The 72,089-nt window shown below is 43.1% G+C and overlaps 1 pseudogene; it reads left to right on the forward strand.

Annotated features, from left to right (window-relative positions):
• Positions 1-11,989: 11,989 nt before the first annotated feature.
• Positions 11,990-59,059, forward strand: LOC118842778 (annotated as a pseudogene).
• Positions 59,060-72,089: the final 13,030 nt, after the last annotated feature.

Genomic DNA, 72,089 nt, shown 5'->3' on the forward strand with positions numbered 1-72,089 from the left:
CCTTAGTAAAGCAGATAAAAAGAACCTGTGCTGTCAGCATTCTTGTCTTTCACCCCCACAGCAGCTGTTAGCCAAATTTTTGTAACACTCACTGAGTCTTTAAACCAAATTCAGACATAAAAGGCCATGACTTAAGTAGGTATAGGACAAAATCAATTACTTGTAAATAGGATCAATAAGAAAATGATAAAGGATTGATCTTAATCTTCTCAGGCAAAATGATTTCATTGTTGACAAAGCAGACATTCTGACCAAGGTGACATAGTTCAGGGTGGTGAAGTTGGTTCCCAACATTTGCTATGCACAAAGATCCCTCCTATCTTACAAGACCTGGAAGGTAATAGAGGGACACTCAGCTACATGAGAGGTTACAAGGCCTTTGAAATAGAGACACATAAGGCATTGCCTAAAGACTAGGAAATAAGATTAAATATCATCATCCCAACTTTTTTAAGTCACAGGAAAAACCACTTCTCCTTTAAACAGAATATTCTCAGCATAACTTAGCTGCTTTATTGAATTTACCTTATCATCCAAGGCTAGGAAGCGTTGCCTAGTCTGATTAAAACTGAACATGTTCCTCATCAACCCAGACTTATCCAGAGGTAGGGCTGTTATCTGAAAGTGAAGGAAAGAGCCTCAGAGTCTGGGCTGGGGTTAGCAGTATTCTGAACTTCTAAAGAGGTGAGACAACTGGGAAGGGAGGCATGATGGGAAAGGGACTTTTAGATAGGTATTAAGATTAAGAGGCTGGGGAGAAAATAAGGGAGGGAGTTTTAGAGAGGTGGGCATTATAATGGAAAAAAGAGCAAGAGGAGAAGATAAGCTTATAGGGATAGGGTAAAAAGAGAAGCTGATTAGGAAAATAGTGAGGCAAAATAAGATGGGGGGGAAATTCACAAATAGTAATAATAACTTTGAACGGGAATGGGATGAACTCACCCATGAAACAGAAATGGATAGCAGAATGGATTAAAAATTAGAATCCACCAATATGTTGTTTACAAGAAACACAAGGAAATTTGACATGAGATCCTAGAACCAGAGGGTAAAATAGTCATTGAAAGAATCCATTGATCATCCCCTAAAAGAGATCCCAAATTGAAAATGCTAAGGAATATTGTAGACAAAGTCCAGAATTATCAGGTCAAGGAGAAAACACTGCAAGCAGCAAGAAGAAACAATTCAAATATCATAGAACCACACTCAGGATCACACAGGACCTTGCAGCTTCTATATTAAAAGACTGGTTGGCTTGGAATATGATATTCCATAAGGCAAAGGAGCTTGGATTACAAACAAGGGTCGTGAGCATAAACTTTCAGGCAAGGAGATTGACATTCGATGAAATAAGGAATTTCCAGACTTTCCTGAGGAAAAACAAACAAAGTTCAGGGGCAGAGCAAAGATGCCCCTCCAAATGCCTCTGAAAATGATTCTAAGCAAATTCTAAAGCTACAGAATCCACAAAATGACAAAGTCAAGTAAATATCCAGCCCAAGACAGCCTGGAAAGTAGACATGAAACGTGTATTGCACTGGGCTGGAAACACAGTACAGTCTGGCGTAGGCTACACCAGCACAGACAGGGCTGGAGCAGGTTTCAGGGGACTGAATCACTGGCAGCTGTGGTGCTTTCCAGGCTTCTCAACCCAGAAATGCCAAAGACAGTATAGATCAATGGGGAAACTCTGTGGGACCTAGGTGAAGGAGGAACCTGGTCCAACTGGGGTCCAGCTGCAGCCCTGGGGTAGTAGAGGTGCCAAGGGTAGTGGTGGCAGCAGCAGGCATGGCTGCTTCCTGAGCTCTGAGCCCACAGAGGTTGGGGAGATTGAGCAACTGATACAAAATCACAGAAGCCTGGGACAGTACACCCACACCCAAACCAAGCCCCCACTGGAAGCAGAATCCTACATTGAGAAAGAATTAGACAGTTGCCGGCGGCCGGACGGGATGTGCCCCACTTTGGCACCCCGTAATCCCCGACTACCGCCTATCACTCACCCTGCCCTCGGGTCTTCGGACGTCTCCGGACGTCTCCGGCTCCTCTCGGGGGATGCGAGAGGAGAATCACCAGTCAGTACGCCGGAGTCAACAAGCAGCTTTATTGCATGGTGTACCAGAAATCTCACACAAATCCCACTGACCCTCTCTGGGGAGCGCCTTATATTGGGTGTTTCGGGTTGGCTCCTCCCCAGTTCCTCCCCGAGGGTGGAGCTCCTCCAGTAAGAGCCGCCCCGGTACTGACGTGGTGGAAGCCACACAGGCACCGCCACGTCAGCAGGTCCAGACTCCCTGGCATCTCACTACCCTCTCGGGGGGCCCAGGTCCAGAGCGCCCCTAACAACTCCCCCTTTTTGTTTTATGAGCGGCGCAGAACCCCAATCATACAAGAAGCCAGGCAGGGTTAGCACAAACAGGTGAGAAGGGCAAGGACGAGGACAAACCCCCCAATGGAGGCCCATTGGAGTAATTGATGGACATGAAGAGTGTCCCACCAGTCCTTGGCGTTGTTACAGTTCTTGTCCCGGTCGCCATTGAATTGTATAGTGGCAGTCTGTATGGCCGCAATGGCCTCATCTAACATGTGCAGTTCAGTGGTGAAAGTAGTGGCAGTGCTAGAAGGCTTTCTAATTGTGCATACTGGGAAACATGGTAGGGAATAGGGGTTACACAGACAGGATGGGCTGCAGGTCACCAACTGGAACATCGGGAGATTCGGGGTAAGGGCCCAATGCGTGGGAGTCACTGCCAGGGGTGGCAAGACGGCAGGAGCAGCTGTGGATGGGGTCGCCAACTGGATCATGGCAAGCAGGCGGCTAAGGGCGTTGTTGAAGGCAGCCCTCGGTCTCCGGACGGTCCTGTTCTTCCGCCCCGGCCTCCTTCCCCTGGGGCATCGACGGGGCGCAACCTCACGGACCCGGCGGAGGGGCACCCAGATTTGTTCTCCCGTGGCGTCATCTGTAGAGACACAAAGATACCCTCTCCCTCTGATTACGACCCTTCCCGGCCTGTGCCACTCCCCTTTCTCATGTTTCCACCATACCGTGCTGCCTTGAAGGCACGCAGTTGGTGGTGTCTCCTTTTGGCCTGGTTCCTGTTTTTCACACCGGTCCCCAGCATAGTATTTTAACGCGGGTGTAAGGCCATCGTCACGGAATTGCAAAAAATTGGCAGTAAAGGTGGCTGTAGCAAGCTGCGCATGGGTCAGCCTCCCCGCCATTCCCCCTTTTTGTTTTATGACAATAGGACTCACATACATAAGGGATTTAATTAAACATCTTTCATTCTCTACGTGAAACTTGTCCCGGTGTAAAGGCTAAATATTAGAATCCTTTCTATCTATTGTACATAAACTTTCAGTTCCTCAGCAAGCCAAGTGCATTGTTTAGGACCCACATAACTCAAACAAGTTCTTTTTCTGGGCTGATGACCTTGCCCGTGCAGAGAGTGCAGAGAGTTTCCAAGGGCCTTGGCAATGTTACAAAATAAGGAGAAGCAACATGGTCTCTAGGAAGGGGTTACATAGAGAACTCTGTGTGCTATCTGTTGCTGTTCCTCTGAGCAAACTTATTCGAGGTCGAGTCTTACCAAAAATTATGCAAAGGAGTGCACAAAACTTTCCTTCATAAAAAATCTCTCTTTCTCAGACAGCTTATAATTTATCCTGATATTATTAATTTCCACCTTCTCCACATAATTAAAAAAAGGAAAACTAAACTCACCATAGTAAATACTATCTCTAAGCAACAACATCAATAGCTTAATTAATGATCTCACAAATTTCCCAAATGATAGCAAAACAATTAAAGACAAAATTTGGTAATTTAAGATTTCTCAAATTACAATTCGGAACCTAATAACAGTTAGATTATAAAAGAAATTGCGTTTCTAACAACACAGATGATATAGCTGCTTACCAATTTACGCAATAAGAAAAATTTGAGACGTATAACAAAATATCAAAAAACCATAATTATCATCCATTTAAACTTGAAAACCAAGACCAATTAATTTCCATTTTGGTGGCTTTACCGCAGTCAGATATGACCCCAAATTGCTTAAGACAGAGAATCATTCATCTCATTACCAAAACTTCACATTGAAGAAAATCCACATAAAATTAATATAAAGCAATTATTTTTAACTTAAGACAGTTTACATTTAAATAGCATGTATCTTATTACAATTATGCGATCTTTGTAACATCCCTGGGAATGGATTCCACCACCATTCCCTTATTGAACAGCAAACTACAGTAAATAGAATTTTCTTGGGGCTATATAGTTAATAAATTTCTCAATTATTCGAATATGAATTTCTAAGTTCCATTCACATTTTTCTTGGGAAAGTTTTACAAATAGTTTGCAATCACGTATTATAATTAGATCGGTTTAACATGTGCTGGGCCAGTATTCTAACTACTTCTTTTGCCCTAAGAAATTTGAATCATTGCTAAGAAGGAATAGTCGGTTTCCCTTCCAGGCAGAGGGGGTTGATAATTAATTGAACAGTAATCATAACAACTCATAATAAGCAACATCTTTACCCTAATCAATATTCGTATAAAATTTAATAGAACCCACCCACAAATCTAGGTCAAAAGGTGGGTGACATAATTTCTTTTATCTCTTCAGAACTTAATTGGTTTTTAACACTAAAACAGTAATCCCAAATAACCTAGTTAACAATCTTACAAGTTTCCTAAGTGCTGGCAGAAGTGTTTTAGCTGTGATCTTAACAAGGTAGGGTTAGCAAGGCTGAGAAAGTAACTTAACCAGTTTTACACAATTGTTTTCATTTTGTAGTTTCACCAAAATTCAAATTAAAGATCACTTTGTCTAATCTCATATCTAGTCACTTAAATTTTACAACGTAGGAGAATTTTACTACAATTCAGAAGTACAATAGAAAAATTTCAGATGACATTAACTGCATTCCCAAATCATTACATACATTAGGCTTACCAAGCATAGAGGCTTTTCTTCTCCTCATAGTTGCAGAGCCTGGCTGTGGACTGAAAGGGGGGAAGGTGCTGGGAAGCTGCAGAGTCCAGCACCTGAATTAAAGGTCTAAGGAATCATTGAGGAGGGTCCCTGAGAGATCTTTACTTTCTAATAGGGGTTGTCGGGTTTAGAAGACTAGGAGCAAAAATCGTAAGTTCTGGTGGTGTGGGAGCAAGGACTTGGGGGACAGGGAGGAGAGGTTCCTCTGTTTATCCATTGCCTAGCAGTGTGGGCTTCAGGGTGCCCAGGGGTCCAGGGCTGTTGTCAGCGGGGTATGAGAGGGCAACAAAGTAGCAAAGTCAAGAACAGGGAATAGAGCCTTTGTTGTGACATGTATTTTAATTTCTACAGTTTCTATGTTATTATGATTTAATTTATTTGAGGACTTTTAGGGGAAAGGCACATCAGAATAAAAGGGCCTAAATAAGAAAAAGCAGCTTGTACACAGGGCAATTATTTTGAAAAGAAGCCAACTCTCTATTGTATATTTGCGAATCACTTTTTAAACTTTCCAAGTAGCAAACGTAGGAAAATCACAGCGAGCTAGAAATGTTTTCACCCAGGCGGACTGGGTTATATCTATGGAGATAATTCCTATCCGAAGAAGTATTTTTGTTTCTCAGGACTACAGTAACAGTCAGTAACAGTCCTTTGGGTACACTATGTTCAGATTGGCTTTCACGTTTGGCTTTCATTTCTCTGTTTTGGAAGCTTTAAACCACTTGTTTCAAATTCAAACAGGAATGAGGGTCACTAAATTGCACATAAGGATCTCTGTAGTTGTATATTGAAAAGTACTTATTAACTCTATAGATTTAATACCGTTATGTCATTAAATATTTTCCAACTTTTTTATCTATACTAGTCTCATGGTGATTCTCATTCACCACACAGGAATTAAAACATCTTTGTATATACTTCTGACATAGAGCTGGAATTCTTAACCCCCCAAGGAGTCTACGGATTGGAGGGGGATACAGAATATCTTTTGTCATATAAACTGATTTTTCTTCACATTCATACGTGCATTATTATTTTGAAAAAGGTTTTATATACTTCACCAGATTATCTATGGTTAACAGAATCTGCTAAATCAAGATCTTAATGGTTCTAATTTTTTCTCGAGTAAATTTTACTTCTGTGTTCACTCCTTAAAAACTTTTTTCGGAAGTGAGAGCTTTGAATTTGCCAGTCTAAGGTGAGTGGGACTCTGGAAAAAATCCAGTGGTACCATGTCCCTTTCTCCTCACACTGGGGAGCTCAAAGTGTCTCTTTAGTAGAGATTCATGCATTTTCCGAATTTGCCTTAGTGCCAAATGGTATGAGAAATTCTGACTTTATCTTAAGCATCAAATCAGGAGTAACACATTTGAATTTCAGGGAAAAGGTCCCCGCCTCCTTTCTTATCTCTCCTCACATTCCAAATTGGCCAGATTTGGGATGAAGGGAGAAAGAAAGAGCATTATTTCCAACAACTATAAACCGTTAAACAAGAAGACATTTTCCTCTCTCCTTCTCTCCCCCCCCCTCCCCCTCCTCTGAAGAGACTGGAGTCAGGGAGGGAGAGAAAGAGATAGTGGACATTACAGGGTGTCAGATTACACACACAGAAACACCACACACAGAAACACAGATACAGCACACAGACACAGAGACAAAAAACACAGAGAGGATTTTTTGACTCCTATGCACAAATTGCTTGGCCCTCTGATGTAACGGAGGCCAGGTGCCGTGCTTTATTGGGACTAACTTCTTCAGAACTTTACTTCATTCTTTCCTTTCTCTGGTATCTTGTCCTTGGAGTCTACCAAGTGTGCAAGTTCCTCCTCTTGCTCTGTTCCGGTAGCCACATCTGTACTTCGGGGAGTGATTGTACACCCCTGATCTTGGCCATCTTGTATATGAGTCTTATGAATGTGGCCTGATCCGTGGCGGTTCCTAAGCACTCCGCCTGCCGCGGAGACGGGCATATCCACCCCGGTGTGTTCCAGCCACGGGCTGACCACCCAGATCTTCTCCACCCACTCTCTACATGTCCTTATGTAACTGTTAACGCCTTCTTCTTTGCAGACCTTGTAGATCTGGCAGGCGAGTACGCCTTTGTCCTCCGGCTCAACACGGGCTTCACAGACCTTTGGTCCCATCTTCCCAAGGGCTCAACCTGTCCCTTGAGGCTGCCTGGTCTTCCGCTCCCCCGTATATGGGGAGCAGGAGCAGCCTCACTGGTCAAGCCCCACGTTTGGGCGCCAGCTGTCGGCGGCCGGACGGGATGTGCCCCACTTTGGCACCCCGTACTCCCCGACTACCGCCTATCACTCACCCTGCCCTCGGGTCTTCGGACGTCTCCGGCTCCTCTCGGGGGATGCGAGAGGAGAATCACCAGGCAGTACGCCGGAGTCAACAAGCAGCTTTATTGCATGGCGTACCAGAAATCTCACACAAATCCCACTGACCCTCTCTGGGGAGCGCCTTATATTGGGTGTTTCGGGTTGGCTCCTCCCCAGTTCCTCCCCGAGGGTGGAGCTCCTCCAGTAAGAGCCGCCCCGGTACTGACGTGGTGGAAGCCACACAGGCACCGCCGCGTCAGCAGGTCCAGACTCCCTGGCGTCTCACTACCCTCTCGGGGGGCCCAGGTCCAGAGCGCCCCTAACAGACAGTCAAGTATTTGGTTGGGAAAATGAGCAAACAGCATAAAACCTCAGAGTATTTAATCTTACTATGGTGACAAAGAAGATCAAAACATGACCAGAAGAAGACAACAAAGACAAAGCTCCTAAATCAAAAGCCTCCAAAAAAATATGAGTTGGTCACAGGCCATGGAAGAGCTCAAAAAGGATTTGGAAAATCAAGAGAAGTAGAGGAAAAATTGGGAAGAGAAATGAGAGTGATGCAAGAGAATCATGAAAAATGAGTCAACAGCTTGCTAAAAGAGACCCAAAAAATACTGAAGAAAATAACACCTAAAAAAATAGACTAACCCAAATAGCAAAAGAGGTCCAAAAAACCAATGAGGAGAAGAATGCCTTCAAAAGCAGAATTGACCAAATGGAAAAGGAGGCCCAAAATCTCACTGAAGAAAATAATTCCTTAAAACTTAGAATGGAGCAAATGGAAGCTAATGACATTGTGAGAAATCAAGAAATTATAAAACAGAACCAAAAGAATGAAAAAATAGAAGACAATGTGAAATGTCTCATTGGAAAAAAACACTGACCTGGAAAATAGGTCCCGGAGAGAGAATTTAAAAATTATTGGATTACCTGAAAGCCATGATCCAAAAAAGAGCCTGGACATCATCTTTGCAGAAATTTTCAAAGAAAACTGCCTTGATATTCTAGAACCAGAGGGTAAAATGGAAATGGAAAGAATCTGCTGGTCTGCTCTTAAAAGAGATCCCAGAAGGAAAACTCCTAGGAATATTGTAAACAAATTCCAGAGTTCTCAGGTCAAGGAGAATATATTGCTAGCAGCCAGAGAGAAACAATTCAAGTACTGTGGAAATACAATCAGGATAACACAAGATCTACCAGCTTCTACCTTAAGGGACTGGCAAGCTTTACTTTTTGGCAGGGCAATTGGGGTTAAGTGACTTGCCCAAGGTCACAAAGCTAGTGTGTGTCAAGTGTCTGAGGCCGGGATCGAACTCAGGTCCTCCTGACTCCAGGGCCGGTGCTCTACTCACTGCACCACCTAGCTGCCCCAGGACTGGCAAGCTTTAAATATGATATTCTGGAGGTGAAAGGATCTAGGATTAAAACCAAGAATAACCTACCCAGCAAAACTGAGTATAACATACAGGTCCTTTTCTACCTTGTATGATCTCTTTGGGATACAGCCCTAGAAGTGGTATTGCATGGTCAAAGGGTATACACATTTTTATAGCCCTTTGAGCATAGTTCCAAATTTCTCTCCAGAATGGTTAGATCAGTTCACAACTCCACCAACAGTGTAATAGTGTTTCAATTTTCCCACATCATCTCCAGCATCATTTTCCTGTTTTGACATGTTAGCCAATCTGACAGGGGAGATGTGGTACCTAAGAGTTGTTTTGATTTACATTTCTCTAATCAATAGTGATTTAAAGCATTTTTCATATGACTACCGATATCTTTAATTTCTTCCTCTGAAAACTGCCTGTTTATAAACTTTGACCATTTATCAGCCGACCCACTGTGGACCTAGGAGTGCTGAGCAAGGACTTGAGGCTGGTGGGTAATCTTCTTACCGGAGAGGGGAAGCATGAATATGATTTGGTTTAATGCCATCATGTTTTTCTGTGGAAAAGGTAAATTACATCCCATGAAGAGGCAGAAAAAATATAATAAAGGGAAAGGAGGGATGGAGGTGAGCACTATTGGAATCTACTCTCATCGGATTTGGTTCAAGGAGGGAATAACATACAGAAATCTAACTTGCCTTACAGGCATTAGGAGCAGAAAGGGGAAAAGAAAGGGGAGGGGGTGATTAGCAAGGATGGGAGAAGTAATAAGGGAAAAGGGAAAGAAAGGGGGACCCTGATAGAAGGGAGGAAAGGTTGAGGGAGGCAGTAGAGGTTTTGGGGGAAGTTTTATATCTCTAAATACTTATATGGTCTGTTTCTTCTTTCACAACTGTGTCCTTCTAGTGATAAAATTCTTAAAGTTACAAACATCATCTTACCATATAGGAATACACACTGTTCAACCTTATTAAATCTCTTATCTTTTCTCCTTTTTTGTTTCTCTCTTACTCGTTTATATTTCGCTTGAGTTTTGAATTTGAAGATCAAATTTTTTATTTAGCTTTGGTCTTTTGATCAGGAGTGTTTGAAAGTCCTCTATTTCATCACATATTCATTTCCCCCTGAAGACTTATACTCAATTTTGTTGGGTTGGTGTGTCTTGATTATAATCCTAATTCCTTTGCCTTCTGGATAATCATATTCCAAGTCTGCCAGTTCTCTAATGGAGAAACTGCTAAATCCCATGTAAGCCTTACTGTGGCTCTACAATATTTGAATTATTTCTTTCTGACTGTTTGCAGTATTTTCTCCTTGGCCTGGGAGTTATGCAATTTGGCTATGATATTCCTGTGAGTTTTCATTTTTGGGATCTCTTTTAGGTGGTGCTTGGTGGGTTTTTTGCATTTGCATTTGGCCCTCTGGTTCTAGATATCAAGGCAGTTTTCCTTGATAATTTCTTGAAAGATCATATCCATGCTCTTTTTGGAGCCTGGTATGGTGTTAGTGTGATTAAAGATTTTCACCATTCACAGGGGGAGCTAGTTGAGGGAAGTTTCATTAGAAGAGGTTTGTTTGTAGGTGGGCTCATGCCCTTTTGCTAATTAAGTTTTAAGCCCCAGGCCCACACCATTTTGCTAAGTGTTAAGCCCCAGGTCCACACCCTTTGGCTAACTAAGTATTATGTTTTAGGCCCACACCCTTTTGCCTATTAGGTGTGATATATATATATCCTGAGGGTAGCCATTAAGCTCAGAGAGAACTGGACAGGCTAAGAGAGGGAGACAGAGAGACTCAGAGAAGGAGAGATAGCACAATGCAAGGACTTTCAGAACTGAAAGCTCTCAGAACAGCAGGAGGAGCAGACACAGGTAAGCAGTTAGGATTCATGAGTGAGTGATGTGATTTTGGAATTGGAGCTGGGTCTAAGCAGCCCCAGATGAGAGCTGAAACCATTTGGGATAAGTGACAAGGGTCTCTGCTTCTGAAAGTGCTTCACGCTGAGAAAGGACTTCAAACTGTCTCTGCTTCAACAGGGATGAGACATTGCCACTCAAGGGGTTGGATCTGTAGCCAGTGTCCAGAACCTCATTGAATGAGGGTTGACTAATTGATACCCAGCCTCAGCATTCATATGCAGTTGGAGGGCACTCAGCCTAAAAGATACAAATCTGGCAAGTTAATTAAGCAGACAAGGGTCAAAAAGAAATAAAAGGAATATGATCAGGAGTGGGACCAGAATAGGAGTTAGCACAAAAAGAAGCCAGGATCCCCATGAAGAGAAGGATCCTGGTACACTAAGGTTTTCATGAATGTCTCACATCCAATTAGCTTCTTCCAGTATACTTTCAGTATGGAGTTCCACCTGTTGAGAGTTGTTAATGTACATGCACCAGGAGGTGTAGGCCAGGACACAGACATCTACACTGCAGGACAGCAGGTGGCCTAAGGCTATGACATTGTCCAAGAACACATTTACCAAGGAATCCAGAGACTTTTGTATTTCCTGGAGACCATAATCTGTCTCAGTTGCCAAGTGGTGAATGGTCTGTGAGGTTTGAAAGAATGACCTCATGCTGTCAAGGTCCATACCAAAGCATGAGGTGCTCTGCTCCCTTCTGATGGCACCAGAAGACATTGTCCCAGAATCCATGCTTCATTTGTTTCCAGGGAAAGAAGCCAGGTTTATTGAAACGGGTCAGAGGGGGCTGCTAAAAATCCAAGGGAGCACGCAGCAAAATCCTCACAAGGTGTAAGACATCAGGGGGCTAGAATAGCAGTCCTTGGGTCCTGCCAAGTGCTGGCGTTGCCGCTTCACCTCTTCTCCTCCTCATCCCCCAAAGGAAGGACTATCCCTAAAGGGGCTCAGATGGGGCCCGTTTGTAAAAGTCCTGAGTGTGAATGCCCCATGGATCAGCAAGATTACATGTCAATATTCCTGGAATAGAGTCAGAGTAATGGCCAAATTTTTCCTTAACTTAGGTGAGATCAGTTATTGAAAAAAGAACATGCAACCAAATGGTTCCTCCAGTGGAATCAGCTGTTCCCTGTAAAAGAAAGGGTTCCGCAGGACAAGGCGGATCAGAAGCTAGGGGTGAGGTGAGATAGGAAGTCCCGCACCTGGTAAGGGAAGGGCTGGGGATCGAGGGATTCTGGGAAACCGAGTCCGGCTGCGGTGGACTAGTAGACCAATGAGCAGTGGGTCCCGTAAGGGCAGGGCCTCCTGGGAAATAGAGTCCCAAAGTGCTGTCGGCGGTAAACGCCCCGGAAGTGGCTGTTTAGCGGACCAACAGGCGGGCGGCGCCGGAGGCGGAGGGGGAGGGACATCCTGTAGCTAGCTTCCTGGTAAGGTCCCTGCACGGCCTAGGAGGGAGAAGGGGCGGACTAAGGAGGCAGTAGAGTTTCGGGCTGCGTAGGAGCTTCGGGAGCCGAAAGTTGCGGGCGGGGAAGAAGGGGATCGTCCAGCAGGTCAGGCGAGTCTCGTGTCCCCTGTGTCGGAGGGACTCGCACTAGGAGCAGCCTCCATCTTCCCGCAGTTCGGGGTCCTGGGGAAGAGCCCTCCAAGCCGGAGCAGGGCTCCTCTGCCGGGCCCCCTCCCCGCGGGAAGGTGGATGGAGCGGTGACGCGGCGTGATCCCGGAGCCCCCGACGGGCCCTTGCTCCAGCTCCTCCAGACGGTCCCGGGGCCCAAGGACACGAGGCGCCGGTTCTTGGGATCCCGAAGTACGAGCTGGGTCCGGCTGTTTCAGAGACACCCCTGGGGCGGATCCGGGGCTGCCCAGGGAGCCCGACCCGTGCTGGGGCCCAGGAGCCTTGGAGGCCCTGTAGTCCGCCCCCTGCTCCAGCGTCCCGGCCAGGGGGACAGTGTGACCTTCCCATGCTCCTCAACGAGGCGGGCCCTGTCCGGAGGGTAGACTGCCGGCGCCCTCTGCAGGCGCCGCCCGACGTCCCCGCGAGCCTTCCGAGGGGCTGGAGGGGAGACACCTGGCTCCAGGGGAGCAGAGGGGAGGCTTCCCTGGACGGGAGAAGTCCGGAGACCGCCCGCTGTGCCCCCCGTGGGGCACCAGAAAGGACGGGGTCAGGAGGTCCAGGAACCCCCAGGCTGGAGGTCCCGGGCGGGGTCGTCGGGAATGAGGTCACGGACTCAAGCAGGACTGAAAGAGTCCAATTGGCCAAAGTGTATTGTCTGCGCCTTCCGGGGGCCAGAGTTCTTAGGGAGCCTGCGGTCCTAAGGGGGACATTCAGTGTTTATTCGGATGTTATAGAGTAAAATGGGCCACGTGTGCTAATAGGTGATTGGGTGAGTGTGGGAGTGGCACCTTTATTATCTACTACAAGCCTTTGACCCAGAATTCTCTGGGAAATGGGGAGGGATAAATGGGGGTGGGGGCGGGCGTGGCGCGGGTTAGGCTGGAAATGTCACTAAGGGTCAGGACTGCCCAGACTTCCCCCATCGATGTCCATTTAGAGAAAGTAAATGTAGGGAGGGTCCAGTGTCTAAGTCTAGGCGACACAGAATGAGGAGTTCAGGAGACTTGGGAGAGGTCAGTGAGTAGGAAATACCTCTGTGGGCCAGTGCATAGCCAGGTCAGACTAATGAATCCTAAAGGCGCAGCAGGCCACTGTGTCTGGAGAAGAGCCAAGTGTTTGCTAGTGCATGCTGACCTTGGGGGCAGAGAAACTGCCAGCGACGCTGTGTAGAGGCTAGGGAGAGACGGGATTTTGGAATTGGGGTCCCAGCAGAGGCCCCCAAGCACCCCATCAGACCCAGGTGTCCTGTCTCCCTGCCCCCAGCTCCTGGCTTCACACCCAGGAACCTGTGAGGATCCAGGAGTTGTGCCTGCCCTGAGGACCCCTCCTTGGATGCAGGAAGCAAAGCTCTTTCCTGGTCCCTTAACTGGACCCACAGCTGTTGGGCTGCTTCCCTCATGTCCCAGGCAGATGGCTCCCTGTCTCCACTTTCTCTTTAGGGATTCTGAGCCTAAGCTTTACCAGGAGGACCCAAGAGCCCTCCCTGGCTCCCAGTTAGACCTCAGAACACAGTGTTCCAGCGTTCCCACACTGTCCACCTTCAAGGCATCTGTCACCCTAGGGACCCTGACCTCCCTGCCATGAGCTGTGTGTCAGACTGTCTTGCCTCCCAGGCGCCAGGTCTCCTGCTTCCCTGCCCCTGCTCCTCTCAGAGCCCTCAGGTCCCATACAGAGGACTGAATCCCAGTCTGGGCTTTCTGTCCCAGTCTCAGACTTCCCTGGTCATTCCCTGGTGGCTCCATTCTGGAGCCTGCCCTATAGAGCTCTGACTCTGGGCATTGAAACTCTGACTGCTGTCATCCCATCTGGGATCCCCAGTTGCCCTCTTCTTGGGGCTCTGTGGAGATGGGGAGGGGAGGGCGAGAGAAAATGAGTAAGACAGAGGGAGGGAAGTAGTCTTCCTGTTCAGACCCTCCTCATTTCTAAGCCTGACCCTCCCTCTACAGGTTGGAATCTTTCCCCTGAGGGCAGGACCTGGCCCTCTGTAAATCCCAGTTGGACAGCCTAGTGTCCAATAAGAGAGGGGAAAGAACTCTCCCTGTCTGGGATCCTTCTCCCTCCCCAGCTGATCTGCAGACAACCAAGGCCTGGCCCAAGCAGATATTGGGTCAAATCCAGACACCAAAGTAGGAGGGAAAATTGAAGATTTATTATAAGGTGCAACAAATAGCAATCACCCAGAATATGAGCACCAAGGCAGGCTGCCTGGGATTAAGGTTACAGGTGGGGCAGAAGGGCTTTCTTGTGCAGAGGTAAAGAAGGGAAGGACTTTCCAGGTGGCTCCAGGCTGTCTCCTGGTTATCAGAAAGGCTTAGAATTAGGACACTCCATGATTAGCTGGGACATCTGTGAGGAAGAGCTTTGGCTGGGGCTCCATCTGTGGGTCCATAAAGAGTGGGGGGAGCAGGTTTCTGAGGTAGATAATGTCAAGGGATAAGATGGGGAAACTTTACAAAATGGAGTCACTTTGGTTCCTTTGTTGCCTACACAGGGAGCCTGGATTCAAAGGGAATGGCCCCTGGGAGCAGCCGAGCCCCAGCCCAGGTGAGCGCAGTCCATCCACGGGCTTGAGCAACATCAGCAAAGCAGCCATTTCCATAGACATAGAGGATGGTCTGTGGAGCTGGTGATACCTGCCTTATGGATCTTTTCTTTACATAATTGGCATGAAATTGAATAGAGTAGTAACAACACTGCCCTGCTCCCATCTTCTGTGTTTTAAGCTTATTCCTTAACACCCTGGTGTCATAAGCACTACCTCCCCACCCGCACCTCCTCTCCCCCCGTGGTGCCCCTGCCCCCAGGTTCTTTTTGTGATGCAATCAGCTTGAACTCACCTGGCTAGTAAGTCTCAAGTGTCTGAGCCTGGATTTGAAGTTAGGTCCTCCTGACTCCATGGCCTGTTCTCTATCCACTGCTTCCCCTACCACTCCCCATTTGGTTTTAACTTCCCCTTCATTACAGCTGACTGACAAGGGTGACCCCTTCATTCCTTAGTCTCTGTTGCCCAGGGATCATATCTTTGCTCTCTTAATGTCTTCCAGCACCCCCTTCCTCTGCACACAGCTTCCCCTCCTCTCTCTTTCTGGTGGCCAAGCTCTCCTTTATGGTGACTGAAGGTCCAGGAAAACCCTTCACCCTGAGTCTTGTCTGGGCAGACCTGGAGCAGAGCCCTGGAGGCTCCCCCAGCTCTTGTCCTTTGCTGTGTGGTCATCAGAGCAGAAATTGTTCTGGTGCTGCTCGTGTCCTTCTGACTCAGCTCACACAATCCTTCCCAGGTCCCTCTGAAGCCCTCTCCTTTACCAGTTCTCAGGTCAAGTCAGTGAGCATTTGGAAAGGCCCTAGATATGCAAGCTCAAGGTTTCTTGTGCAGACTGCTCTGGGGCCATCCTGCTGCTCCCGAGTATCTAAGACCTACCCTGGGGCAGTGATTGAATGATGGACAGCTTCTCTACTGTTTAAAAGAGGTTCCTGGGATTCTCACCCTTGCCTCTGTTGGTCCTGGGCACCAGGTCTAGCTTTACCACATACCACATTCCATATTAGTATTGCTTTCCTGGTGAGATAATTTGGTCTGCCCTGTGCAATGTGCCAGGCACTGGCAGAGACCATGAGAGCAACAAGGGGAAAAGGAAGAATTGACGGAGTGTAGTCAAGGTACGTCAGGCAGCTTCTTGGAAAATCTGAGTGTATCTCATAGTCTGAATTGACCTGGGAAGGGAGTAATTGATGGAAATGCCTCAAGTCAACACTCAACTTAGACGTTAAGCAAAAATCAGACACTCCTAGGTCATTCAACAAGTAAAAGGAGCTTTCTTTAAGTATAGCATAAAAAGAACATTCAATAAGGATGTTAGAGTACTTTAGTTTGAGTAGACAGGGCTGCCCTCGCCTCCGTGTGGGAGCCCCCTCTGGTGAGCATAGCAAGGTGTGGCAGTGTGCCATTTGGGGAACTCTGTCATATCTGAAGGACCGTGATTTCACGTGGGTGGACTTTTACGCCTTTAGGTCGCCAGCCAGCCACGCTTAATTTGTCCAGAGAGCCTTAGAATATTGCTTGGAGGGAGGCACGTGCAGCCTTTGCCCACTATGCAAGTCAGGTCCTTGGGACAGCTTGGTCATATTTCAGGGGGGGGAAAAGACCTGGCCCAACCATGTGACAGAGGAAGTACGGAACTCCTAGAGGTAATGACGCCTTCACACATGGGGAAGGTGCTACCTTTGACAGCCTTCAGGTGAGTGGTCAGTGTAATTTCAACACTAGCTAAAGGAAGAAGCACCAACATTTATTATCAACCACCTACTGAGTTCCAGGCTCTGAGTTAAGGACCTTACCAATATCTCACCTGACCCTCACAACCAGCTGTGGAAGGTAGGCATAATTATCCCCACCTTATTTTTACTTACGTACTCTGGAATATTTAGGGGAAAATATTTTTTATCTCATTTTTAAACTCAAATTTTTTTAAATCAAAAATTAGCCATCTCCTCCTCTTTTTGCCATCCTCTGCCCCCCTCCCATTGAGAAAGCAAGAAAAACTAGCCTCTGACAATGTATGTAGTGAAACTCAAAATTTCGTAATGGTTATAGCTAAAGAAAATTCTATCAGCTGGTACTTTGAGTATCAATTCTGTCAAGAGGTGAGCACCATGGTATCATGACTCCTCAGGAAATGACTGATTATTGCATCGATCAGACTTCCAGTGTGTACAGACACATATGATTACATAGGTTTGTGTCAGTCAAGGTCCACCTAATCATCCTCCCACCTGCTCCCTCCCCCACACTAAGACCACAAGAAAAGCAAAACCCATTACACACAATGTATAGTTAGTCTGAAAAAAAAAATCCACAGGGCCCACCCTTCAGATTCTCTTTCTTGGCCACCACAAAAAGAATTATAGAGGTGGAATTTGTTTTGTTTAGGCCTAATCCCTCCCATTTTCTATCCTTCTAATTCCCCCTCTCATTTCTCTCCTTTCCCTCTTTTTCAATACTGACTAAAATGTATTTTTTTTTTCTTTTTCTTTATTTATTTTTAGTTTACCACACACGGTTCTACATAGTTTTGAGTTCCAGGTTTTCTCCCCTCCCTCCCCCCTTCCTCCCCAAGACGGCATGAAGTCTCATATAACTGTCATGTATAACTTCGCATTGAATTAATTTATGCTCTAGTCAAGTCGTGGAGAAGAATTTTGACCAATGGAATGAATCATGAGAAAGAAGAAACAGAACCAAAAAAAAAAAAACCCAAAAACAAAAACAAAAGAGAAGCAGAAAAGGCGAGCATGTAGTGTGCCTCAGTCTATTCAAACTTCGCAGTTCTTTCTCTGAATGAAGATAGCATTCTCCATCGTGAGTCCCCTGGAGTTGTCCTTGCCCCTTTAGGTTGCTGAGAGAAGCGCAGTATGTCAGGGTTGGTCCTCACGGAATCCACATATCTGTGGCTGTGCACAACATTCTCCTGGCTCTGCTCCGCTCACTCAGCATTATGTCGTGTAGGTTTTTCCAGGTTGTTATGAAGTCTGCATCATCCCCATTTCTTATGGCACAATAGTATTCCATTACCTTCATATACCACAGCTTGTTCAGCCATTCCCCAATTGATGGGCATCCCTTTGCTTTCCAATTCTTGGCTACCACAAAGAGAGCTGCTATAAATATCCTTGTGCATATGGGTCCTTTTCCCGCTTGCGTGATTTCTTTGGGATACAACCCTAGAAGTGGTATTACTGGGTCAAAGGGTATGAACATTTCTATAGCCCTTTGGGCATAGTTCCACACCGCCCTCCAAAATGGCTGGATCAGCTCTCAACTCCACCAGCAATGCAACAATGTTCCAATTTCCCCACATCCTTTCCAGCGTTTATCATTCTCCTGATTTGTTATTTTAGCCAATCTGACAGGAGAGATGTGGTATCTAAGAGTTGTTTTGATTTGCATTTCTCTAATCAGCAGCGATCCAGAGCATTTTTCCATATGCCTGTAGATAGCTTTAATTTCTTCCTCTGAAAACTGCCTGTTCATATCCTTTGACCATTTCTCAATTGGGGAATGGCTTGTATTCCTATATATTTGGCTTAGCTCCCTGTATATTTTAGAGATGAGGCCTTTATCAGAGATACTAGTTGCAAAGATTTTCTCCCAATTTTCTGCTTCCCTCCTAATTCTTGTTGCATTGGCTTTTTTTGTACAAAAACATTTCAATTTGACATAATCAAAATTATCCATTTTGCATTTTGTAATGCTCTCTATCTCTTGCTGGGTCATGAATTCTTTACTTTTCCACAAATCTGATAAGTAAACTATTCCTTGCTTTCCCAAATTACTTAGAGTATCAACTTTTACTCCTAAATCATGAACCCATTTTGACTTTATTTTGGTATATGGTGTAAGATATTGGTCTATGCCCAGTTTTTGCCCTACCATTTTCCAATTTTCCCAACAGTTTTTGTGAAATAGTGAATTATTAGCCCAGAAGCTGGCCTCTTTGGGTTTATCAAAGAGTAGGTTGCTAAACTTGTTGATTTCACCTACTTGTGTACCTATCCTATTCCACTGATCCACACCCCTGTTTCTTAACCAGTACCAGGCAGTTTTGATGACTGCTGCTGTGTAGTACAGTTTAATATCTGGTGTGGCTAAACCACCATCTCTAGCATGTCTTTTCATTAATATCCTAGATACTCTAGACCTCTTGTTTTTCCAAATGAATTTTGTTATTATTTTGTCCAGCTCAGTAAAAAAATTTTTTGGTAGTTCGATTGGTATGGCACTGAATAGATAGATTAATTTAGGTAGAATTGTCATTTTTATTATATTAGTTCGGCCTAACCATGAGCAAGTGATATTTCTCCATTTATTTAGATCTGATTTTATTCGCGTGAAAAGTGTTTCATAGTTATGTTCATATAGGCCCTGGGTTTGTCTTGGCAAATAGACTCCCAAATATTTTATAGTGCCTTCAGTAACTTTGAATGGAATTTCTCTTTCTATCTCTTGCTGTTGGGCTTTGTCAGTAATGTATAGGAATGCTGAGGATTTATGTGGGTTTATTTTATATCCTGCAACTTTGCTAAAGTTGTTTATTATTTCAAGTAGTTTTTTACTTGATTCTCTAGGATTCTCTAGATAAATCATCATATCATCTGCAAAAAGTGATAATTTAGTTTCTTCTTTTCCTATTCTAATTCCTTCAATTTCTTTTTCTTCTCTTATTGCTACAGCTAATGTTTCTAGAACCAAATTGAATAATAGGGGTGATAATGGACATCCTTGTTTCACCCCTGATCTTATTGGGAATGCATCTAGTTTATCCCCATTACAAATAATGCTTGTTGATGGTTTTAGGTAGATGCTATTTATAATTTTGAGGAAGGTTCCCCTTATTCCTATGCTTTCTAGTGTTTTTAATAGGAATGGGTGTTGTACTTTGTCAAAATGTATTTCTGTACAGAACTCTGTGCTATGTCTACTTATGTCCCATCATGATAAAGGATAATATTTCCTAACCTCCTTTACCATCCATCCACCTCAGTGTATTCCTCTTCTTCTCTTTCCACCTTTTCTTTAAGATCAAGACATGGCAGAACCCCTCCCAGGTCTTCTCTAATTTGGTTCTCTCTTTGAGCCCCGAGAGAGATCAGAGGGAACACCTATCATCTCCCCGTATTTGAATAAAAGTAGTTTATCTTTTATATTTTTTATACCCCTAGGCTAGTTCATCCTTATTTACTTATGTTTCTTTTCGGTTGTGTTTGAACATCAAAACCTCTCTTTTATTTCAGAACCTCTGGTCTTTTCATCACCAATGCTTAGAAATCCTTTCCTTAAGGGTCATTTCCCCTCCATATCATCATATTAAGTTTTGTTGGATAAATGACTCTTGGTTATAAGACCGTGTCTTTTACCTTCTTGCATATCCGATTCCAAGCTCTGTGACCTTTGGTTTTTGGTTTTTTGTTTGTTTGTTTTTCTGACTGCTTGCTGTATTTTTGTCATTCATCTTTTGTTATTTACAACCTGTTAACTCTGTGTTTTTGTCAGTGGTGTTCCTGGGAGTTTTCATTCAGAGGTTTCTTTCAGGAAGTGATCTGTGGTTTATTTTCACTTTCTGCTCTGCTTGTAAGACATCTGGGCAGGTTTGAGATTTCTTGAAATCGCATATCGAGGCTCCTTTTTTAAATGGCATTCAGATAGTCCAATGTCATTTGAATTTTCCCTTGTTCCCTTTTCTATGTGAGTTGTGTTTTACTATGAGATAACTGACATTTTCTTCTGTTTTTTTTTCAACCTTTTGAATTTGTTTTAATATCTTTTATTGCCTTGTGGCTTCTGTTTGTAGTATTCTAAGTTCTAGAGAGTTTGTTGTTTGGGCATGGTTTTGTACCCCTTGCCCCAGTCTGTTACCTCCTAGATCCTTTCTCCCTCACCTCTCCTTTCTTTTCCATTTTAAGCACTCTCATTCCTCTTATAAACATGTTTAACTCTTGTTTCAATGGTTCCAGAAATTCTGGTTGAGTTTGTGTCCAAGCTGTGTTTTTGGAGGCATTGCTTGTCACTCTTCTGTATTTGTGTCTCCACTTCCTCTGGCCCCATAACCATTCATTATGGCTCATTCTTTCAGTCTACTTCCTCTGCAGCACCTTGGAGGGAATGTCTGGGCTGCTCTTGTTGCTGCTTCCTTGGGGTCTTCAATATTGTCTTATTCCAGGAACTCAGGGGCAGGATAGAGGTCTGTGAGCTTTCACTGTTCCCAAAGGGGTCTGATTCAGAGCAAAATCAGATTATTGCCCTCCTGCTCTGAGCTCTCCAAGTTTCTGACCTGGGTGTGGGTCTCTACAAGAGTGGACTGCTTCCCATCTCTGTTGGTTCTGGCCAGCTACTAAGCTCTGGTGGCTGGCTCAGAGAGGGTAAGTTTCTCTTTATTTTGGGATTCCTGCCTTGTTATTCCACTGCAGGCTGGGCTGGACATTGGAAGGCAGGCCCTGCTTGGCATCCCAGGCCTGAGCCACACCCCTCCTTCTGCAGGCTTCTGCACTTCCTTCATTCCCCAGGGTCTCCCTCCCCAGGAATTCTAGAGCTTAGTACAGATTCCCTTGACCCTGGTTATGTGATCTGAGCGTGGGTAGAGGGGGAGTGCCAATGGCAGCCATCCTGCTGCAGTTCCCTGACTTGGGTCTGAATCTTCTTACCTTGTTACTCCATGTACCTCCCCTTTTCCCCCTGCGCCAACCTGGACCCTGGAATCCCAGGTTTTTTTGGGTTTTCCCCATTAGGATTTGGTCTGGTACATTGTCCAGATCTCTTAGCTGGTTGTGGAGAGGAGTTCACTACATTGCTTCCTCGCTCTGCCATCTTGACTCTGCCATGCCCAGAGACATTATCCTCAGTTTTTTATAAGTTGAGAAAACTGACCCAGATGTTGAGGGATTTGCCCAGCATCACGTAGCTAAGAGTGTGTGAGACTTCATGTGAGCCCAGGTCATCCCCAAGGTTAGTCTTCCTGACTCCTGGATCAGTGCACTTGGCAGAGGAGGAAGATGAAAGCTCCTGGAAGAAATCTGTCACTAAGATAATTGATCAACAAATATTCATTAAGTGCTTGAGATACACAGAGAGGCAAAAGACTATACATTTACTGAAGGCCCTCACAGCCTATTGGGGAATGGTGCAGAATAGGAACTCATTAAGAGAGAGAAAGCACTAGAACTAAGAGGGGAAAGGGTTCCATAGATGAGACAGAAGTTGAGACATAAGACAGCCAGAGCCGCTGGTAGGGCAGCTAGAAGGTTCAGTGGGTAGACTAGCAGGCCTGGAGTCAGGAAACCTGAGTTCAAATGTGACCTCAGACTCTTACAAGCTGTGTAACCCTGGGCAAGTCACTTGACCCTGTTTGCCTCAGTTTCCTCCTCTGTAAGATGAGCTGGAGAAGGCAATGGCCAACCACTCTAGCATCTTTGCCAGGGAAACCCCCAAATCATGAAGAGGTGGACATGACTGAGCAACAAAAGCAACATTAGGGAAGGCAGGAGGCAGAGATGAGGAGTGTGACACTGGTTCTGTTCCATGAAACGGGGCTGGCCACTGAAAATGTGTGGAGCTAAGAGATGGAGGGTCTTGTTTGGGGAACAACCAGTAGGCCAGGGTCACTGGATAGCAGAGTACATCCAGGTGGGGACTAAGTCATAAAGGGCTTTGCATGACTTGTATTTGTATTTTGTACTGGTGGTTATTGGTGGTTATTGGTGGAGGGCAGGGTGGTGACATGGTCAGAGCCTCCCCTTAGGAACAATCGATTTAGTGACTGAATAGAGGACAGATTGGAGTGGGGAGAAGCTTGAGGAAGGTAGACCTAACAGCAGGCTGTAGCAGTGGCCTAGGTGTGAAATGATGAAGGCTTGGATCTGGGTGTGGGCAGTGTTAGGTGGGGTAGAAGTGATCATTTATGAGAGATGTGGCACAGGTGGAGTCAGTAGAACTGGACAACAGATGGGATGTGGAGGAGAGAGAGTGTGAGGAGCGGAGGAACCTAGCTTGTGCCCCCATGTGACTTGGGACAGGTGCTAAGTGACAACTTGGTTGCCTACTACCTAGGCTTGGATTGGATAGGTGAGGACCTGGGCCTTAGGGCAACCTTTGGAGTGAGGAGCAGTTGGAGGCTCTACATGGAATACCTAGAGAGAAGCAAGTTCAGGATCCATTATTGGTGTGGCTCAGATCCCAGGATGGGAACGGGAGCTCAGTCCCAGCTCCTAGCCCTGTCAGAAACATGCACAAGAATCACCAGGGCAGGAATCACAGACTAACATGGGACCTGCAGAGCTTGCCAGCTGGCTGATAGTGGCCAAGTTCAGTAGATTTACTGTTGCCAAAAAGTCTGCAAAACAGATCAGGAGCCTGCAGAACTAGGATGCCATTGTGGGCAAGGGAAGCCTCCATCAACCTTGCCACAGATGAGACCACTTGAGGAGCACTGAAAGCTTGCAGGTCCCCAGCATGAGCATTCATTATGGCCAAGAGAGCTGGAGGACTGAGGCGAACACAGGCTCATCTGGGCACTGTCTCATACCACCCAGTGCAGTCCAGATTCTGATGACTATCTTTCTAGCTTCCTCTTCAGGTTTTCGTGTAGATAAGACTTTATTTCAGCCATTCAGGAAGCAGACTTGATCTTTTCTTTGTCTTTATTCTCTTTTCAGTGATTACATTGAATGTTTCTCTTTCTTTCCCCCAGAATGTAGTGTACCTGCCAGCTTCTCATGGACTTTTCTTTAGTCTCTATCACATCAGTTCTGATAAGGAAGGAATTTCACATCGCCCTCTCTCTTTCTCCTCCGTGGATGATACTGCCTCACAGATAGAACACACATTTTCTCCCTGATTCCACAGTGAGACACATTCCACAATAAGACATTTTTCGACTCTATTATAATTTATGATATTTCCTCAAATTTGAATATGAACATGAATTTACTCAAAATTCCATGGGATTCTTACTGACTGATTTCAAGGGGTCACTATTAAATTTCCTCCTATGAATTGATGAGAATTGAAATCTATGTATAACCCTGACGAGTTTTTCACTCTGTGCCCTATGATTTTTCATGATTTAGGAGACAATAACATTTAAGGATGTGGCTGTGAACTTCACCCAGGAGGAGTGGGGCCTCTTGGACCATCCTCAGAAGGAGTTGTACAAGGAGGTCATGCTGGAGAATGCCCAGAACCTGCTCTTCCTGGGTAAGGACACTTCCCCTGCTCACACTGAGTCTGCAATCAAAGGGAATGTCTTCATTCTCTAGTATGCAGTGTCTAGAGCATCTATCAGTTATTAGAGAAAGTGTATGTCTCCTGTGTCCAAGAGACAGACTCCTCATGCAACCTGGTTTTCCTACAAAAAGTCTTTGCACTGTGTGATAGGAAGCTGAGGGTTTCCTTTGCTGCTCCTGATGCAGTCTCTTACCAATTCTAGACATCTTCAGGTCAAAGCTCCAATCAGTGTGGAAGAATCTCAGATATGGAACCAGTGCCAGGGGTTATTTGGTCTAATCTCTACCTGGACATGAATTTTGCTGCCAAATCTCTGAAAACTGCCCAGGCAGCTTTTCCTTGCACCCCTTCCTCTTTGGGATGGGATTAATGTTTGGAATATTCTGTTTAACAGGCATATTCTTCTATTTGCATTGGTAGTTTGTAGCCGTCACTTGTGGTAGGTGTAGGAGGTTTGTCCTTAATCTTCCTTCATGTTATCCTAAACTTCCAGCACAGTTGGTGGGACAGGAAGGGATGGGAATAACCACTTACATTCACCTGCTATTTGCCAGGGGCTGGGCCAAGGGCTTTCTTTACAATATTATGTCACTTCATCCTCATAATAACCTTCCAGGGTAGGTGATATTATTATGCCCATTTTACCCTTGAGAAACTGAGGCAAACAGACGTGAAGTGACTTGTCCACGGCCATACAGCTACTAAGTGTCTGAGGCTGCATTTAAAGCCAGGCATTCTCGAAAAGGCCCAGTGGGGCTCTCTCCACTGCACTACCAGCTGCCTCTGATTTCTAGACAATGGAAAGTATGCCATGAATCCATCCTTTCATGAAGAAGGTGCACAGGATCAAATTCTCTGACTCCAAAGTGGTCCCAAGGTTTTCTCCCCTACCTCTCCCCAGAATCCCCCAAAATTAATGCTGTGCAATCTATCCACAGGATTCCTGGGAACCACCCTGGGGTCCTTGCTTGAATGCCCCTGTGGATGCCAGGAATAACTAAGACCGACTGAGAAATAACATTTGGACTAACTAGGTTGTTTGCCGGTAGGAGACTCTCAACCAGGGAGACAAACACCCCCTGAATGAATAGTGCACAAGGTTTGTATAGAGCCCAGGGAGTGAGGAGCCAGGTAGGGAGACTGGGCAAAGGCTGATTCATCAAGGTCCCTGTTGTTTGGTCTTGAGGCTGATCTGACACAACTACCCTTTTACCCAGTTTTGGGTCTAGGAGTTTCTGCCAGAAAGGAACATAGCAGGATGGGGGCAGAGGGTTTGGCTGTTTCTCTATACAGGTTGTACAACACATCCTACTTGGAGTCACTTGCATCACAAGCACTAGTGGGTCCGTATGGACTCCTATGTGTGACCAGAATGGAGTGATCCTCAAAATGGAGCAGCTCTGTATCCACATTCTTTTCCGTAAAGAGAACTAAATTCCAAGTTTCTCTCCATCCTCATCCCTAATTCCCCATGCCCAGGGCTTCCAGTTCCCAGAGAAGATGTGATCTCCTATTTTGAACAAAGGGAAGCACCATGGATGCTGGAGCAAGAAGGCCTGAGGAGCTGCTGTCCAGGTGAGTGAGGTGAAAGCAGGTTTATGAGAGCTGTGATTATGAGAGACTGCTGTGTGTTGTGGTGAAGAAAGTACTAGATTTGGGGGCAGGAAGGCCTGCCTTGGAATTCTTTTTGAGGTTTATTCTTAGCAGTGGCTTCCTGGGCCAATCACTAAACTATGGAGCCTCAGTTTCACCAGGAGGTTAGACTCCATGGCCTTTGAGCTCCCCTTCCAGGGATAAATTTATCATGCTATAGGAAGTTGCTATTTGGTATTTGCGGGGAGGAAATATCTTGAAAGTGCCAAAAGGGGTTAGGTGCTTCAAGATGAGCACTTTCTTGGACTTTCTTCAAACCCACAAACATTTATTAACCTCTTGCTGCATGCCAAGCCTTTTGCTATGCACTAGGGTCATAAAGCGATGCCAGGGATATCCTTGGTACTCCTGGATTTCACAGACTGGTGAACAGTCCAACAACTGTGTAGAAAGTCAGTATGGACAGGTTAAATTGGAGCTGGGCAAGAGAGGGAAGGCCCTCAAGTGGGGAAGACTGGGAAAGGCTTATTTTGGAAGGTGGGCTCTAGCTGGGGCCTCAGGGAAGCCAGGATGAGCATTCTAGGCAAAAGGGATAGGGGGAAAAAACCCAGGGAGTCAGGAGGGGGAGTGTCCTGTTCACAGAACAGAGGTCCATACCACTGGATTATAGTATATATGGGATGCGGGGGTGGGGGGGGAGGGGCAGTGTGTGTGGAGAACATGGTGACAAAAGACTGGGAGAGTACGAGATGGGGAGGTGATGAAGTGCTTTAGCAACCCAAGGGAGGATTTTGCATTGGATCCTTTTGCTGGGGAGTCACAGGAGGCTGTGGAGTAGGTGGTGACATGGTCAGGTGAGAGCTTTAGGAACATGAACTTGACAGCAGGGCTGAAGATTGACTGCACTAGGGGGAGATGAGGCAGCCAGAACAACCAGCAGTCTCTTAAATTCCTCAGGTGTGAGGTGACTGGGGCCTGAACCAAGACAGTGACAGTGCTGGGAGAGAAGGGGATATGTGGGAGAGATGTCACCCAAGTGGAATCCCAGGACTTTGCTCCAGAGTGAATATGGGGTCAGGAGTGTGAATGTGGAAGAATTGATGAGGACTGCACAACACTTCATCTCTGAGCCTGGATTGTTGAGGATGTCTCAGCTAACATTAGGAATAGAGGCAGATGGAAGTGTTGGGGGAAAAAGAATGGGTTTCATTTTGCCTATCATAAAACAGGGACCTGGAGAGAGCAGTATCAGTAAAGCTCTGAGAGGAGAGTATCAAGAAAAAGGGGTAACTGACAATGCCAAAGCCTGCAGAAAAGTCAAAAAGAACAGGCATCAAGGAATGGCCATCGAATTTAGCAACTTCAGTGTTTTTGCTAATTTTAAAGGTATACGTTTCAGTAGAAGAAAGTTGGGAGCCAAGAAGGCAAAGGAAGGGAGTTGGAGACACCAGTTGTATATGGCAGTGTCAAGCTAATTGGCTCTGAAATGGAGGAAAGATATTGGACAATATCTCATAGGGCTGCATGGTTCATTGATTGTGTTTTCGGTGAAATAGTTTTATTTGTGACAACAAGAAAGTCCTTAGTGTGGGAGAAAGTGAAAATTAGTGAAAGAATGCAGATTCTAAGGGAAGAATGTGCAAAGGTAGATGAGGGATGGAATGGGATTATTTATACACAAAATAATTTGCTTTAGCAAGCACAAGGATGTCCATTTTATCTGATAGTGAGCCCAAAAAGGAAAAGAAAGCATCTGATTAAAGTGAGATAAGGAGAATTAGATAGCTTTTGGTGTATATCCAGTTTTTTCAGTGAAATAGGAGGGCAAGTTCTTAAGCATAAAGATGTGGATGGGTGGGGTGGGAGGAAGATGACAAGCCATAATGGAGGGTTGAGGGTGAAGACAAAGATTTGGAAAAGCTGCTGTGGTAAGTGGCATGGGGAGTTAGTTAGGGAGAAATCAATGTGACAGTGAGGGTCCAGCTGAAATTGTGTATCCTATTTTGTAGTGGATCCAGGTGGCCTTGTTTCATGATTTTCTCAGTCATCCAGCAGCACATGAGTAGGAGTGAAAGCTGCTGCCTTACTTGGAAGTAATCCAAAACTAAACTTTGCCTGAATCATCAGCCCAAGTCCTTTCCCGATCTCTATGGCTCAGTCTCTGTCCCATTCTTTGAGAATCATTGACCAGGTTCACGTAGGTAATGACGACCTCCTTTTATGAAGCTGGGAGGTAGAGGTTTGACCTTTCAGGAGCTTACAAAGAACCCTCTGTAGCTTCAGTGTTGGGTCTGGTCAGGTTCCACCAGGGTTAGATCCTAACAAAAGTGACTACTTGGAGATGAGTGGGTGCAAGAAAGAGAGAACTATCATGGAAGTGAGAACAGGAATTTGACAAGTAGGAAAGAGACCAGAATGCAGGGATTGAGTTAGAGGCTGGGGCCTGCTGTCAGCTCTGGGCCCAGTCAGGCAATCAGTAAAGACTGATCAAGCGCTTTATGTTTTAGGTACTGTGCTAAGCTCTGAGGGTACAAAGAAAGGCAAAAGAAAGTCTGTGCTGTCAGGGAGCTCCCAGCATAGTATGCAAACAGGGAGAGAATTGGAGAAGAAGCAACAGAAAATGAACCTCACTCTTAGTTGGTCTACTTGAAAAGAGACTGTTTTGCAATGGAAATACATTTAGTTCAATAGAGAAATGGGGGAATATAAGAAGTGAGGATAATCACAGTCTGAGAAGGAGAACAAAATTGGGGGGAAATCGTCTAAGTCAAAATCATAGTGATAAAAATAGCTAACAACTATAGTCATATGAATTAATTCTCTAAGTCTGTATTGATCAGAAAAATGCAAATGAAAACAACCCTGAAGTACTACCTCACACTGATCAGAATGGCTAATATCACAAAAAAGGAAAATGATGGATATTGGAAAGGATGTGGGAAAACTGGGACACCAGTGCACCATTGGTAGAGTTGTGAACTGATCCCACCATTCTGGAGAGCAATTTGGAACTTTGATGAAAGGGCTATAACACTCTGCATACTGCTTGATTCAACTATACCACTGCTAGGTCTATATACCAAAGACTTCCCCGAAAAAATGCACAAGGACCTATTTGCACAAAAATATGTATAGCGCCTCTTTTTGTGGAGAAAAGAATTAGAAATTGAGGGCATGCTCATCAGTTGGGGAATGGCTAAACAAGCTGTAGCATATGACTGTAATGGAATATTGTGCTATAGAAATGACAAACAGGATGATATCTCCTGGAGAAACTTACCTCAACTGATGCATAGTGAAGTAAACAGAACCAGAAGAACATTGTACGTAGCAACAGCTCTGTTGTTCGATGAAGAACTATGAATGAATTAACTTATCTCAGCAGTGCAATGATCCAAGACAATCTCAAATGATGGAAATTCATTTTTTTAGTACCCTAACCAGTCAATAAAATGAATTGACGGTTACTCTTTTAAAAATTTATTTTTCTAATTGTTCATGACAAGTAACGTATTAAATGATAAATATGCTTGAAGGTCAATTGCACAGATTTTTTTTAATGATGTTTATATTTAAAACCTCCTTTGTAAGGATAGGATTTCTTCATGCGTTACTTTCTTTTTTCTATTAATGGAAAACCTAGTACGCTTTCATTGAAACTACTGAATGACTAATCTGTGTTGCCAAACAGTTCCTTTAAGAAGCTGACAGGGAGGTGAATAATAAAGGTTCAGATCAGAAAACAGCCTTAGCATTATAATGAGGAGCACTTTTAAGGTTGGTTTTTGTAGAAAAATTGTGGGGGGTACAGAATGGTTTCATTGCAGCCTCTACTGTGCATGCATAGCATTCATGGGTCCAAAGAGCCTGTGATCTCTGCTGCTAGAATGCCAACCCAAGTAATAACATCCTGATCTGGTAATTACAGCTTTGATGAGATGTGATTACAAGGTAACCCAGGAATGAGAAGACTAGTCTGGTATAGTGGAAGCCAGCCAGTGAGGGTCTGTGCATGCCTGTCATCATTTGCACATGAATGTCCAACCTTCCTGCAAGTTTGGAAAAAATGGAAAGCATATGTTGCACGTAGTCAGAAGCAGTCAGTGTGTGATGTTCTTATTGCATGAACCCCAGAAGGGTTATGTGCCTGACCATCGTGATTGGGAATGCCTGCAGAAGAGTCTGTTATATTTTGCGATTCAAACATTGAATTAATAAATAAAACTAGCATTGGCTTTATGGAAAAATGAACAATTGGTTATTTTTCCCAATTATATGCCAATAATTTCAACAATGTAAAGTAAATGGAAAAATATTTATCAAAACAGAAGTTGCCTAGATTAGCAGAAAAGGAAATAGAATATTTAAATAGGCATATTTTAGAAAAACAAATTGAACAGGCCATAAATGAGCATCAGGACCCAATGGATTTAAAAGTTGTATGAGCAAGGCAATAATCACAATATAGACAATAACTGTCACTATGCCTATGTAGTTCTGTATTGAAAAATATAAGAGACTCTCTGTATACAATTTAGAAGTAAACCATTTATTCAGACACCAAAAGACCAGATCCCAAAACTAATGATTCCGACTCATCCAAACAGCAAGCAGATTCCAGAACCAGTAAGTTCACTTTATAATAACGCCAAAGAATCTAAAATACGACATCACAGAAGGGAGCCAAGCCATCCCATAGCCTTCCCACCCCCTGCTGGGGCCTTGTCACCAACAATCACTCACAGCACAGCCAGCACACATCTGCTCTCTCCCTCAGCTCTAACTGCTCTGAGAATTTCCTACTCCACCCTTCCAGTTCCTCTTCTTCAGCAAGCTCCTCCCACCACATGTGACTTAGGCTTCCTGTGACATAAGCAGGTCACATGGGCCTACTAAGCAGTGGGAAAGATCTTCAAATTTAAATATCCATTACATGCAGTCCCAAGATCTTTCTTGTTTTTGAAATTTTTATTTTTAGTTTACAACACTCAGTTCCACAAGTTTTTGAGTTCCAAATTTTCTCCCTCTCCCTCTCCTTCCCTTTTCCCCCACAAGTTGGCATAGGTTCTACATATACCTTCACATTAAGTTTATTTATACAATAGTCTTGTTGTGAAGAATTATAACCAATGGAATGAAACATGAGAAAGAAGAAAACCAAAAAAAAAAAAGAGGGTGGTGGGATAGGGGAAGAGAGCAAATAGTTTGCCTTAATCTGCATTGAAACTCTGTGATTCTTTCTCTGGGTGTGGATAGCTTTTTCCATCATGAGCCTTTTGGAACTGTCTTTGAACTTTGTATTGTTGAGAAGAGCCAAGTCTATCAAAGTCATCACAGATACCATGTGTCTGTAATTGTGTATAATGTTCTCCTGGTTCTGCTCCCTCACTCAGTATCAGATCATGTAAGTCCTTCCAGGTTAATACGAAGTCTGTCTGCTCCTCATTTCTTATAACACAGTAGTATTCCATTACATTCATGTACCACAATTTGTTTAGCCATTCCCCAATTGATGGGCATCCCTTTGACTTCCAATTCTTTGCCACCACAAAAAGAGGTGCTATAAATATTTTTGTACATACAGGCCCATTTCCCACTTGTATGATCTCCTTGGGATCCACAGCCCTAGCAGTGGAATTGCTGGGTCAAAGGGTATGCACATTTTATAGCCCTTTAGGCATAGTTCCAAATTGATCTCCAGAATAGCTGGATCAGTTCACAACTCCACCAATAATGTAACAGTGTTCTCAAGATCTTTCTTATCCATTATATAGGTCAATAGGAGTTTTGGGATAACAGAGCTTTACAACAATATAACAAGGATAACACAAGACCAGAATATAAAATAATATCATCATTACCCTCTCCAATGAATGGGGCTCAAAATTTTGGGGCAAGGGGTGAAGGTCTTGTCCTCCAAAGCTTCTTCCTGCTGAAATTGGACGTAGAGCTGTCCCTGCCCAAAGAGGTAAAGATTCCTATCAAGAGATCAGGTCTTTAGCAAGCTGGCATCTGGAACTCAGTTGACGCCACATGCAGGGATGAGACATCATGGTCATGGACAGGTCCAGGGGTGACACAACACAGTTGTCAGATCCAGGGGTGACATCAGGGCATGACATCTGGAAACACCAGAGTGTGACACTAGCGATCAGGCATCTGCAGGTGGAGGGTACTAAGGCTGCAGGACAAAAATCTAGCAAACAAATTTAACAGATAAAAATCCAAAAAAGAAACAAGGAGACAATCATAGCCTCATTCATGGTAGAATATGTGAGCCAAGGGTACAATTTGGAAATCATCTTCTCCCAAATAAATAACAGTTACAGTAATGTCTTTCCAGTGTGCTACAATTTCTGCAGCCTTTGTAACACCGTCCAGCTTCTGTTTTACCTATACTTTAGCTCCCAACTTTATTTTGTCAGTAGAATGAAACTCTTCCATTTGTCTGCTAGTTATTTCAGAAGGAGCGTCAGTTTTCACATGGGGTATTGTTTCACAAGGAATAATAATCAATTAAACTATTCTATCATTTTTACAAAAAGGTATGGGTTCTTTACCCAAATTCTGGAATGTCACAATAATTTCTCTTTGATAATTAGAATCTCTCACTCCAGCCAATACTTGTGTTCCTTGAGCTGGTAATCTTGATTTAGGTAATATCTGTCCAAAATGATTCTTAGCAATACTAATACATATTCCAGTAGAGATTTTTCTCATCTCTCAGTAGATCTCAGTAGAGATCATTTCTCCTCTCATATCCAACCCCAACCCAATCCAAACCTGTAAACAACGTAAACCATATCCTGCTGAACCAGATATTCACGGATGCAGTGGTGGGACCTCTTGCCTCACAGTCTAATACTAAATGTTCAAGATCTTATATGTTTGTTATTTTCATATATAAATATATATATGTATGTATATATTAAATAGTTTACAACAATCAGTTCCACAGGTTTTTTGAGTTTCATATTTTCTCTCCCTCTCCTCCCCCCTCCCCCACCAAGATCACATATAATCCAACATAGGTTCTACATATACCTTTGCATTGAACTTATTTATATAATAGTCAAGTTGTAAAAAAGAATCAAAACCAATGGAATGAATCATGAGAAAGAATAAACAAAACCAAAAACGAAGGGGAAAAAAAAGAGAGACCAAATAGTTTGCCTCAATCTGCATTCATTCAGACTCCGTAATTCTTTCTATGGATGTGCATAGCGTTTTCCATCATGAGTCTATTGGAACTGCCTTTGAACCTTGCATTGATGAGAAGAGCCAAGTCTATCTAAATTAGTCCATCTCTAATCATATATAATGTTCTGCTCCCCTCACTCAGCAATGGTTCATATAAATCTTTCCAGGTTATTCTGAAGTCTGTCTACTCCTCATTTTTTACAGCACAATAGCATTCCATTACATTCACATATCACAGTTTCTTTACCCATTCCATAATTGATGGGCATCCCCCCAATTTCCAATTTTTTTCCACCACAAAAAGAGCTGCTACGAATATTTTTGTACATATTGGTCCATTTCCCACTTGTGTGATCTCTTTGGGATACAGCCTTAGAAGTGGTATTGCTGGGTCAAAGGGTATGAACATTTTTACAACCCTTTGGGCATAGTTCCAAATTGCTCTCCAGAATGGATGGATCTGTTCACAACTCCACCAACAATGTAACAATGTTTCAATTTTCCCACATCCTCTCCAGCATTTATCACTTTCCTGTTTTGTCATGTTAGCCAATCTGACAGGAGAGATGTGGTACCTAAGAGTTGTTTTGATTTGCATTTCTATAATCAATAGTGATTTAGAGCACTTTTTCATATGACTATAGATATCTTTAATGTCTTCCTCTGAAAACTGCCTGTTCGTATCTTTGACCATTTCTCTATTGGGGAATGACTTGTATTCCTATAAATTTGACTCAGTTCTCTGTGTGTTTTAGATATGAGGCCTTTATCAGAGACACTGGTTGTAAAGATTCTTTCCCAATTTTTTGCTTCCCTCATAATCTTTGTTGCATTAGCTTTGTTTGTACAAAAACTTTTCAGTTTAACATAAACAAAATTATCCATTTTGCATTTTGTAATGCTCTCTATCTCTTGTTTGGTCAGGAATTCTTCCCTTATCCATAAATCTGAGAGGTAAAGTATTCCTTGCTCTCCCAAATTGCTTAAAGTATCAGCCTTTATTCCTAAACTGTGAACCCATTTTGACTTTACTTTGGTATATGGTATAAGATATTGGTCTATGCCCAGTTTGTGCCATAGTATTTCCCAGTTTTCCCAGCAGTTTTTATGGAATAGTGAATTCTTAACCCAGAAGCTGGACTCTTTGGGTTTATCAAAGAGTAGATTGCTATAGTCGTTGACTACTGCATATTGTGTCCCTAACCTATTCCATTGATCTACCTCTCTATTGCTTACCCAGTTTCAAGTAGTTTTGATGACTGCTGCTTTATAACACAGTTTAATATCTGGTATGGCTAGCCACCTTTGTTTCATTAATTCGCTTGATATTCTGGACCTTTTGTTCTTCCAGATGAATTTTATGATTATTTTACCCAGCTCTATAAAATAATTTTTTGGCAGTTGGTTGGTATGGCACTGAGTATGGCACTGTCATTTTTATTTTATTAGTTCGGCCTAACCACAAGCAACTGATGTTTTTCCATTTATTCAGATCTGACTTTATTTGTGTGAAAAGTGTTAGATGTTAAGTAAAAATCAGACACTCCTAGGTCATTCAACAAGCAAAAGGAACTCCGTTTAAATTTAGCATAAAAAGGACATTCAATAAGGATGTTAGAGTACTTTAGCTTGAGTAGACAAGGCTGCCCTCACCTCCATGTGGGAGCCCATCTGGTCAGCAGAGCAAGATGTGGCAATGTGCCATTAGGGGAAACCTGTTATATCTGAAAGACCCTGATTTCACACGGGTAGAGTTTTATGCCTTTAGGTTGCCAGGCGGCCACACTAATTTGTCCAGAGACTCTCAGAATACTGCTCGAAGGGAGGCACATGGAGTCTTTGCCCACTATGTAAGTCCAGTCCTTTGGACAGCTTTGTCATCTTTTGGGGGAAAACAAACAAAAATCACTGGCCTAACCATGTGACAGAGGAAGGACAGAACTCCAGGAGATGGTGGCCCTTTTGCAAATGGGGAGTGGGCTACCTTTGACAGCCATTAAGGGAGTCGTCAGTCTGATTTCAAGACTGGCTGAAGGAAGAAAGCCAGCATTTATTATCAACTACCTACCAAGTGCTAGGCACTGAGTTAAGCACATTAACAGTATCTCACTTGACTCTCACAACCAGTGCTGGAAGATAGGCATCATTATTACTGTCTTATTTTTTACTTATGTAGTTAGGAATATTTGGTGGGAAATGTTTTTTACTTCATTTTTTAAATTCAATTTTTTTCACATCAGAAATTAGCCTTCTCTCCCTTCCCTTTCTTCTAGGCCCTATCCCCTATTGAGAAAGCAAGAAAAATTATCCCTTATTACAAGAATATATGTAGTCAGGTTAACTAAAATTTCTCAATGATTATAGCTAAAGAAAATTATATCAGCTGGTATTTTGAGTCTCAACTCTCTATCACAGGTAGTCAACATGTCATCATGAGTCCTCAGGAACTCATTGTTGTATTGATCAGAGTTCCAATGTGCGTATAACACACATACATACACATATGAATACTCCCAGTTCTATCAGCCACGATCCACCTCATCCTCCCACCTGTTCTCTCCTCCACATTGAGAACACAAGAAAAACAAAACTTATTACACACAATGTATAGTTGATCTAAAAAAAATCCACAGTGCCGTGTCCTAAGAAATATTTCTCATTCTCTACCTAAATCCTTAACCTCTAGGTGGTAGGCAGCATGTTTCATCATCCTTGGCCCTCTAGAGTCTTGGTTGGTAGTTATGCTAATTCAAGTTCAATGCAAAAATTGATTTGCCAAGGTCCCTGCTGCTTGCGTTTGAGGCTGATCTGGCACAATTACCCTTTTCTGTAGTTTTGGGGTTAGGAAATTCTGCCAGGAAGGAATATAACAAGATGGGGGCCAGAGGGTTTGGCTATTTCTCAGAACAAGTTGTACACCACATTCTATTTCAGGTTATTTGCATCAAAAGCACTAATGTATCAGTACAGACTTCTACGTGTGACCTCCTACCTGAAGTGAATCTCAAAATGGAGCAGCTATTTATCCACACTCTTTTCCCTAAAGAGAATTAAATTACAATTTTTTTCTAAATCCTCATCCCTAACTGATTCCTCACGCCCAGGTCTTCCCGTTCCCAGAGAAGATGTGATCTCTTACTTTGAGCAAAGGGAAGCACCACGGATGGTGGAGCAAGAAGGCCTGAGGAGCCATTATCCAGGTGAGTGAGCTGAAAGCAGGTACTCAAAACCTTAAATCTAGTTCTTTCTGAAGCTCATAGATTGGACCACAATAGGTCCTAGCCCAAGCTCCACTTAATGGCTATATTTTGGACCCTTCTAGCTTACAGTGAATGTTAATGGTAACTGTTCTTGTTTGGAACAGCAACCCTGAGAATTTTCTTTTTTTTTCTACTTTAAGGGGCCATCCCTTGACTCACTTTTTAAAGAGGCCTATTCACTGAATGAGCATTACCTCACTCTAAGTGAGTACATGAAAAGGCCTCAGCCTAGAAGGGCCAGGGTCTCTCATTGCATCCTGGGTTACCTCCAGTCATCCTGATGAATATCAGGTCATTGGATCCAGACGGCTCTGCAGGAGAAAGTGAGGCTGGTGACCTTGCACAGCCCTCCCTCACTTAAATCAAAGTCAAGTCCAAGTCATGTCATCATTTCCCTGATGTCATGGGCCTCTTCAAGAAAGAAGGACAAACATAACAACAATTTTGGAAGGAGGGTCAGTTTTCACAAGACGTGTTGTTTCACAAGGAAAATAATCACTTGAACTATTCTATCATTTTTACAAAACTATGTAGGTTCTTCACCCAAATTTTGGAATGTCACAATAATTTCTCCTTGATAATTAGAATCTTACTCCTGCCAATACGTGAACAAGAGGGTGAAATAGTCATTGAAAGAATCCAGGAATCCCCTCCTGAAAGAGATCCAAAATTGAAAACGCTATGGAATATTGTAACCAAATCCAGAATTATCAAGTCAAGGAGAAAATACTGCAATCAGACAGAAAGAAATAATAAAGAACTTTAGCAAAGATTCAGGATATACAAGAAACTGACATAAAATATTGGCATTTCTAGATATAACTAACAAAACCTAACAGCAAGAGGTAGGAAGAGAAATTCCATTTGAAGTTACTATAAACAGTATAAAATAATTGGGAATCTACCTGCCAAAACAAACCCAGGAACTATATGAACACAATTACAAAACACTATTTACAGAAAGAAAGTCAGATATAAATAACTGGGAAAACATCAGTTGCTCCTGGATAGGCCTAGCTAATGTACCAAAAATGACAATTCTACCTAAATTAAATTACATAATCAGTGCCATACCAAACTACCAAAAACTTATTTCGTAGAGCTGGAAAAAACAATAACAAAATTCATCTGGAAGAACAAAAGGTCTAGAATATCAAGGGAATTAATGAAAAGAAATGCAAAGGAAGGTAGTCCAGCTGTACCACATCCAATCATACTTTCATTCCTTATCCTTACAATTTCTAAACATCACATTCCTATCAAATTTTATATATATTTTGCATTAAGATTTGACTTACTGTGAGAAATCATCCATTTGGACCCCAGCTCTATTCCAGTCAGTATTAATCAATTTGATATTCTTCATAAATCATATAGGGATAGCTTAGTTCTTACAGTGAGCCTCAAACTTTAATGTAACGTTCACTACTTCTTTACCAAGTTCTGAGGCTCACTTGGACAACCACAAGAATATTGACAAAGATATCTCCATCCTGTTTGACTCAAAATCCATGTCAAAAACCAACATTGGTGGAATTGCTTGATGCTTTGGAAAGTCCCCCAAATTATTTTTGTACTTCTGGATCATTCTCTCTTATCCAACCTGTTCAGGTGATCATCTTACGACTACTTAGTCAGGGGAGATGCCACATGCTTCACCCAACCTGTGAAACCCCCACCCTCCCGTCCGCTAATATGTCATTTTTGGCCCTTAAACAATGTCTATCAACCAATGAGATCCTGTATTTTTCCATGCCTCTTTCCCATATTTGGGTAGGAAACCCTACAAAACAAGGTACTAGAAGAAGGGGCCATCTCAGATCATGAGAAATATCTGAGATCCACTTCACTAGAGGGGACCATGGACTCCTTAATAAGGTGCTATTGGCTCAGCCCTATGCCTCAGTCTCTTTGATTGTAGTTGGACAGTTTTAATCCCCACACTACTTTTACAAGGTCAAACATAATTATCCTAATGGAAAAACACATGAGACTTTGAACATTGTCCCATTATAATTCAGTTTAGGACAATCTCAATCCCATCAACTTTGGATTTACAGTTGTGAAAGTGCCCCTGAGATGAATATGGCAGTTTTCTATGAGTTAACCAGAAACAGACAGGTGCACTGGACACAAAGTAAGCCAGTTTGCTAAAGGTACCAATCAGGAGCCTGCAGTGAGCCAGTCTTGCTCACTTCCAGGTGCCTTTGCTGGTGTTCTCTAGTTGACCTTGTTGAGCTGTGGCCAAAAGCAGCCTAGTGGTCAATCATTCCTGCAAAACATCCTCCTTCTGTGCCCCACCTGTTCCTAGGAATGACTGTATACTCTTCATGCTCACTGCTCCCCAAACTTTCCCTTTATGGTTTTCAAGCATAAAATATTCCTGCCTCTCCTGGCCTCATTGGAAATGGAATGATAATGAGTTTACTAATCAACATGATGTGCTTGAGCTCCCTCATTATCCAGGTGAGTTAGAAATAACCTGGGAATCAAAATCAGCCAATCAGGAGGTGGAAGGAGTGTTGCTCAAGCTTGACATGCTAGTGATCCTTTGTTGTGTCCAGTGTGTGAACCCAGAACACCTCCTCTGTGCCAGCAACCACATGGTCAGCTGAAATTGGTCCATACAGGCCCCAAATGGACCGTGCTTGCACAGACATCCTGGTCCTGGCTACTCTGCATTCACCCTATCCTCCTGCCTCTCTTTGTTGTAAAACCACAGTAAGCACTCCATGAGCCCCCAATCTGGGGAGCAGACAGACTAGGTTCTTCTGTTCTCTGAGCACATGCATGTCCTATACTCACCCAATACATGCTTCAGGTTTTGCACTTGAACTATGCCTCCATTCTCTCTGGTCAGTGGACAGGCACCTCAATTATGCATTCTGCCACAATCAGCTTCTTTGTACTTTGTACTGGGGTGCCTTGGCTTTAGTGTCTTATTTTCCTCCTAATAAAACTTTTCTACTTTCAATTCATCTTGTTCTCTTATGCATTTTGAGGGGTGGGCTTTGCCCAGTTGACATTTTTGGTGTCAGAAGTGGGATTCATCATGATGAGGAGCTTCTTCATGAGCTTTGGAGGAGGGTGATCCAGGTCCTTTGGTATTGGCTTGAAACTTTTGATGTTCAGCCTGCCATCTCCCTGTTGGGGGTCTGGTAAATGCTTCCCTGCTTGAATCCCAAGCTCCTGTCTCTTTTCAGTTAAGTTCATTTATTAGGAGAAAAAGAGATGCCAGAGCAGATAAGGCCTGGCAAGGGTCATGTTGATCAATGACTAAGGCCCAAAGAGCTCAGGACTTTGTGGCCACAGGGTGTAGACTCCTTCGTGGGCTCCCAAGGGCAGACACCCTCTGAATTGGGAACTAGTGAAGACCTTGCTAGTGGGGTCTGTGGAAAACCTCCAGTTGGAACTAAGGAATTCCAGAGTTTACAATTTAGTCAGGGTTAGGAACTGATTACAGCCCCAGTTTTTAATTTAAGTAGTTGGCATTACTTGGTGAAAAGTCAAATTCCAGAATAAAATAAGATCTTGTTCAAGTGTCCAAGGAGAGCCAAATTTCCTAAGCTATCTCCCCACAGGGCCAGTAGCTGGCCATATGTCTATATCATGGACCCTAAACATGCAGGTATTTAAAAGCCAGGAAAAAGGCAATCACAATGAGCAAAAAGCAACTTAGCAAAGCAAAGACCATAGATTCTTACCATGGGGACAAGAAAGATCAAAATACAAATTCAGAAGAGGAAATCATTGACACTATACCTGCATCTGAAACCTGAAAATAGCATATGAACTGGTCTCAAGCCCAAAAAGCATTCTTGGAAGAGCTCAGGAAGGATTTTCAAAGTCAAATAAGAGAGGTAGAAGAAAAATTGATCAATTCCTTGAAAAATACAATTGACAAAATGGAAAAAAACAATTGCTAAAGAAAACAACTCCTTAAAAAGTAAAATTTGTCATTAAAGGACCACAGGTCTTAGAACACAATGTGTCGAAGAACTAAAGACCTGGGGCTCCAGTCGAAAATATCATACCCTTCAAATTTAAGTATTATCATGAATGAAAAAAAATGGACATTTGACAGAGCCTCAGACTTTCAAGACTTGTTAAAAAAAAATCCTCACTAATAGAAGATTCGACATACAAGAATCGAAGAGAACCATAAGGTACATACAAAAGACTGACTACAACGGATTCATAAGGAAAGATTTTTTACTTTTTATATAACATAAAATGTAAAATTCTAAGCCTAAGCCATTTTCCAGGAACACATTTACTAGGGAATCCATAGACTCCTGGATTTCCCAGACCATAAGCTATCTCGTTTGCCAAGTGGTGAATGGTCTGTCAGGTTTGAAAGAATGAGCTCATGCTGTCAACATCCATCCCAAGGCATGAGGTGCTCTGCTCCCTTCTGAAGGCACCAGAGGACATTGTCCCAGAATCCATGCTTCACTAGTTTCAAGGGATAGATACTGGGTTTAATGAAAATGGTCAGAGGGGGTGCCAAAAATACAAGGGAGCACACAGCAAAATCCTCACAAGATGTGAGACATCACATGGCTAGAAAGCAATCCTCCGAACCTGACAAGTGCTGGCGTTGCCGCTTCACCTCTTCCCCAGAATCCTCACCACCGGGCAGCCCATCCCCCAAAGGAAGGACTATCCCTTAAGCGGCTCAGATGGGGCCTGATTGTAAAAGGTCCTGAAAGTGAGAGCATCATCAAGATTACATGTCAATATTCTTGGCAAAGAATGGCAAAAGAGTCAGAGTAATGGCCGAATTTCTCCTTAACCTGGGTGAGAAAAAAGAACATGCAGCCAAATGGTTCCTCCAGTGAAATCAGCTGCTTCCCATGAAGGAAATGGTTTGGCAGGGGATAGTGGAATCAGGAGCTTGGGATGGGGTGAGCTAGGAAGTCCCGCCCCTTGTAAGGGAAGGGCTGGGGAGCGAGGCATTCTGGGAAACCGAGTCTGGCCCTGGAGTTCTAGTAGACCATTGAGCAGCAGATCTCGAAAGTGCAGGGCCTGCTGGGAAATGGAGTCCGGAAGTGTCGCCAGTGGTGAAGGCCCCGGAAGTGGAGGTTTAGCCGACCAATAGCCAGGCGGTGTCTTCTGTGGGTAAGGGGCAGGGATATCCTGTAGCTAGCTTTCAGGTATGGTCCATGCTTTCCCTAGAAAGGAGAAGGCGAGGGCTGAGGGGTTGGTGAGACACAAACTGCGTAGGAGCTTCTGGAGCCTAAACTCGTGGCCCTGGAAGAAGGGGATCCTCCAGCAGGTCAGGCGAGTCTCGTGTCCCCTGTGCCGGAGGGACTCGCACTAGGAGCAGCCTCCATCGTCCGGCAGTTCGGGGTCCTGGGAAAGAGCCCTCCAAGCCCGACCAGGGCTCCTCTGCCGGGCCCCCTCCCCGCGGGACGGGGGACGGAGCGGTGACGCGGCGTGATCCCGGAGCTCCCGACGGGCCCTTGCTCCTGCTCCTCCAGACGGTCCCGGGGCCCAAGGACACCAGGCGCCAGTTCACGGGATCCCGAAGCCCGAGCTGGGTCCGGCTGCTTCAGAGACACCCCCGGGGCGGATCTCAGGCTGCGCAGGGAGCGTGGCCCGTGCTGGGGCCCGGGAGCTTTGGAGCCCCTGGAGTCCATTCCCTGCTCCAGCGTCCCGAGCCAGGGAGAGGGTGACCGGCCCATGCTCTCCAACGAGGCGAACCCTGTCCGGAGGGAAGGCTGCCCGCGCCCGCTGCAGGCGCCGCCTGACGTCCGCGAGAGCCTTCCGAGGGGCTGGAGGGGAGACACCCGGCTACAGGGGAGACTCTGGACTGGCGAAGGCCGGAGACCGCCCGCTGTGACCCACGTGGGGCGCCAGAAAGGACAGGGTCAGGAGGTCCCAGTCGCGGTCATCGGCAATGAGGTCACGGACTCAAGCAGAACTGAAAGAGTCCATTTGGTCAAAGTGTATTGTCTGCGCTTTCCGGGGGCCAGAGTTCTTAGGGAGCCTGCGGTCCTAAGGGGGAGATTAAGTGTTTATTCAGATGTTCTGGCGTAAAATGGGCCATGTGTGATACTAGGTGATTGGGCGAGTTTGGGAGTGGTCAGTTCTTAAAGGAACAGGCACCTTTATTATCTACTACAAGCCTTTGAACCAGAATTTGCTGGTAAAAGCGCCCGGGGTGGGCGCGGTGTTAAGCTGGAAACGTCACTAAGGGTCAGGACTGCCCAGGCTGTTCCCATCAGTGTCCACTTAGACAAGGTAGACGTAGGAGTGTCTAGTCTAGGAGTCTAGGAGACACAGAATGAGGAGTTCAGGAGACTTGTGAGAGGTCAGTGAGTAGGAAATACCTCTGTGGTCCAGTGCACAGCCAGGTCAGACTATCGAATCCTAAAGGTGCAGCTGACCACTGTCAGGAAGACAGAAAAGTGTTTGCTAGGGCATGCTGTCCTTGGGGGCACAGAGGAACTGCCAGGAACAGTGTGTAGAGGCTAGGGAGAGATGGGATTTTGGAATTGGGGTCCCAGCACAGGCCCCCAAGCACCCCATCAGACGCAGGTGTCCTGTCTCCCTGCCCCCACCTCCTGGCTTCACACCCAGGAACCTGTGAGGATCCAGGAGTTCTGCCTGCCCTGATGTATCAGGAGGGCAGAGTTTATAATCTCAAAGAGGATCATAAACATGTCTGAAACGTTCGGAACCGCCGGATATAAGAAACTCTCAAAGTAGAAGGCAGAAGAATCAAAACATTTATTTAGGCTCCACAGTAACCAACCCATGAACCAGCAACCCCATTTTGATATATTGATCAAAAGCTTCCAGGCCCAATAAGTACGCCTTGAAAGAGTAACCAGGAGGCTACAGAGAAGCATGATTGCCTAAAGCAAAATCATGTTTCCCCCTCTATGGTAATAAGATTACCCACTGGCCTGAAGTCTTTGTTCAGCTTTCTCCCGTAGGTCAGCTCTGCTACTGGCAGCTCCTGCTTCAGCTGTGTCTGTGGCTGTAACTGACGTAACTGACGATGTAACGGTCGCTGTAACTGACGATGTAACTGTCGCTGGCTCCAACCGGAAAAGGAAAAGAGAATCTTCAAGCTGTCCTCTCCCCTCTTATAGGGTTTTTGACATCATCAAGCTCCGCCCAAATGACCAGGGCCGATTGGTTCCTGAGTTGGCTCCTCCCCCTAGCATAGACATTAACACCTCCCCTCAGCCAGCCCCATGACTCATCACACAGGAAGTTCTCTGCTTCCTGGAATGCTCTTTGGGCTTCCTGCCCCGGAAGAGCAAGCCACAGTGTCCAGAGGCTCAATGAGGTAAGCTGAGTCATTAAAAGAAAACAAAGGCCATTCTGGCTACACCTGAGGACCACACCTTGGATGCAGGAAGCAAAGCTCTTTCCTGGCCCCTTATCTGGACCCACAGCTGTTGGGCTGCTTCCCTCATATCCCAGGCAGGTGGCTCCCTGTCTCCACTTTCTCTTTAGGGATTTTGAGCCTAAGCTTTACGAGGAGCACCCAGGAGTCCTCCCTGGCTCCCAGTTAGACCTCAGAATACAGTCTTCTGGCTTTTCCAGACTGTCCACCTGGAAGGCATCTGTCACTCTAGGGACCCTGACCTCCCTGCCATGAGCTGTGTTAGACTGTCTTGCCTCCCAGACCCTGGGTCTCCTGCTTCCCTATCCCCACCTCCTCTCAGAGCCCTCAGGTCCCATGCAGAGGACTGAATCCCAGTCTGGGTTTGCTCTCCCAGTCTCAGACTTGCCTGGTCATTCCCTTCTGGACCCCGCCCTATAGACCTCTGACCCTGGGCGTTGAAACTGACTGCTCTCATCCCATCTGGGATCCCCAGTTGCCCTCTTCTTGGGGCTCTGTAGAAGATGGGTAAGGGAGGGGGACCGAAGAGGAGTAAGAGAGGGAGGGAAGTATTCTTCCTGTTCAGACCCTCCTCATTTCCAAGCCTGACCCTCCTTGCTGCCTCCCTCCCTCTACAGGTTGGAGTCCTGTTCTCTGTAAATCGCATTTGGGTAGCCTAGTGCCTAGGAGGAGAAGGGAAAGAGCTCTCCCTGTCTGGGATCCTTCTTCCTCCGCAGCTCAGTCTGCAGATGACCAAGGACTGGCCCAGGCAGGTACTGGATCAAATCCTGACACCAAAGCGGGAGGGAAAATAGAAAATTTGTTAAAAGGTACAACAAATAGCAATCACCCAGAGTATGAGACCGAGGCAGGCAGTCTGGGAGTAAGGTTACAGGTGGGGCAGATGGGCTTTTCTGTGCAGAGGTAAAGAAGATGGCTCCAGGCTATCTCCTAATTATCAGAAAGGCTTAGAATTGGGACACTCCATGATTAGTTGAGACATCTGTAAGGGAGAGCTATGGCTGTGGCTCCATCTGTCGGGACATTACAGGTGGGGGAGCAGGTCCCTGAAGTAGATAATGTCGAGGGGTAAATGGAGGAACTTTACAAAGTGGAGTCACTTTGGTTACTTTGCTCCCTATACAGGGAGCCTGAATTCAAAGAGAATGGCCCCTGCGAGCAGCGAAACCCCAATCCAGGTGAGTGTAGTCCATCCACAGGATTGAGCAACATCAGCAATCCAGGCTATTTCCATAGACATAGAGGATGGTTCATGAAGCTGGTGACACCTGCCTTATGGGTCATTTCTTTACAAAATACACTTGAAAATAATTCCAATCATAACAACACTATCCTGCTCCCATCTTCTGTGTTGTAAGCTGATTCTTTAGCACCCTGGTGTCTTGAGCACTGCCTCCCTAACCCCCCAACCCACATGTTGTCCACCCACATCGGTGTATTCCTCTTCCTCCCTTTCGGTCTTTTCCTTAAGATCAAGACATACCAGAACACCTCCCAGGTCTTCACTAATTTGATTCTCTCTTTAAGCCCCGAGAGAGATCAGAGGGGACACATGTCACCTCCCCATATTTGAATAAAAGCAGTTTATCCTTGATTTTTTTTATTCCCCTAGGCTAGTTCAAGCTTCTTTACTTTCTTATGTTTCTTTTCAGTTGTGTTTGAACTTCAAAAGCCCTCTGCAGTTATAGTCTTTTCATCACGAATGCTTGGAAGTCCTTTCCTTAAGGGTCATTTCCCCCTATATCATTATACTCAGTTTTGTTGGGTAAATGACTCTTGGTTATAAGACCATGCCCTTTACCTTCTTGCATATCCTATTCTAAGCTCTGTGGCCTTTGGTTTTTGGCTTTTTGTTTATTTTTCTGACTGCTTGCTGTATTTTTCTCATTCGCCTGTTATTACAACCTGGTAGTTCTGTGTTTTTGTCAGTGGCGTTCCTGGGAGTTTCCATTTCAGACGTTTCTTTCAGGAAGTGATCTGTGGTTTATTTTGACTTTCTGCTCTGGTTGTAAGACGTCTCGGCAGTTTTAAGATTTCTTGAAATTTCATATCGAGGCTTCTTTTTTAAATGGCATTCAGCTAGTCCAATGTTATTTAAATTTTCCCATGTTCTCTTTTCTGTGTGAGTTGTGTTTTACTATGAGATAACTGACATTTTCTTCTGTTTTTTTTTCAACCTTTTGAATTTGTTTTGATATCTGTTATTGCCTTGTGGCTTCTATTTCTTGTATTCAAAGTTTTAGAGTTTGTTACTTGACCATGGTTTTGTAATCCTTGTACCAATCTGTTACCTCCTTGATTCTTTTTCCCTCACCATTCACTTTGTTTCCATTTTAAGCACTCTCATTCCACTTATAAACATGTTTAACTCTTGCTTCAGTGGTTCCAGAAATTTTGGTTGAGTTTGTGCCCAAGCTGTGTTTTTTGGAGGCATTGCTTGTAGATATGAGTCCCTTGCCCATATTTGTGTCTTCACTTCCTCTGGTGCCATAACCATTCATTATGGTGGGGTTCTTCTTTTGTTGGCTCATTCTTTCAGTCTACTTCCTCTACAGCACCTTGGAGGGAATGTCTGGGCTGCTCTTTTGGGTGTTTACTCAGGTCCTGAGGGTTGTCTTATTCTAGGGGCAGGATAGAGGCCTATGAGCTCTCAGTATTCCCAAAGGGGTCTGATCCAGAGCAAAATCAGATTATTGCCCTCCTACTCTGAGCTCTCCAAGTTTCTGAGCTGGGTTTGAGTCTCTGTAAGAGCGGACTGCTGCCAGTCTGTGTCCCTAGTTGTGGCCAACTAATGAGCTCTGCTGGGTGGCTCAGAGGGGCAGGAATGTAAGCTTCTCTTTATTTTGTGATTCCTGCCTTGTTATTCCACTGCAGGCTGGGCTGGACATTGGAAGGCAGGCCTTGCTTGGCATCCCAGGCCTGAGGCACTCCTCCTTGCCTCATTCCCCAGAGTCTCCCTACACAGGAATTCCAGTGCTTGGCACAGATTCCCTTGACCCTGGTTTTGTGAGCTAGGTGTGGGTAGAGGGGGAGAGAGCTGCCAGTGGCAGCCATCCTGTTGCAGTTCCCTGATTTGGGTCTGAATCTTCTTGCCTTGTTACTCCATGTACCTCCCCTTTTCCTCCCTGCCAACCTGGACCCAGGAGTCCCAGGTTTTTTGGGTTTTCCCAATCAGGATTTAGTCTGATACATTGTCCATATCTCTTAGCTGTTTGTGGAGAGGAGTTAAATGCATTCCTTCCTCACTCTGCCATCTTGACTCTGCCATGCCCAGAGACATTATCCTCAGTTTACATAAGTTGAGAAAACTGACCCAGATGTTAAGGGATTTGCCCAGCATCACATAGCTATGAGTGTGTGAGGCTTCATGTGAGCCCAGGTCATCCCCAAGGTTAGTCTTCCTGACTCCTGGACCAGTGCTCTTGGTAGAGGAGGAAGGTGAAAGCTCCTGGAAGAAATCTGTCACTAAGATAATTGATCAGCAAACATTCCTGAAGTGCTTGGGACACGTAAAGAGGCAAGAGACTATACATTTACTGAAGGCCCTCACAGCCTATTGGGGAATGGTGCAGACTCGGAACTAATTAAGAGAGAGAAAGCACTAGAACTAAGAGGGGAAAGGGTTCCATAGATGAGACAGAAGTTGGGACATAAGACAGCCAGAGCAGCTGGTAGGGCAGCTAGAAGGTTCAGTGGGTAGACTGGCAGGCCTGGAGTCAGGAAACCTGAGTTCAAATCTGACCTCAGACTCTTACAAGCTGTGTAACCCTGGGCAAGTCACTTGACCCTGTTTGCCTCAGTTTCCTCCTCTGTAAAATGAGCTGGAGAAGGCAATGGCCAATCACTCTAGCATCTTTGCCAAGGACACCCCCAAATCATGAAGAGGTTGACATGACTGAGCAACAAGAGCAACATTAGGCAGAGATGAGGAGGAAGAGTGTGACAGTGGGGCTGTCCAATGAAATGGGGCTGGCCACTGAAAATGTGTGGAGCTGAGAGATGGAGGGTCTTGTTTAGGGAACAGTCAGGAGGCCAGGGTCACTGGATAGAAGAGTACATCCAGGTAGGGACTATGTCCTAAAGGGTTTTGCATGACTTTTGTATTTGTGTTTTGTACTGGTGGTTATTGAGTAGAGGGGCAGGATGGTGACATGGTCAGAGCTTCCCTTTAGGAACAATCACTTTAGTGGACAGATTGGAGTGGGAGAAGCTTGAGGCAGGCAGACCCACCAGCAGACTGTAACAAAGGCCTAGTGTGAAGTGATGAAGGCTTGGACCTTGGTGGGGGCAGTGTTAGGTGGGGTAGAAGTGATCATTTATGAGAGATGTGGCACAGGTGGAATCAGTTAGAGCTGGACAACAGATGGAATGTGGAGGAGAGAGAGTGTGAGGAGCGGAGGAACCTAGCTTGTGCCCCCATGTGACTTGGGACAGGTGCTAAGTGACAACTTGGTTGCCTACTACCTAGGCTTGGATTGGATAGGTGAGGACCTGGGCCTTAGGGCAACCTTTGGAGTGAGGAGCAGTTGGAGGCTCTACATGGAATACCTAGAGAGAAGCAAGTTCAGGATCCATTATTGGTGTGGCTCAGATCCCAGGATGGGAACGGGAGCTCAGTCCCAGCTCCTAGCCCTGTCAGAAACATGCGCAAGAATCACCAGGGCAGGAATCACAGACTAACATGGGACCTGCAGAGCTTGCCAGCTGGCTGATAGTGGCCAAGTTCAGTAGATTTACTGTTGCCAAAAAGTCTGCAAAACAGATCAGGAGCCTGCAGAACTAGGATGCCATTGTGGGCAAGGGAAGCCTCCATCAACCTTGCCACAGATGAGACCACTTGAGGAGTACTGAAAGCTTGCAGGTCCCCAGCATGAGCATTCATTATGGCCAAGAGAGCTGGAGGACTGAGGCGAACACAGGCTCATCTGGGCACTGTCTCATACTACCCAGTGCAGTCCAGATTCTGATGACTATCTTTCTAGCTTCCTCTTCAGGTTTTCGTGTAGATAAGACTTTATTTCAGCCATTCAGGAAGCAGACTTGATCTTTTCTTTGTCTTCATTCTCTTTTCAGTGATTACATTGAATGTTTCTCTTTCTTTCCCCCAGAATGTAGTGTACCTGCCAGCTTCTCATGGACTTTTCTTTAGTCTCTCTCACATCAGTTCTGATAAGGAAGGAATTTCACATCGCCCTCTCTCTTTCTCCTCCGTGGATGATACTGCCTCACAGATAGAACACACATTTTCTCCCTGATTCCACAGTGAGACACATTCCACAATAAGACATTTTTCGACTCTATTATAATTTATGATATTTCCTCAAATTTGAATATGAACATGAATTTACTCAAAATTCCATGGGATTCTTACTGACTGGTTTCAAGGGGTCACTATTAAATTTCCTCCTATGAATTGATGAGAATTGAAATATATGTATAACCCTGACGAGTCTTTCACTCTGTGCCCTATGATTTTTCATGATTTAGGAGACAATAACATTTAAGGATGTGGCTGTGGACTTCACCCAGGAGGAGTGGGGCCTCTTGGACCATCCTCAGAAGGAGTTGTACAAGGAGGTCATGCTGGAGAATGCCCAGAACCTGCTCTTCCTGGGTAAGGACACTTCCCTTGCTCACACTGAGTCTGCAATCAAAGGGAATGTCTTCATTCTCTAGTGTGCAGTGTCTAGAGCATCTATCAGTTATTAGAGAAAGTGTATATCTCCTGTGTCCAAGAGACAGACTCCTCATGCAACCTGGTTTTCCTACAAAAAGTCTTTGCACTGTGTGATAGGAAGCTGAGGGTTTCCTTTGCTGCTCCTGATGCAGTCTCTTACCAATTCTAGACATCTTCAGGTCAAAGCTCCAATCAGTGTGGAAGAATCTCAGATATGGAACCAGTGCCAGGGGTTGTTTGGTCTAATCTCTACCTGGACATGAATTTTGCTGCCAAATCTCTGAAAATTGCCCAGGCAGCTTTTCCTTGCAGCCCCATCCTCTTTAGGATGAGCCTAATATTTGGAATATTCTTCTGTTTAACAAGCATACATTGATAGTTTACAGCTCTCTCATGTGGCTGGCATAGCAGGTTTGTCCTTAATCTTCCTTCATGTTTTGCTAAACTTCCAGCACAGGGGCAGGAAGGGAAGGGAATGAGCATTTACATTCACCTGCTGTTTGCCAGGGGCTTGGCCCAGGGCTTTCTTTACAATATCAGGTCTCTTCATCCTCATAATAACCTTCCAGGTTAGGTGATGTTATTATGCCCATTTTACCCTTGAGAAACTGGGGCAAACAGAGGTTAAGTGACTTCTCCAGGGGCACACCTATCAATCACTAAGTGTCTGAGGCTGCATTTAAAAAGCCAGGCATTGCTGACTCCAGACCCAGGGCTCTCTCCACTGCAATACCACCTTCCTCTGATTTCTAGACAGTGAAAACTATGCCATGAATCCATCCTTTCATGAAGAAGGTGCACAAATGAAATTCTCTGACTCCAAAGGGGTTCATGATTTTCTGTCCCACCTCTCCACAGAACCCCCCAAAATTAATGCTGTGCAATCTATCCACAGGATTCTTGGGAACCACCCTGGGGTTCTTGCTTGAATGCCCCTGTGGATGCCAGGAATAACTAAGACCTACTGAGAAATAAAATTTGGACTAAGTAGGTTGAGTTTGCCAGCAGGAGACTCTCACCCAAGGGGGCAAACACCCCTCAATGAACAGCACACAAGGTTTATATAGCTTTCAGGGGGTGAAGAGCCAGGTAGGGGGACTGGGCAAAGGCTGATTCATCAAGGTCCCTGTTGTTTGGACTTGAGGCTGATCTGACACAACTACCCTTTTTCCCAGTTTTGGGTCTAGGAATTCCTGCCAGAACGGAGCATAACAGGATGGGGGCAGAGGGTTTGGCTGTTTCTCAGAACAGGTTGTACAACATATCCTACTTTGAGTCACTTGCATCACAAGCACTAATGGGTCAGTATGGACTCCTCTGTGTGACCAGAATAGAGTGATCTTCAAAATGGAGCAGCTCTGTATCCACACCTCTTTCCCTAAAGAGAACTGAATCACAAGTTTTTTCTCCATCCTCTTCCCTAATTCCCCATGCCCAGGGTTTCCAGTTCCCAGAGAAGATGTGATCTCCTATTTTAAGCAAAGGGAGGAAGCATGGATGCTGGAGCAAGAAGGCCTGAGGAACCTCTGTCCAGGTGAGTGAGGTGAAAACTGGTATATGAGATCTGTGATTATGAGAGTCTGCTCTGTGTTGTGGTGAAAGAACTACTAGATTTGGGGGCAGGAAAGCCTGCCTTGGAATTCTTTTTCAGATTTTTTTTATTAGCAGTGTCTTCCTGGGCCAGTCACTGAAACATGAAGCCTCAGTTTCCCCAGGGGGTTACACCCCATTGCCTTTTAGCTCCCTTCCAGGGATAAATTTATCAGCTTATAATATGTTGGTATTTGGAATTTGGGGAATGAAATCTCCTAAATGTGCCAAAAGAGCCAAAGGCTGTCCAAGATGAGCTCTTTCTTAGACCTTCTTCAAACCCACCATTTATTAAGATCTTGCTGCATGCCAGGTTCTTTGCTAAGCCCCGGGGTCATAAACAGATGCAAGAAACATCCTCAGTACTCCTGGATTTCACTCTGGTGAACAGTCCAATAACTGTGTAGAAAGCCAGTGTGGACAGGTTAAATTGGAGCTGGGCAAGAGAGGGAAGGCCCTAAAGTGGGGAAGACTGGGAAGGGCTTATTGTGGAAGATGAGCTCTCGTTGGGGCCTCAGGGAAGCCAGGATGAGCATTCTAGGCCAAAGGGATAGTGAGAAAAATCCAGGGAGTCAGGAGGGGGAGTGTCCTGTTCACAGAACAGAAAGGAGGCCCATACCACTGGATTATAGCATATACGGGGGTGGGGGAGACAGGGTGAAAAAAGACGGGAAGAGTAGGAGATGGGGAGGTGAGAAAGTGTTTCACAGCCCAAGGGAGGATTTTACATTGGATCCTTTTGCTGGGGAATGAGAGGAGGTTCTTGAGTGGGTAGTGATATGATCACATGAGAGATTTAGAAAGATCAACCTGACAGCTGGGTTTAGGATTGACTGGACTGGGTTAGATGAGGCAACCAAAACAATCAGCAGGCTCTGAAATATCTCAGGTGTGCGGCAATTGGGTCCTGAATCAAAATAGTGACTGTGCTGGGAGAGTAGGGGGTGTATGGGAGAGATGTCACACAACTGGAATCCCAGGACTTTGCTCCAAAGTGAATATGGAATCAGGAGTGTGAATGTGTGAGAGTCAATGAGGACTGCATGACACTTCATCTCTGAGCCTGGACTGGTGAGGATGCCTTGAATAACATTAGGAATGTAAGTACATGGGAGGGTTGGGGGAAAGAAAATGGGTTTCTTTTTGTGTATCATAAAAGGGGGATCAGGAGAGAACAGCGTCAGTAAAGCTTCCAGAGGAGAGTATCAGGAAAAAGGGATTAATGACAGTGCTAAAGCCTGCAAAACAGTCAGGAAGAACAAGCCTCAAGAAATGGCCATCGGATTTAGCAATTTCAGAATTTTTGCTTATTTTAGAGGAATAAGTTTTAGTTGAACAGGAAAGTTGAGAACCAGCTTATAGAGAGTTTCAAAGAAGGCAAAGGAAAGGAGTTGGAGACACCAGTTGTAAATGGCCTTCTCTAGCTATTTGGCCATGAAATGCAGGACAGATATTGGACAATAGCTCATAGGGCTGAGAGGTTCACTGAATGTGCTTTCAGTGAAATGGTTTTGTGACAGCAAGAAAGGAGTCCTTATTGTGGGAGAAAGTGAAATTAGTGGAAAAATACAGATTCTAAGGGAAGAATATACAAAGATCGATGAGGGATGGAATGACATTTGCTTTAGCAAGCAAAAGGATGTCCTTTTTATCTGATACAGAGCCCAAAAAGGAAAATGAAGGCAACTGAATAATGGGAGATAAGAAGAATAAGATAACTTTTGGTAAATGTCCAGTTTTTTCGATGAAATGGGAGGCCAAGTTCTTAAGGAAGAAGGTGCAGATGGGTGGAGTAGGGAGAAGAGAACAAGCCATGATGGGGGGTTGGGGGTGAAGGCAAAACTTTGGAAAAGCTGCTTTGGTGAGTGGCGTGGGCAATTAGTTAGGGAGATGTCAGTGTGACAGTGAGGGTCCAGCTGAGATTGCACAGCCTATTCTGTAGTGGATATTGGCGGCCTGGTTTCATGGTTTTCTCTGTCTCTTCAGGCAGCACATGAGTAGGAGTGAAGGCTGCTGCCTTGCTTAGAAGTAACCCAAGGCTAAGCTTTGCATAAATCATCAACCCAAATCCCTTTCCTGGTCTCTGGCTCAGTCTCTGTCCCATTCTTAGAGAATCATTGACCAGGTTCATGGAGGTGATGATGACCTCAGTTTACAGAGCTGGGAGCTAGAGACTTGAAGGTGTCCCCTGGTATGAGACCCTTCAGGAGTTTACAAAGAAGCCCCTGTGGTCTTCGGTGTTGGGTCTGGTCAGATTCCATCAGGGTTAGAACCTAACAAAAGTGACTACTTACAGGTGAATGGGTGCAAGAAAGAGAACCAACATGGAAGTGAGAACATGGATTTGACAATTAGGAGAGAGTCTAGAATGCAGTGATTGAGAGAGAGGCTGAGCCTGCTGTCAGCCCTGGGCCCAGTCAGGCAATCAGTAAAGATTGATTGAGCACCCTGTGTTTTAGGCGCTGTGCTAAGCTTTTGGGTTACAAAGAAAGGCAAAAGAAAGTCTCTGCTGTCAGAGAGCTCCCAGTGTAGTAAGAAAACATGGAGACAGTTGGAGAAGAAGCAACAGAAAATGAACCTCACTCTTAGTTGATCTACTTGAAAAGAGACTGTTTTGGAATGGAAATACATTTAGTTCAACAGGAAAATGAGACAAAGAGTGAGGATAATAACAGTCTGAGAGGGAGAACAGAATTGGGGGGAAGTAGAGTAAATAAATCTGTATCGATCAGAGAAATGCAAATGAAAACAACACTGAAGTACTACCTCACACTGATCAGAGTGGCTAATATCACAAAAAAGGAAAATGTTGGATATAGGAGGGGTGTGGGAAAACTGGGACACTAACACAGTGCTGGTGAAGTTGTGAACTGATCCCCCCATTCTGGAGAGCAATTTGGAACCTTGCTCAAAGGGCTATAACACTCTGCATACTCCTTTATTCAGCTATACCACTGCTAGGTGTATATACCAAAGACTTCCAAAAAAAAAAGGCACAAGGACTCATTTTCACAAAAATATGTGTAACACCTCTTTTTGTGGAGAAAAGAATTAGAAATTGAGGGCATGCTCATCAGTTGGGGAGTGGCTAAACAAGCTGTGGCATATGACTGTAGTGGAATATTATTGTGTTATAAGAAATGACAGAATGATATCTGAAAAACCTGGAAAAACTTACCTGAACTGATGCATAATGAAGTAAACAGAACCAGAAGAACATTGTACATAGCAACAGCAGTGTTGCTTAATGAAGAGCTATGAATGACTTAACTTTTCTCAGTAATGCAGTGATCCAAGACAATCCTAAATGATGGAAATTCATTTTTTTTTCTAGTTCCCTAACTAATCAATAAAATGAATTGATAGTTATTCTTTTAAAGATTTAGTTTTCTAATTGCTCATGACAAGTAACATATTAAATGATAAATGTGCTTGAAGGTTAATTGCACAGATTTTTTTAAACAAGGTTTATATTTAAAATCCCCTTTGTGAGGATAATATTTCCACAGGAATAACTTTAATATCAGTGGAAAACCTAGTTACACTTTCATTGAAACTCTACTGAATGACTAATCTGTGTTGCCCAAAGGTTCCTTTGAGAAGCTGACAGGGAGGTGAACAATAAAGGTCCAAGTCAGAAAACAACCTTAGCATTGTAATGAGGGGCACTTTACGATTGGTTTTTGTAGAAAGGTTGTGGCAGTTCAGGATGGTTTCATTGTAGCCTCTACTGTGCATGCATAGCAATCATGGGTCCAAAGAGCCTGTGATCTCTGCTGCTAGAATGCCAACCCAAGTAATGTCTTGATCTGGTAATTACAGCTTTGATGAGATGTGATTACAAGGTAACCCAGGAATGAGAAGACTACTCTGGTACAGTGGCAGCCAGCTAGGGAGGGTCTGTGCACGCCTGTCATCATTTGCACATGAATGTCCAACCTTCCTACATGTTTGGAAATAATTTGATGTTGAGTTTAGAAATAAAGAATGGTGCATACAGTCAGAAGCAGTCAGAGTGTGATGTTCTTATTGCATTAGCCCCAATATATCCCTGACCATCATGACTGGGAATCCCTGCAGAAAGAATCTTATTATGGTTGAAGTATGCACATGCTTTTCCCAGAGGATAAATATCTAAGCTACAAAATTGGATGATTATTTATTGCTTAAGGTACCATTGACAAATTTTTACTTCAAATCCTTTGGACCACTGTCTAGAACCTCCAAGGGTTTGTGAACTCCTAAATGGGAAAGGGCTTCAAGAGGACTTATACTGAAGCATGCTGTCCACTTCCTTACCAAAGGATGAGAGACCCAAATTCATGTATGAGACACATATTTTCAGACATGGGAAATGCAATGCATTTTTAAAGATGTGTTGTGCAGATTTTTTTTAAGTACAAACAGTTATTTTTAATATGATACTTTATTTTCTCCTATTAGATATTAGAACAATTTTTAAACATTTGATTAAATTTTAAATTCCAAATTCCTTCAATCCTTCCCCTCTCCCTTCCTTGAGATGGTAAGCAATCTTACATGGGTTATTCATGTACAATCCTTTTTTTTTTTTTTTTGCAAGGGGGAAGGCAGGGTAGTTGGGGTTAAGTGACTTGCCCAAGGTCACACAGCTAGTAAGTGTGTCAAGTGTCTGAGGCCGGATTTGAACTCAGGTCCTCCTGACTCCAGGACTGGTGCTCTACTCACTGCACCACCTAGCTGCCCCTATGTACAATCTTTATTACAAGGATTTTATTTTTATTGTATTGAGCAGAGGCATTTAGAGACAGTTTTTTTTAAAGGAAATAAGTTATTATCAAAATACATTAATAGGCCAAGGGGCAGCTAGATGGTGCAGTTGATAGAGTACTAGCCCTGGAATCAGTAGGATCTGAGTTCAAATTCAGCCAGAGACACTTGACAATTACTAGCTGTGAGACCCTGGACAAGTCCCTTGACCCTGATTGCCTTGCTAAAAAAAAACTGAAAAAAGTTAAATAGGCCAGAAAAAAATCTTGTTTTAGGTAAATTCAAAAAACAACACTGGTACTCTTCATGTGACCTCAAATACTGCAACAACAAAAAAAGATTGAAAGTTGTTACAAGGGACATTGTATCATATTTATAAATATGAGAGATCATGAAATAATTTGGATATTTAGTATGTGTACACCAAGTAGCATAATATCTGTGAAGGAAGTATTGAAAGTGCAAATGATGAAAGTGAAAAGGAAAAATTGAGTGGGAGGAACCTTTCTAATATTGTGGACAGAGCATGCTAAGTCACAGGTTTGAGTTCATGTCTCAAGTTTGGGATTTTGAGTCGTCACTGAGCCATTCTGAGCTCATGGCCTTGGTTGAATGAAGATTATGGGGAATCCACGATGACTTCATTGAGGCAGTTTCAAATATGATAAGAACACTCCGCCTCTGTCAGAGGTTTGTTGTGAGTATCCAATGTAATCATGTGTCAAGCTCTTTGTAAAGTAAATCATCCTTGGGATGTGAGCTAATGGCATTTTGAAATAATTGGTTCTGCCCATTTGAAGACTTTTGAAGTTTGAAGACCTTTCTTTTTGCCTAGGGAAAGAGCATATAAAGGAGTTTGTGTTCTGCCAATGAAGGGAATGGGATATAATTATATATGGGTCCGTGTATATATGTTTTCTTGCATGTTTCTTTCAGAAGGAGAGATCAGACTTGAAGTGAAGAAGATTCCTGTAGTCCTAAGCCTATCTGTGGAAGGAACTCAGGAGCAAAGATTCATGGGTGATGGTCCCTGTGACTTCACTTGGAGAGAAATCTGTGCTGTTCATTGGAGAATCCACACTAAGGAGAAAGCTTATAAATGTAATCAGTGTGGAAAGGCTTTCAGAGAGAGCGCCACACTTGCTGTACATCAGAGAATCCACACTGGAGAGAAGCCTTATGAATGTAATCAGTGTGGAAAGACTTTCAGAGGAAGTTCCATTCTTATTAATCATCAGAAAATCCACACTGGAGAGAAACCTTATGAATGCAATCAGTGTGGAAAGGCCTTTAAACGGGAGGCCCATCTTAGCGAACATCAGAGAGTCCACACTGGAGAGAAACCTTATGAATGTAATCAGTGTGGAAAGACTTTTAGAGGCAGCTCCAGTCTTGTTTATCATCAGAGAATCCACACTGGAGAGAAACCTTATATATGTGATCAGTGTGGTAAAGCTTTTACAGGGAAGGCCCATCTAACCTTACATCAGAGAATCCACACTGGAGAGAAGCCTTATGAATGTAATCAGTGTGGAAAGACTTTTAGAGGCAGCTCCAGTCTTGTTTATCATCAGAGAATCCACACTGGAGAGAAACCTTATATATGTGATCAGTGTGGTAAAGCTTTTACAGGGAAGGCCCATCTAACCTTACATCAGAGAATCCACACTGGAGAGAAGCCTTATGAATGTAATCAGTGTGGAAAGACTTTTAGAGGCAGCTCCAGTCTTGTTTATCATCAGAGAATCCACACTGGAGAGAAACCTTATATATGTGATCAGTGTGGTAAAGCTTTTACAGGGAAGGCCCATCTAACCTTACATCAGAGAATCCACACTGGAGAGAAGCCTTATGAATGTAATCAGTGTGGAAAGACCTTTAGATGCAGCTCCAGTCTAGCTAAACATCAGAAAATCCACAGTGAAGAAAAACCTTATGAATGTAATCAGTGTGGAAAGGCTTTTAGAGGCAGCTGCTGTCTAGCTGAACATCAGAGAGTCCACACTGGAGAGAAACCTTATGAATGTAATCAGTGTGGAAAGACTTTTAGAGGCAGCTCCAGTCTTGTTTATCATCAGAGAATCCACACTGGAGAGAAACCTTATATATGTGATCAGTGTGGTAAAGCTTTTACAGGGAAGGCCCATCTAACCTTACATCAGAGAATCCACACTGGAGAGAAGCCTTATGAATGTAATCAGTGTGGAAAGACCTTTAGATGCAGCTCCAGTCTAGCTAAACATCAGAAAATCCACAGTGAAGAAAAACCTTATATATGTGATCAGTGTGCATCAGAGAATCCACACTGGAGAGAAACCTTATATATGTGATCAGTGTGGTAAAGCTTTTACAGGGAAGGCCCATCTAACCTTACATCAGAGAATCCACACTGGAGAGAAGCCTTATGAATGTAATCAGTGTGGAAAGACTTTTAGAGGCAGCTCCAGTCTTGTTTATCATCAGAGAATCCACACTGGAGAGAAACCTTATATATGTGATCAGTGTGGTAAAGCTTTTACAGGGAAGGCCCATCTAACCTTACATCAGAGAATCCACACTGGAGAGAAGCCTTATGAATGTAATCAGTGTGGAAAGACCTTTAGATGCAGCTCCAGTCTAGCTAAACATCAGAAAATCCACAGTGAAGAAAAACCTTATGAATGTAATCAGTGTGGAAAGACTTTCAGAGGCAGTTCCAGTCTTGTTCATCATCATAGAATCCACACTGGAGAGAAACCTTACGTATGTAATCAGTGTGGTAAAGCTTTTACAGGGAAGGCCCATCTAACCTTACATCAGAGAATCCACACTGGAGAGAAACCCTATGAATGCAATCAGTGTGGAAAGGCCTTTAAACAGGAGGCATATCTTACGGAACATCAGAGAATCCACACTGGAGAGAAACTTTTTGAATGTAATCAGTGTGGAAAGGCTTTTAGACACAACTCCAGTCTAGCTAAACATCAGAAAATCCACAGTGGAGAAAAGTCTTATGAATGTAATCAGTGTGGAAAGGCATTTAGAGGCAGCTCCAGTCTTGCTGAACATCTGAGAATCCACACTGGAGACACCTTATGAATCTATGTGGAAAGGCTTTTAGAGGCAGCTCCAGTCTAGCTAAACAATGGAAAATCCACAGTGGAGAAAAACCTTAAGAATGTAACCAGTGTGGAAAGGCTTTTAGAGGCAGTTCCAGTCTAGCTGAACATCAGAGAATCCACACTGGAGAGGAACCTTATGAATGTAATCGGTGTGGAAAGGCTTTTACACATAGGACTCATCTTAATGAACATCAGAAAACCCATATTGGTGAGAAACGTAAACGCAATCAATGTGGAAAGGCCTTTACACAGAGGACCTGTCTTACCATACTTAACGGAATTCACACTGAAGAGAAACCTTATGAATGCAATAGTGTGGAAAGGCTTTTACAGGGAGGACTTATAATAGAGTACATAGGAAAATCCACACTGGAGAGAAACCTTTTGTACTGTTAATGTAATAGGAAAATCATTCCCAACCATTAATAGGCCTATGTGACCTACTTTTGAGTCTGAGTCATATGAGCCTGTGGTGGGAGGAGCTTGCTGAACATTTTCTATTTCTGCAATTATTTAAATCTGTTTTTATTTGTATAATAAGATTTTTTTTATGATTTTGTTTTCACAGGTATGGTCACAGGTATTTTATACTGTCTAGATTTGTTTTAAATGGGGTATTTTTTGCTATCTCCTCTAGCAGAGTTTTTTTTGGATACCTACAGGTATACTGATATGTGTTTACTTTATACTTTTTACTACTTTCATAAAATTATTAATTTTTTCAACAAACTTTATTTGACTCTTTGGAATTTTCCAAGATTATCATCATCTTGTCTACAAAAAGAGATAGTTTTATTACCTCATTCCCTATTCTGATTCCTTCTGTTTCTTTTTCTTCTCATATTACTATTGCTAGGATTTCCACTACGATATTGAATAAGATTGGTGACAGTGGGCATTCTTCTTTCACACCTGATCTTATTGGAAAGGCTTCTACTTTATCCCCATGACAAATAGTGCTGGCCAATGGCTTTAGACAAAGGCTTTTTATCAATTTGAGGAACCATCCCTTTATGCCAATACTTTCAAGTGTTTTCAGTAAAAATGAGTGTTGGACTTTATCAAAAGCTTTTTCTGCATCTCTTGATATAATCATATGAACTTTAAAAAACTTTTATCAGAGATATAATCAATTATCTTAATAGTGTTCTTTAAGTTAAACCATCCCAGCATTACTGATATAAATTCCAAGTGGTTATAACGTATAATCTTTGTAATATATTGTTGTAACTCTTTAGCGTGTACTTTTTTTTTTTTTTTAGGATTGTTGCATCCATAGTCACTAATGAAATTGGTCTATAATTTTCTTTTTCTATTTTTGACCTTCTTGGTTTAGGTGTCGGTATCATATTTGTTTCAAAGAAGTAGCGTTGTAAGAATCCCTTCTTTGCCTATTATTGCAAATAATTCATTTAATATTGGAATTAATTGATTTTTAAATGTTTGATAGAATTCACTTGTAAATCCATCTGGCCTTATGCTCATTTATAGCCTGTTCAATTTCTTTTTCTAAAATATGCCTATTTAAATATTCTATTTCCTCTTCTGCTAATATAGGCAATTTATATTTTGGTAAATATTCTTCCATTTACCTTATATTGTTGAATCTATTGGCATATAATTGGGAAAAATAACTCCTTATACTTGTTTTAATTTCATCTTTGTTAGTGGCATATTTGCCCTTTTCTAGTTTTCTTCTCCCTTTCTTTAATCAAATTAGCCAATTGTTCATTTTTTCCTCATAAAGCCAATGCTAGTTTCATTTATTAATTCAATGGTTTTTTTTTACTCCCAGTTTCATTAATCTCACTTTTAATTTTTAGGATTTTTCATTTACTGTTTAATTGGGGATTTTTAGTTTGTTCTTTTTCTAGTTTTTAATTGCATATCCGATTCATTAGTCTATTCTTTCTCTATTTTATTGAGACAAACATTTAGAGATGCAAATTTTTCTTCAATCACTGCTTTTTCTGTATCCCATAGGTTCTGATATGATGTCTCATTATCATCATTCTCTTTAATGAAATTATTGATTATTTTATGATTTGTTCTTTAACCCACTCATTCTTTAAGATTAGGTTGTTTCATTTCAATTAGTTTTTAATCTCTGTTTCCTTAGTCCCTTATTAAATACCATTTTTATTGCATTATGATCTGAGAAGGATACTTTTGATATTTCTGCTTTTAACTATAAAATTTTTATGGACTAATGTGGTCAGTCTTTGCAAATAGACCATGAACCACTGAGAAAAAGATATTTTTCTTTCTATATTTGTTCAGTTTTCTCTAGATATCATATCTAGCTTATCTAAAATTCTATGCACTTCCTTGACTTTTTTTCTTATTTATTTGTTGGTTAGATTGATATATTTTTGGGAGAAGAAAATTAACATCCGCTACTATGATAGTACTGGTATACATCTTCACCTGAAATTTATTTGTTTTTAAATTTAGATGCTATAGCATTTGGTGCATAAAGGATCAGTGTTGATAGTGCTCCATTGTCCATGGTGCCTTTTATCCGATGAAGTTACGCTGTTTATCTCTTTTAGTTAAATCTATTTTAGTCATAACTTTGTCTGAGGTCATAATTGCCAACTCTGCTGTTTTATACCAGCTGAAGCACAATGAATTCTACCTCAATCCTCCATTTTAACTCTGTGTGTATCTCTCATTCTTAAATGTGTTTCTTGTAAACAACATATTGATGGATTCGAAGTTTTTAATCCATTCTGCTATCTATTTCTGTTTTATGGGTGAGTTCAGCCCATTCCCATTCAAAGTTAGCATTACTATTTATTAATTTCCCCCCAACTTATTTTTCCTCACCATTTTCCTAATCATCCCCTTTTCCCCCTGTCCCTGTAACCTCATCTTCTTTTTCTTATGATACCCACTGCTCTAAAAGCCCCTCCCTTATCCCCCGCCTCTTAATTTTAATCTATATACCTATCTAAAAGTCCCTTCTCCATCATGCCCCCTTCCCAGTTTTCTCACCTCTTTAGAAGTTCAGAAGACTGCTAACCCCAGCCCAGGCTCTGAGGCTCTTTCCTTCACTTCCAGATCTCACCCTGCCTCTGGCTATGTCACAGTCGATGAGGAACGTGTGCAACAATAATCAAACTAAACAACGCTTCCTAGCCTTGGCTGATAAGGTAGATTTAATAGAGCAGCCAAACTATGCTAAGTATATTCTGTCTAAAGGAGAGATGGTTTTCCTGTGACTTGAAAAAAAAGTGGGGATAATGACATTTAATCTTATTTCCCAGTCTTTCGGCAATGCTTTCTGTGGCTCTATTTCAAAGCCCTTACCTTGTAATTTCTCACCTAGTTGAGTGACCCTCTATTACCTTCCAGGTCTTGTAAGATAGGAGGGATCTTTGTGCATAGTGAATGTTGAGAACCAACTTCACCACCCTGAACTATGTCACTTTGATCAGAATGTCTGCTTTGTCAGCAATGAAATCATTTTGCCCCAGAAGATTAAGATCAATCCTCTATCATTTTCTTATTGATCCTATTTACAAGTAATTGATTTTGTCCTGTAACTACTTAAGTCATGGCCTTTTGTATCTGAATTTGATTTAAAGACTCAGTGGGCCTGTAATGAACTTTAAAAAGTAGGTGTTGATTTGGTATTGTATATTTGATTGTATTATTCCAATCTACATTTTATATTTTATTCCACTCTGTAAGTGATCCTCCTCTATAACCCACATAACAGGCCCAATCCCTCTTGGGAATGCTTTAGCAATGACTTCCATAAGGCTTTGGACAAATTTCCTGTCCAATCAATGTGGTCCTTATTAGGCAGAGCCTAAGAAATATCTTCCAGGAAGTCTCAAATGACCAAGGCCAGGTTTGAACTCAGGTCCTGCTGACTCTATGGCCCATGATCTATCTACTGCCTCCAATTTGGTTTTAACTTCCCCTTCATTACAGCTGACTGACAAGGGCGACCCCTTCATTCCTTAGTCCATAGGGATCATGTCTTTGCTCTCTTAATGCCTGCCAGCACCGCCTCCTCCTCTCTCTTTCTTGTGGCCAAGATCTCCCTTGTAGTGACTGAAGGTCCAGGAAACCCTTCACCCTGAGTCTTTCTGGGCAGACCTGGAGCAGAGTCCTGAAGGCTCCCTCAGCTCTTATCCTTTGCTGTGCTGTCATCAGAGCAGAAATTGTGCTATGGTGCTGCTCATGTCCTGCCTCAGCTCACACAGGCTTTCCCAGGTCCCTCTGAAGCCCTCCCCTTTACCAGTTCTCAGGTCCAGTCAATGAGCATTTAGAAAGGCCCTAGATATATAAGCCCAAGATTTCTTGTACAGACTGCTCTGGGGCCATCCTGTTGTTCCTATGTTTCTAAGACCCACCCTGGCACAGTGACTGAATGATGATGGGGTTCTCTACTGTTGAAAAGAGACTCCTGGGATTCTCATCCTTTCTCCTGTTAGTCCTGGGCACCAGGACTAGCTTCACCACCTACCATATTACTGTACAGATTGGCTTCCTGGTGAGATAATTGGGTCTACCCTATGCTGAGTGCCAGGCACTGACAGAGACCATGAAAGCGATAAGGAGAAAAGGAAGGATTGACAAAAGTCAGATCAGTGTGTCAAGGTACCTCTGACAGCCTCTTAGACAATCTGAGTCTCCTGTAGGCTGGAACAGGTCCTAGACTGACCTGGAAAGGGGATAGTTGATGGAACAAGGCTATACTCAGTTTAAATGTTAAGCAAAAATCAGACACTCCTACGTCATTCAACAAGGGAAAGGAGTTTCAGTTAAATATAGCATAAAAAGGACATTCAATAAGGATGTTAGAGTAATTTAGCTAGAGTAGACAAGGCTGCCCTCACCTGATGTGGGAGCCCATCTGGTCAGCCTGGCAAGGTGTAGCAGTGTTCCATTAGGGGAAATCTGTCATATCTGAAGGACCCTGATTTCTCATGGATAGACTTTTTTGTCTTTAGATTGCCAGGCAGCTACACTAATTTGTACAGAGACTCTTAGAATACTGTTTGAAGGGAGGCACATGGAGCCTTTGCCCACTATGCAAGTTAGGGCCTTTGGACAGCTTTTTCACCTTTCTCAAAAAAAGAAAAACACAACTGGCCTATCCATGTAACGGGAAAGAGAACTCCAGGAGATAATAGCCCTTTCCTAAATGAGGAGGGTGTTACCTTTGACAGCCATCAGGTGAGTAGTCAATCTAAATGCCAGGTGCTGAGTTAAGCACCTTACCAATATCTCACTTGATCCTCACAACCAGTCCTGGAAGGTAGGAATCATTATCCTTATCTTATTTTTACTTACGTAGTTAGGAATGTTGAGGGGGGAAAACCCAGGGATTCAGGGATCCCAAAACCAAAATTCCTAGGGCAAGGTTGCCTGGAATGAATTCATGGAACCAAGCAATGTTTAAGTCAAGTTGGCAAAAGTTTATTTTATGCTTTACAGCAGGCAAGAGTTCTCAGGGAACCTGCAATCTTTCAGGGGTGTAGGTAAAGGTTTTATAAAAAGTTTTAGGGGAGAAACATGTCAATTAGGTGTTTTGGGGTGGGGTTAGGGAGTGGTTCTTAAAGGCACATGCACATTTAGTATCTACTGCACAGGCATATTACCCAGAGTTCACTGGGAAATAGCCCATGGGGGGGCGGGTTACTTGGGGGTGTGGTTTTTACTGTGAAATGTCACTAAGTTAACTATTGGTCAGGGCTAACAAGCAATCTCTGTAGCTTCTCATCTAATGTCTTGTTAGACAAAATACTATGTCTAGGATACATATTAGAAAGGTCAGTAAGTAGCAAATATGGTCATGACTCAGTGCACAGTCAATTATCAGTATCTGGGAATCAGTCTGTAGATAGGCACAGCTGCTTACTGAGGAAGGAGCAGAGATAAATGTATTGCTGGGGTACGCTGCCCTTTAGCTAGAGAGAAACCACCTGGGACAGTATATGTTTTTAGAACTGGATGTAGTTTTGGGATTGGCACAAAGTATAAGGAATTCTCTAGGTAGAAGGCAGAGGAAGTATAACATTTATTTAGACTCCAGAGGATCAGATTCAAGGACCAATGCTCCCAATTTGATGTTGTAGCTATAATATTCCAAAACTGGTATGCCCACCTCACTATAGTAACAAGGAAATTATAACAAAATATAGCAAGGAACCAAGCCATACTGTAATTTCCCCTCCATGCTACAAAAAGATCACCCGTGAATCCTAACTTCCCTCTCAGCACTCTCTCCTGCAGCTCTGCTGACTCTGTGAAAAATTATCTTGGTGTCCACAACTCTCTCTTGTTCAGCACTCTTCCCCTCTACACGCTGATTGTCTGCTTCTGAATCCTGCAGCTCTCCACTCTGCTGCTCCCAGTCCTGGGCTCTCTTTTTATTCAGTCCTAGTCGTCATCTGATTGACTAGAACTCAGCTAACATACCATTGACTCTGGTCTTAACAACTCCCCTTAGGGCCCTGAGTGCTTAGCACCTAGTAAACAGGTGCTTTAGGCCTTCTTATAAACAAAGATATAATCATACTCTCCCACATAGGCCCACCTGAACCCTACTGAATGGGTGGCGAAGATCTTTGATTAGATTGATACTACTGGGGAAAATGTTTTTTACTTCATTTTTTAAATTCAGATTTTTTTACATCAGAAATTAGCCTTCCATCCCTTCCCTTTCTGCCATGTCCCTCCCCCATTGAGAAACCAAGAAAAACGAGCCCCTATTACAAGGATATATCTAAAGAAAATTCTATCAACCTGCACTCTTAACACCTTTCTATCAAGAGGTAAGCAGTGTGTCATCATGAGTCCTCAGGAACTGCTTGATAATTACATTGATCAGAGTTCTAATTTGTGTATAACACACACACACAAAACACACACACATATGAATACTCCCCATTTTATCAGCCATGATCCACCTTCTCATACTCCCACCTGCTCCTTCCACCACATTGAGAACACAAGAAAAACAAAACCCGTTACACACAATGCATAGTCAATCTGAAAAAACATACAGTGTTGTGTCCTACAAAATATTTCTTGTTCTCTACCTGAGTCCTTTGCGTCTAGGTGGTAGGCAGCATGTTTTATCATCCTTGGCCCTCTAGAGTCTTGGTTGGTCATTATGCTAATTCAAGTTCCATGCAGTAGTATCCAATTACATTTAGGGACCTTACATAGGCATCCATACCTCATTTATGGATAATCTCTCAGATTCCCTTTCCTTGCCACCTCAAAAAGAACTATAAAGATTCTTATATATCCTTTGAATTTGTTTGGTTTAGGCCTAATCCCTCCCATAATCTATCCTCTTTTTTTAATTCACCCTTCCCTTTCCCTCCTTTTCACTAGTGAGTAAAATGTATTTCTATACCCAACTCTGTGTGGTGTGTGTATTCTTGCTTCCTTTGACTAGAGAACTAAGGTTTAGGCATCAGATGCTCCCACCCACTCCCTCCTCCTTGTTTGTATAGATATCTACTTGCGCCCTATCATTATGGGAGATACGGTTTCCTAACCCTCCTTTCCATCCAGCCACCTCAGTGTATTCTTCTTCCTCTCTTTCCATCTTTTCCTTAAGATGAAGACATGGCAGGACCCCTCCCAGGTCTTTTCTAGTTTGATTCCCTCTATGAGCCCTGAGAGAGATTAGAGGGAACACATATCATCTCCCCATATTTGAATATAAATTGCTTATCCTTTATTTTTTTTTACTCCTGTAGGCTAGTTCTCTTCACTTGTGTTTGAATTTCAAAAGTTGTCTGCAGTTATGGTTTTTTCATCAAAAATGCCTGGAAGTCCTTTCTTTAAAGATCACTTTCTCCCTATATCACACTCAGTTTTGTTGGGTAAATTACTCTTGGCTACAAGACAATATCTTTTACCTTCTGGCATATTCTGTTCCAAGCTCTGTGGTCTTTAATGATTATAGTTATTGCCAAATTGTGTATGATCCTAACTGTGACTCCTTGATACTTGAATCGGTTTTTTCTGGCTGCTTGCTGTGTTTTTCTCATTCAACTAGAACATAAGCATTTTGGCTATGATGTTCCTAGGAGTTTTCACTCAGATTTCTTTTAGGAAAGTGGTTTATTTTTACTTTGTACTGTGGTTGTAAGACATCTGAACAGTTTTAAGATTTCTTGAAGTTTTATGTACAGGGCTCCTTTTTTTTTAATGACATTCTGATAGTCCAATGAAATTTGAATTTTCCCTTCTCTTTTCTATGCAACTTTTTACAATGAAACACCTGACCTTTTTTTCCTAGCCTTTTGAATTTGTTTTAATATTTGTTATTGCCTTGTGGCTTCTATTTGGTCTACTCAGAACTTTAGAGCATTTGTTGCTTGGCCAAGGTTTTGTACTTCTTTTGCCAAGTTAATACCTTGATTCTTTCTTCTACACCACTCATTTCTTTTCCATTCATAAAGCACTATGTAAGTGTTAGCTATTTTTGGAACAGCAAAATGGTATCTGTAAGACTCTCTAACAAAGGATTTTGCCCATAGTAGTTACTTAAGAATCTTTGGAAGATATAGAGATCAAGAGATTATTCTAATTAGCGATGAGGTTGCATAAAGGCTGTATAGTGGCTAAGGGGTTGGCACTGAACATCCAGGGGTAGGAGGACTTTAGGCCTGGGGACCAAGACTTTTCTGCCCAAATCTTGACTTTTTCATGGGATTATTCTGGCCTGGGTTTACGCTCTTGGATTTTTTGCCCCATTTTATTTCTTCATTGTATGTAGTCTTTTCTTCTATTTACCTAGACAGCCATCCTCAGTTCTTAGACTTTGCTAGAGCTAGTCTGTCCCGGTTTGCTCTCTTGGATGGGTTGAGTAGGTTCTGTTGGGTCCTGTTGTCTCTCCTGTGAGGATGGGGTGGCTGTCTGTTCATTGAAGTTGATGAACTTGGCCTATCTCTTTTTTGTATAATTCTCAGCTGGAGTTGGCTCCCAGGTCAAATGCTGGAGGTCATACTGGTCTTCTTATACAAGAGGCTAATAATACCCCAACAGAGGTCAACTGGCCAGTCAAACCCCTTCCCTGATTACTTTAAGATGAATCAACAGTCCTTGCTGGCAAGCCTAGAGTCAGTCCATTGGGTTTGATTGAAACCCTACTACAGACCCTAACCAATATGAATACAAAGCAAGACAAAAGACAGTCCCTGCTATCGAGAAGCCCCCAGGCTAGAAAGGGAGAAAACAACCATGGCCAAACATGCCATTTGCTGTACCAAAAGGACATATCTGAGAGAGGGCATTAGAATGGAGAGTATTAGGAAAAATCTTTTTTTTTCCCCTAGGGCAATAGGGGATAAGTGATTGCCCAGGGCCACACAGCTAGTACAGAGTCTTCTTCTAGAAAGTAGAATTTCACCTAGGACTTGATGGAAGGCAGGAGGTGAAGATGCAGGAGGACATGGCATGTATGGAGACAGCTAGAGTCAGGACAGAGTTTCTTGTGTGAGGACCACAAAAAAAGCACAGTGGATTCAAGAGCAATGTGGAGTTAAGCTACAGGAAGAATGGAAAGGTTGGATGGGGACCAGGTTATGAGAGACTCTGAATGCTGCAGAGGGTGGTATATTTGATGCTGGAGGGTAGCAGGAAGCAACTGTAGTTTATGCAATGAGAGTATAATGTGGTCAGAACCGCCCCCCCTCCTTTTGATCAATTTGACAGCTGACTGGGGGATGGCCTGGAGAGAGTTGAGGCAGGCAGACTTCCTAGCATCTATAGCCATAGTCCAGGTGTGAGGCGATGAGGGCCTGCCCCAGGATGGGGGTATGTTCCAGAGATGGTGAAAGGGTAAATTTGACAGTGTTCAACTACAGATTTGATATGAGGAGTCGGGGTGAGATACTGAGAAGTGGAAGATGGCACCCAGCATGCCCAACTGAGGGCCCTGGAAGCTGGTGCCCATTAGAAAGTTACACGGATCTGAAGAGGGAAGGATATAGGTGTAAAGTCCCACACCTGGTGATTTGTCCTTTGAGAGCCAGCTATCTCCTTCCTGGAGACATTTGAAATAGCTTGTTCTCTAAAGCTCAGTGCCGTAGAAAAGAATCTTTTTCTTGAAAAAAAAAAAAAACCTCTTGTTACATTGGTAACAGCAATGATATCAAGGTGGGGGTGGGGCATAGCAGAGGAGGTTGGAAGACATGTTAAACCAGGGTACAGATTATAAGCTTATAGGATGTTTTAATAAGTTGTTCACTGGCTTCAGTCATGTCTGACTTTTTAATAAATTTTTATTTACTAAAAATTAAGTACACAATAAAGGAAAAGAAACATATTATGAACTTAAATATTGAAACCTAAATACAAAATAAGAGAAAAAACACAGAAAGCATAGAAGAAGATAAGAGAGGATTTGACATATATAGCAATGTTGCCATTTCAAGAAAGCCTATATAATAAATTCTGTTCATTGTGGTGAAAACTGGCCATCTTTTCTTTGCTTCCTTGTTAGTTTTCTTTTCTCTCTGCTATGCACTTTGTACTTTGTTCTTTTTTCCCTCTTCTCTCCTTCCTCCCCCTCCCAGAGGCTAAAATTAAGTGTGGACATATTCATATGTAGATCCAGATATATACATACATGTATACAACTATCCATATGCATACATATATACTTACCTATGTAAACATGTACTTTTCCTAACAGAATCTGATCCAGATCTTTGTTTTTATGTGTTTATGTGTGTGTGTATGTATCTTTTCTTTCCTATGCCTCCTGACTCCTCTACTTTATTTCTACCCACTGTCTTGCCCTACTACTTCTTGACCTACCCCTTCTCCATTAATCAATCCTTCCCTTATCTTTCCATTCTCATAAATGTAAACAACCCTTTTATAACCACCTTTAACATATTCCCTCACCCTCCTTTCTAAAAACTCCTCCCTAATCCTCACCTCTTCCCCCATCCCCTTAGCTTTTTCTTTCTTTCTGAATTTAGAAGACTTTTATATTCTTTTAGATATATATGTATTGTTCCCTCTTGAATCCATTGCCAATGAAAGTAAGTTTGCAGAATTAATAGCCCTCCTCCATCATCTAATTCCTCTGTGTTAGTTCTTCATCTGGCACCTCATTTGTATAAGATAATTACTCTTCTTAGCTATTCCTGAACAGTTTTACTTTTTGGAGTCGTATCATGTTCAGGCCTACCCCAATCTTTCTTATGAACTACCCAATTACTAATAACAATCTTACACATAGGTTTTATAGTTTACATACTTAAAAGGTAAACAGTCTAACCTTATTGGGTCCCTTGTAATTGGGCATTCATATGTACCTTATATTTCTCTTGATTCTTGTATGTCAGATGTTCTATTAAGTTCAGGTTGTTGTTGGGTTTTTGTTGTTGTTGTTGTTAGCAAAATTTTTAAAGTCTGAGAATTTATTAGATATCTTTTTTTTGTCATTCCGAATTAGGCTTAGCTTTGCTGGTTATGATATTTCTAGCTGGAACCCCAGTTCTTTTACTCTTTGATACATAATGTTCCAAGACTTGTGGTCCTTTAGTGTCACTACTGCTAGGTCTTGTGTGATTCTAATTGTGGCACTGCCATGTGAAAATTGTATTTTTCTTGTTGCTCATAATGTTTTGTCCATCTGCTGGGGGTTTCAGAATTAGACTATAATATTCCTGTGGGTTTTCCTCATAGGATCTCTTTCACATGGTGATTGGTGGATTTTTTTCTACTTCTACTTTCCCCTCTTCTAATACTTCAGCATAATTTTCTTTAATTATTTCTTGTATTTTTGCTTCAAGATTACTTTTGATCATTCAGATAGTTCAGTTATTCTTATGTTTTCTCTTTATCTGTTTTCTAGATCAGTTTTTTCTCTTTTGAGATATTTCACACTATCTTCTATTTTTTTCATTCTTTCTGTTTTATTTTATTATTTCTTGATCTCTTATAACTTCTCTGGCTTCCCGTTGCCCAGTTCTGATTTTCAAGGAGTCATTTTCTTCCTTAAGATTCTGGATCTCCTTTTCTAATTGGTTGATTTTCTTTTATAATCTTTTTTTCTCGTATTGTTCTTATTTTTATTTTTAGTTTTTCCTCAATCTCTCTCCTTTGATTTTTAAAGTCTTATTCAAGTTCTTCTATTAATTTGTTTTGGCAGGTTTGGCAATTTAACATTATTCTTTGGGGTAGAAGAGGATTTTTTTCATTCAATATCCTCCTCTGAAGAAGAATCCCAGTCTTCTCTGTTCCCATAGTAACTATGTTTGGATTTTTTCCCCTTTGCCTGTTCATTTTTTTTTTTTGGTAATAGATTAATTTTTGTAATCACTTCTAGTACTGAGGTATGATGTATGGAGTGACTGATGTCTGATCCTCCTTCAATTCTCCCCTCTGACCTTGAACCCAAATGAAGACCTGCAGCCTCCTATAAATGGCAACAGCATCCCTGCCTCACTGCTTCTGCCCTCACTGGGTTTGTTCTGGTTCTTTGTTATCACCATGAGTTCTCTGCAGCACAGCTGAGTCTGGCCTTCCTTGTCATCAATCTTCCCTGGCTCATACACCCAACTTCTTCACTGTTACAGGGGTAAAAGTTCCTGGGTTTGGAGCAGGGGCAGCCTCCCAACCCAACTGACCCCAGTGCTTGTGGCTTCTTGTTTCAGCTGACCAAGGACCTAGCATGGAGGTGTTCACTCTTCACAGGGATTAAAACTCATCCTGGAATTTTTCTTCAGATTTTCTCTGATTGTCCCAGGAGGACCCCAGTTCAGCCCCTACTCTTATTTATTTTCACTGTTCTGTGCTCACCCTGAGGTGCTGTTTTAACTCTTTTGTGGAGGAAAATCTTGAGAGCTTGAACTTTTCTGACCTATACTTTCATCTTCCCAGAGACCTCTCCATGTCTGACGCATGTGTGAAAAACAAGTGACTCAAGGGACCTCAGAGAAAAGAAAAAATTTAGAAATTCTTGGGAATCTCAAGAAGTGTAAAAGAGCAATAAATTCCTCGGTTGCTCCAAAGTAAAATAATAGAATAAAGAAGTGAAAGGTGAAACATGGATTACAAATAGATGCAAAATCAGATTTTTTTTTTTAAATCACAATGATAAAAAATAAATCTGCAATTTTATGCACAAGATGGAGTTTTATTCCCAAATATCAGAATCTTTGACAAAGTGAATCCTATGCGTATGACTCAAATGGAAGAAAATGAAACAGAAGACCATTGGATTCCAAGCTCATTGGCCAAATATGTTGTGAATGTATCAGGCTGGAATGACCCCTCCCAACTATCAGAATTTTCTCAGATCCAGCCAACCTCTCCTATATATAGCCCATCAGTCGGCCCCTTAACTCATTCTTTTGACTCTTGTTCACCCAAGTTTCAAGAGTTCTAGGGTTGTGTTTAGATCATTTATTTCTCATAAAGAAACTGGCTAAATTTTTCTGATAAATTAGCTCAAACAAAACTCAAGTTAATGAAATATTGTTTTTTTTAAGCAACAAAGAACCCTCCTAGTTCATCATAGTTGTTGTTCAG

The sequence above is a fragment of the Trichosurus vulpecula genome, chromosome 3 (assembly GCF_011100635.1).
Source record: "Trichosurus vulpecula isolate mTriVul1 chromosome 3, mTriVul1.pri, whole genome shotgun sequence".
NCBI classification, from domain to species: domain Eukaryota; kingdom Metazoa; phylum Chordata; class Mammalia; order Diprotodontia; family Phalangeridae; genus Trichosurus; species Trichosurus vulpecula.